Raw genomic sequence first — 61886 nt, 5'->3', positions numbered from 1 at the left:
ATGGTATGTGAAAGGTGTGCGTCTCAGAACACCACCTCTCAATGAATGCTCATCCAACCAGAACCACCTCGTGTTGAGTCTCGCCAGGTGGTACAACCCAACCCTCACCAGATAGGGTATGATCCTGTCATGTAGAGGCTGTAGCATGTGAGAGAAATAACCAAAACCAAATGAAATTCCATCACTAACAAGTTTAACCCATAGATACTAAACAAGTTTAACCAGAAACAGATACTAAACTTATCATTTTAAATTCAAATTAATAAAGCTTAAATATAAGACTCAAATCTTTAATTTAAAATAAACAAATACTAAACTTATAATTTTAAAATTTAACAATGTAAAATACAACAATTAGGATCATCATTCTACTTAAACATTTTATCCTATCTCTAAATTTTACATCGTAACTTTGAAATCCTAAACTGACCAATCCTAAATTATGTGTTCTAACTACCAAACCCGAATACTACACTTAATGTTATATGAAATAGTGAAATACAATAAATAAAGAAAACAAACTTACCTCTTCGTTGATGCTGTCAATTATGTGCGCAACGCCGTTGAGCCGATAAAGACTGCGTTCGTCCACCATGGTCCTGACCCGAAAAAAGTCAGAATGTCTTCCTCGCCACACTTTCCTCTCCCCCTCTCAGAACGTCTCTTTCTCTCTCTAACAATATCAAAGTGGTTCAAACTGAATAATCCGCGACTCCTCTATCGCATATTTATACTAGAGCATAAACCGCTGGACCCTTGTCGCGATTTATGTACGTTTCCACCTTACACAAAAACTGCGAGACCCCTACCGCAGTTTATATATATTTGCAATCCGTGGGACCCCTCTCGCAGTTTACATAGTTCACTGGAAAAATACATTTTCGTATGCAATTTGCAAAAGTTATATTTCGGTGAATTTGAAGTCCAAATGTTTTATTGTATGTGTATCATTTTTTTTCTCCCACAAATTTATATACTAATTATTCTACAAACATTTTATGATAAATAAAAATTTTTAAGAGTAAAATTATAAAAAAAATAAATTTATTTAAAATAAAATTAAATGTGATTAAGTATAATTTATTTAGATGTAATTAAAAAATAATTGAATAACCATGTACCGTAAAAAATTGATATTATTGAAAGATAAAATTAAAATTTATTTCTATATATTGTTTTTGTTCCCACCGTGTTCGTCCTATTTAAGTCTCTAACTATTTAAACCCCTAACGTTTCAAAATCATCTCAATTTATCCCACCATCAATTCCGTTAACAAATTGTTGATGGCACAATTCCTGACGGCAGGACAATATTGAGTCAATTTTGAAACGTTAGAAACTTAAATAAAACGATTCAAATCTTAATGACAACTTTGAAACTTACCTCGAACGTTTGGAGATAAAAACGATCCTCTACTCAATATAAATTTAAATTATTCTTGGCAGTAGAATTATCAAAAAAGGTCATTGATAATCCGTCAATTTAGTTTGAATTCTATAATTACTATGACCAAATTAAATAGAGCTTTGGTCAAAGAATAATGTGTAAGATAGAACTATTCAAGAGTTAAAAGAGACGTATCTCAACATTAACAAATTCTTGATGAAGTTTATATACTATTGCTATCATCCATTTTCTCATACAATTTGTAAAGCTTATACCGGAGAATTTCAACTTTACGATTTCTAATCTTCAGCAAGTGATTTAACGAAGAACATTGGAGTATGTGAGACATTAGGTTTAACCTACATATATTAACAAAATTTGATAACATATAACTATGAAATTAAACTAGGCAAATTTCATGAAACAATCTAACAGTGTACATGCCAAGCTTCTCGAATTCCATGCTGCTAGAAAAGGATCAAAACTGTAACAAGATCTAGCATGAATTATCAGTATACAGAGCTTTGCCATTTCTGTCACTCCATCATATTCTTGGTGCTGTATTAAGAATCATAGTTCAGTTCGTTTAGTACCAAATATGAAAATAAAAAATAAAAATAAAGGGTTAGATTCGTTTCTATTTTATTTCCGATGTAGTACATTTTATTTTCAAAATTTTATGAGGGAAAAGGCAAAAACAAAAATGAAAACAGAAAATAAATTATATTGTGTTGTATATATATTATATAATAGTGTTTACCTCCACCCATAGTTGCTTCAGGTAAGCGCTCAATCGAGTACTGGCGTTTCGTGATGTACATTATTGGCACACCAGGAATCTGCAATAGACAAACCAACTTCATGAATCACACAATTGCATTCAGAAGCAACGCAAGCAAAGCAAAAAAGAGACTAATGACTTTACCTTTCGGATCCTCCTCTTCAAGTCCCGATCACAAGTTGCAACAATGTAGCACTTATTCTGCTTACAAGAAAATGGTTTGTGTAAATAAATTGGGATGAAAAGAAATTAACAGTTGTCTGCGAAACATTTTTAACAGATACTTGAAAACAAACAAAAGTATCACACATAATTAAAATAGAACCACACCCGAGTAACTCTATCAACAATACAGTCATCAGCATAGGTCCCTTTATGAGTACAGAGTATTCTCTCAAATCGTGGATCCTTTGCAATCCTGTCATGTACAAAAATAAAAACTTGTATATAAGAAGCTGAATATAGTAATAATTTATCAACAAAAAGGAAAGAAAAAAAAAAAAACAGCTACACTCTAGCCCTTGTAAGATTTGTATCCAAACACGTTATACCTTAAAATATACTAAGAAGCTGAAACTATTATAATCATTTATCATAAAAAGGAAATGAGAAGAAAAGTAAAACTACACCTTGGACCTAGTAAGATCTGTATTCAAACAAGTTATACCTTAAATTATAGTCTTTTGAGGACTCATTAAGGTGTCAAAATGTACATCTTCCGGGTACGTTTACTTTAAAAAAAATGTTGTTTCTCTTTCATCTAAATCAAAGAAATGGCCTATCAAAGAAATATGACCAATAGTAGCATAAGCAAGCAAGCTAGAGGCTGAGAACTACAATGTTTCAAAGGGGGAAAAAATCACCGAGTCCCATGATTTCTTCAACCTAAACCTGTGTCGTTTTAAGAGATGTTTCAAGCAATGTGATTTAATCTATTTGAATTAGAGCTTCAATATGTCTCTTTCAATTTCAAACAAAACTGATAAATGAGTAAAATTTCAAGTGGTATATCTACTTTTCTTTTGAAAAGTTAGGTATTTCAGAGGAGCAATGGTCTGTTTCTTTGTCAACCAAAGTTTTAATAAAGGACATGGTGATGATGAAGGTTTGCAAAAACAGAGACTATATATATATGCATCACAAGCATATGAAGATATAGCCACATAATCAACTATATAAGGCACAACACAAAACATCTACCTTAGAGCTACACGATATTTCTGCCCTAACTTCTCAAGCTCTGCCATCACACAATCCGTGATACAAGGAGTGCCTGAGAATCCAAAACACCAATAGACCAAGGGTAAGAAGATAACGTGGGATTGGAATTAATGTGTTCACTGCCCAATAGGGGAAAAGAATCTTATAATCTTGGCAAAGCTATGATGGCATGAACTTAGGTAAGTAACCATTGCTTCTAACTCACATTTTGCATATAAACACTTCAGCATTTCCTTCTCCAGCTCCAACTGCATAAACAAGGCCAAAGATTTGTGAGTGACCAACTAGGAAACTTAACACGAAAATTATACATTTGATAGTAATTGATTTTAATTCCCTCACATGTTAACAAGGTTACATGTTAGAATGACGACAGAATCATGACTATCATCATCAACACATGGTCACAAACATTATTAGCTACATATCACACAAATACGAACAAAGTAGTCCATGACAAGAAATGCCACCAAGTTATAAGGTTACACAAATTTGGAAAAAGAGACAAGAAAGATGTCTTTCCTGAGAAATATGACAGTAGGTATATATATATACATATTTTTAATTTTTATTATGTTCTACCCACATTGAACTTCATTCAAATAAAAAATAAAAAATTAAAAGTTAAGCACACTCACTTTATTTTGGATGGAGAAATTGATGAAGTTGGTATCGATTAGAACACGATAAGGGGATCCCAATGCAGTATTGTATTCAAAGAAAAGTGCTGAAGAATAGCGAGGCCTAAATGAAGCAAATTCGGACCATGGGTTATTGAAAACAGTAGTCAAAATAGATAAAAAAAACATTAAAAAGAAAGAGATAACTGATAGTCCTCATGAAGCCTTACACGTTTCTGGGTAGCTTTTCCTTGTCATGATCCTTCTTTCTTGGGTCCAAAACCTCCTGCTTGTAGCTGAATTCCAATATTCCAATATATGAATTAAAACAAAGGACTTGAAATTGAGCTAAACCAAACAAAATAGGAAATTTAGAAAACGAAAATAGAAAAACTCACCTTTTGATAGCTTTGGTGGTAATAACCTTCTTCCTCACAGCAAATTTAGGTCCTTTTTTAGCTTTACCCATTTTGTATCTATAAGGATTACGCAAAAACCTAGCACAGCATAAAAAACCTTGTTGCTTTAAGTATATGGCAGTATATATTCACTGAGGTAAAATATTACAATAATATACATCAAGCAAAACATCAAACACATGGTGTGCAGCTTTTATACCACTTCATATGAAAAAACAAAATCACAATAACGGCAAAAGAGGACACAGAGAAGATATTAAAGATCAAGAGAAATCATGGCCGTACCGGAAATTCGCAGCTTGGAGGGTGAAGAGAGCGTGCCGCCACTACGAGTGTCTTCTTCTCTTTTTCTCTTTTCTGTTCTGTTTTTGAGTGACGAATATGGAAGCTGAAAATAATGGCAAATTGGCAATAGTAGTGCCGAAAAGAAATACTTAACCTAGATAAAAGAATTTAACTTTTTTTTTTAATATCTTAAATTTAATATTATTTATAAAGAATATTTATCATTTTGATTAATTTCATATTATTATCAGTATTAACTAAATTTAGCAAATAAAAGAATAAGTTAGTATACTCTAATGCATTTAATAACTTTTTAATTTTTAAGTCAAAAGAAACACTTCATGTTAATTTATATAAAAGAATTATTATGATTAATTAATTGAGAGTAAACATAAAATATTTGATTTGATGCAATTTCAATACTTTAATACTTTTTAAATACTCAAAAAAAATTCCATCTAAATAAATTTGTTAAAAGAGCAATACAAAAAAAAAAAAAAAAACAATACTCTTAAAGTCTCAATAATTTTATTATTCTATTACTTTTCAATTTTTGATAATGTAATTTTAAACAATAAAAAGGTATATTATTCCCAAATATATATATATATATATATATATATATATACTTAAATATAAATTAGGGCAAAAAACCCTAATAAGCCAAGTGAAGAATCCTGTAACGTAAATACGCCAAAACGAAAATCGTTTCAGCAATAAGTCAGACCGTATTTTTATATAATTCGAACCAGGGTGGTTCGAACTCTATTTGTTAATAATTCGAACCACTGCAGTTCGAACTACAAAGAGAGAAGAAGCTTGAAGTAAATCGAACCAGGCTGGTTCGATTTACAGAGAGAGAAGCTGTATCATATAATTCGAACCAGGCTGGTTCGAATTATAGGTAAATATGCTGCATTAAGTAATTCGAACCACGCTGGTTCGAATTACACAACTTCTAATTCGAACCACCTTGGTTCGATTTAGTGGTATACAGAGCAGTATATATAGGGTTGTAAACGTGAGTTACTCTCATTAGAGGGTGTAAGATGGCTAGTGAGGAGAGTTTTGGTGTTTTGGTTCACCACAGAGGATCCATTAAGAGGAAAACTCGTTCCGGTGTGAAGTTCACAGATAAGGATCCCCTCTGTATTGTCGTCAGTCCTACGACGAGCTATGATGACCTTGTTAGATCTGTGCTGATGAAACTCGGTGTGGAAGGTGCGAAGCGGGTTAAGAAGTTTTTCTATCGCATTCCAGTCACGGTCCTGCAGGATACTGTGAAGTATGATTGTTTCACGATTGGTAGTGATGAGGACTTGCAAGTTTTGTTTCTTTGTCGGAGGCAGTTCCCAGAGGTGAGGACACCAGAATTGTTGGCAAAGCTGGTTGATGTGGTATCCAGCTCAGGGGGTTCGAACCGGAATACTACGACTGTAGCCACGGCAGCCGGTTCCAGTTCCAGGCCTGCCGTTGCTTCTTCGTCCGTCCCTGTGTACGAGACAGCGGTCCAACCGGTCGCCTCCCCGTCTTTTGCTGTTGATCTCAATGACGGAGTAGGCGACGTGGTAGGATCATTTGATGTTCCGCCGAACGGTTTACAGGGCGTTCCACCAGTGGGCGTCGGAGACGGATTGTTGGATGATGCAGAGGCGGACGACGTCGAGCCGGATATGATTGAGGATGACAGCGGCGACGATGTCGGACCGAGTGAGCCTGCATTGGCGGTCGGTGGTTCTAGTTCTGGCACACAGCAGTATCCACCATATTTTTCCTCTTTGGACCTGGACGCCATGAGGCAGGAGGGTGTTTCAGGGCATTCCGTTGGATTCGGAGCTAGAGATGCGGAAGGGACAGCTGGTCTGACAGAGTTCCAGGTTGGTCAGCAATTTCAAGATAAAGATGAGGCCCTGTTAAGTGTGACGACCTACAGCATCCGGCGAGGGGTACAGTACAAGGTAGTGGAGTCTGATCATCGCCGTTATGTGGGCAAGTGTTCTGAGTTTGGGAATGGGTGCACCTGGTTGATTCGACTGAGCCTCAGGCAGCGCAAGGGCATTTGGGAGGTTAAACGGTACAATGGACCTCACACTTGTCTTGCGACCTCCATCTCGAGTGACCACAGGAGCTTGGATTATCATGTGATTTCGGCGTTCATTATGCCAATGGTCAGGGCCGATGCATCCGTCAGCATAAAGGTGCTCCTAAATGCCACAGCAGCACACTTTGGGTTTATGCCGACTTACAGGAGGGTCTGGATGGCGAAGCAGAAGGCTATTTCCCTCATCTACGGTGACTGGGATGAGTCATACAACGAGCTCCCTAGGTGGGTGTTGGGAGTCCAGTTAACGATGCCGAGTACTGTTGCAGTCCTACGCACGAGCCCCGTTCGAGTTGGTGGACAAGTTGACGAGTCTCAAGCCTATTTTCACATACTTTTCTGGACGTTTCCACCGTGCATCGAGGCATTCCGTCATTGCAAGCCGCTAGTTAGCATCGACGGCACACATCTGTATGGCAAGTACGTCTCCGGACGCCATCGCTCGACAAACGCACTGACAAGGGCCTCGTCCAACCGGAACCATCTATCGTTCAGCCTTGCAAGATGGTAAAGACCTGCCATCTGCAGGTACGGAACGTATCTGTCATCGAGGACCATGCCCTGCTGCCGCCGCATGCTCCTGATGCATCGCTGAGGCTGCGGAAGAAATGAACTGCATTAGTGGGACCAACTTAATTACCAATGACAAAGATAATCAACACGATAATTGATAAACCTAAAAATCGTACTAAATATAAGCGCTTAAAAATCCATGAACGAGAACCACTTGCATAAACAACTAACATAAGAAACCAGCATAAACCACTGACATGAAAGATCTAACATTAAACAACCACAACTAAACCGCTAACATAAACCACTAACATAAACCACTTACACAAACCACTAACATAAACCGTTAACAACTAACATAAACCACTAACAACTAAACCGCTAACATAAACCACTAACATAAACCGTTAACGTAAACCACTTACATAAACCACTTACACAAACCACTAAGATAAACCACCAACATAAACCACTAACATAAACCACTAACATAAACCACTAACAGAAACCACTAACATAAACCACCAACTAAACCACCATCTAACCCGCATGCAAAACCACTAATATAAACTACTAACATAAACCACTAACAGAAACCATTAACAGAAACCACTAACATAAACCAATAACATAAACCACCATCTAACCTGCATGCAAAACCACTAACTCACATGTACCGGTAGAACAAAGTTATATCCGTACTAACATCCTCGTTGATGACCCCAGCTATATGGGCGACTCCATCCAAGCGATATAACCGTGCCGGATCGTCCCCCATCAGCAGAGTATTCCGTTCAGGTCTTTGTCGGAGAGAATCTGGGTCCTTTTCTATGAGATTTGGTGGGGTAGGGGAAGGTGAGAATGGTTCGAATGAGGCTGATTCGAACTCCTTATATAGCACAATCACTAGTAATTCGAACCAGGGTGTTTTGAATTACTTAGAACGCAGCTTAAGTGTAATTCGAACCAGGGTGGTTTGAATTACTTGAAGACCCTAAATTACCTATAATTCGAACTGGGGTGGTTCGAATTACATGCAATGCTAGTTCGAACCAGCCTGGTTCGATTTACTATCAACTCTTTCTTCCTAATTCGAACTGGCCTGGTTCGATTTATTCCTAAATGCAGTTCGAACTAGCCTGTTCGAATTACATTAAAATACGATTTGGCTTATTGCTGAATCGATTTTCCTTTTGGCTCATTTACGTAAATTTGAAGTGATGTTGGCTTATTGTAGTGTTTTGCCCTATAAATTATGTATTTGTTTGGGTGTTATTATTTTAAAAAAATTATCTTTTTTTTATTTTTTAGTATATTTAACAAATTTGTAATAGTAAAAATAAAAATATTAAAAAAATAAAAAATATTTTTTTGAAAAATTATAATTTATATTTTTTATTAAAAAAATAATTTTTATATAATAAATTAATAAAAAATATTTTTATATTATTATACTTAAATATAATTAATAAATAAAAATATTTTAAAATAAAATATTTAAATATAAAAATATTTTTATTTTTTTATTTAAAAAAAATAATTAAAAAAATCTTTTTCTTAGAAGCTCCAAACAATCCCTATGAATAGAAGAAGATCTATGAGCTATGAGCTGTGCCATTCTCGCGGATCAAATCACAAAATCGAAGAGAAAGACAAAGATCACACAGCTTGATCACTTGGTTTCTTGTGAAATGAAATGTTCGTTTTCTCAGTGAAACCTGTCTTCAGCATTCTCGTCGCCACGCTCTCACTCCTCATTCTTTTCGCACTTCTATCCCCTCCTTCTTCTTCCCCTTTCTCCCAAATTCCTCTTTCTGGGAAACCACCACTACTGTAAGTTCATTGATCTCCAATCCCTTCGATTTTTTCATTTATTTTTGCCTAATCAACTATAAAGTTTTGGACTTAGCAACTGGGTATAATCAATTTGGAATATGGCATTTTTTTTATTTTGGCCACGGCTTCCACACTTCCCATTTTGTTTATTTAGTTGTTTATGTTAGGTCTGCCATAAAGTTTTGAACTTGCCAAATGGGTATTTTTCAATTTTGGGCAGTGTTCATTATCTAAAGGGATTTAAGTATAAATAGACTAAATATAGATATGATCTATATAGTTGATTCCACCTTGTGGCATAAGGTTTTGTTGTTATTGTTGTCTAATTTCTGGTTAGTGGTTACTGATCTGAGAATTGGTGTTTCTGTGTGTATATATGTGTGACTGCAGAGGGGAGGTGGATATATGGAGTGTTCGGAGATTAGTAGAGTGGAGACCTTGCAATTGGTGGCTACAAGGGCATCAAACAGGTACTTAATGTTTATAATCAAATGATATTTGTTTGCATGAGGTTTCTGCTTGGAGGTTAAAAGTTTGTTATTTCCATTAATCTGTTGGATTAAAAAAACTAGATTCATTCAGTGAAATGAGTTTTAGTTTGATTTCGCATTCATAATATAGTGTTAGTCCCATAGCTTGAAATTGTTTGGACTTTGGAATGAGGGTACTTGTATAGGAGGAGTTCATTAAATTAAATAATATGAATTTAGGGCTTTGTTTTGGAATTTTAATGTTGTAGAAATGTTGTGGTGGAAAAGTCAAGAATTATGATTTTTGATAGTAGAGTTACAAAGGACAGGGATAGGGTCAAGTTGGGTCGGGTTGCGGATTGGCTTTTTATTTTTCTGAATCAACCTTAATTGGCTTTCATTGCAGACAACTGCTTTCGTTTTTTGTTTATTCTTGAAATGGTGCAGCTCTACCATTAGAAACCAATGGATATATCAGAGTGGATTGCTATGGGGGCCTCAATCAGATGCGAAGAGATGTGAGTGCTTGAAGATACTCTTGAACTTCAACTTCAGATCTTTAGAAACTGTTTGAAACAATTTTGCTTCTTTCTTAAAATTGAGATAAAATTTGCAACGGTTGCAGTTCTGTGATGGTGTGGGCATTGCTCGTCTTTTAAATGCAACCCTTGTCCTGCCAAAGTTTGAAGTGGCTTCATATTGGAATGAATCAAGGTAACCTTCAATTTATGTGAGGTTGTTTTAATTCCCCAATTTTTTATTTAGAAATGATATGTTGGCCGGTAAATTGCTATCATTTAATCGATGGTATTTGAAGTTACGACATACCATGTGTCTTAGTCATGCTGAATTGACTTACTTGATTCAATAACAGTGGCTTTGCAGATGTGTATGATGTAGACTACTTCATTGAACAAATGAATGGCTTTGTCAAAGTTGTCAAACAGTTACCACCGGAGATTGCTTCAAAAGAACCTGTTCACGTGGATTGTAGCAAACGGAAAGGCCAATTTGATTATATTGAAAGTGTTCTTCCATCCCTACTAGAACATAAATACATTTCAATCACACCAGCGGCGTCTCAAAGAAGGGACAGGTATGACCATGCTTTTAAAATAATAAAAAAATTAACTGCTTTTAAAATAAAAGACACTTGGGATATTTGCTGACTCAGAATTTCAGTGTGACTTGGGTTAGGTTTTGCTTCCATGTATTCTTATTTGTCTTCAATTTTTTAGAGGGATATTTCACTTTGTTATGGCAATACTAATAATGAGAAAATTCTTATCATTAACTTTAGTGTGAGATTAATTCCTGAACACCTCATCATTGTCCATGATCAAAATCATCGACTATGTTCTATGGGCAAGAATAATTCAATCAGTGTGTAATATTTTCCAATTTCATTCACTTTTGTAAATTTGGTAGCACTTTGATATTCTCATAACTTTGCAGATACCCTTTGTATGCAAAAGCTGCTCTGTGTCAAGCTTGTTACAAGGCACTGCGTCTCACCAGATCCTTGGAAACGAAAGCCTCTCAGCTTCTGGATGCGATACCTAAACCCTTTATGTCCCTTCATCTTCGATTTGAGCCTGACATGGTTGCATACAGCCAGTGCCAGTATCCAGGGCTTTCACCTACCTCCATGAAAGCCATAGAAGCAGCTCAAATAGACCGAAAACCATGGACTGGAGAATTAGCCCGGATATGGCGGTTACGTGGGAAATGTCCTCTTACACCTAATGAGACAGCTTTAATACTTAAATCACTTTCTATCTCACCAACCACAAATATATACCTTGCAGCCGGAGATGGGTTGATGGAAATCGAAGGCTTAACAGACGTCTACACCAATATATTTACCAAGTCTAGCCTTCTTAGTGGTGAAGACTTCATGAACATGCATGGCAATACAAAAGCTGCTTTGGATTATTATGTTTCCATCAATAGTGATTCTTATGTAGCTACATATTTTGGGAACATGGATAAGATGGTTTCGGCGATGAGAGCTTTCAAAGGATTGTACAAGACCCTATTCTTGAGCCGAAAAGGCTTTGCGGAGCTCACGTCGAAGGGTCTGGAGGGAAAGGAGTTGATGCAAGAACTATGGAAGCTTCACAGAGATGATTTTGTCAATGGAAGAGGCTCTGCTCTACCTGAATGTTTCTGTGAATTTAAGTTGTGACTTTGAGCCTTTAATTCATTACTTTCCTTTTCTGGCATATTAATTTAATTTTGATGCATATGCAATTGCTTTTGCCTAGCTTTCCACAAAGGCATACCATAGTTTCTGTAAACTAATTCATTCCTGTGTACTTGTTATTTTTTCATTTGAGCAAAAAATCATATCACTAAATGTTATTTTGCTCAAGCTTTGTTTAACCAAACTAATCAAATTGTGTTTTTTGGATAGATAGATATCAAGAATCCATCTATACAGTTTGAATAATTTTAACAAACTACCCTTTAGGCTTTGTTCTCTTTATTATGATAGACATCTTTCCCTCTAATCCCTAATTTGGTGTGAATAGATACATCCCTATCTTGTATTCTACTAGGATAAAATTTTTCTAAAATGAGAAAACCGATAAAGAAAAAGTAATTTTATATTATATTACTAGTCCCCTTGCTTTAAATATTTTTTCACTCATATTAGGATACAAAATTAAAAAGAGAAATTAATTAAAAATAAACAATAAACCAACCCAAAATTTTTAGGCCCTCAATTTGAGGTTTACAAGTCTCTGCATTTTTGGCCTCCATGGCTGCAGCCTGCATGGCATATTTAATTACAGTAAAAATTTATATGTAATTGTTTTTGTATAAAGTTAATAATTAATAATGATTAAATGATAATTTAGTTAAATTTATTAAATTATCGAATAATTTTTTATTATAAATTTTACACGAAGACAAATTATACATAAAAAAATTTAATTATGTCTTATTTTTTAAATGATAAAAAGAATTTACTAATATTTTAAAAACATTTTATGATTAAAAAATAATTTATTCAAATACATTAAAAAGAATGCATCACTTTTATTCCCAATACAAGTTGATCTAAAGTTACCACTTGATCGCAAAAGAAACGAAGAAAGAATTAAAGAATGCTGGAGCCTAAAAGGAGTGTGGAGCATCACAGGGTCATTTTCGTAATAACGGTGGTTGCTGGGTGCTATATCTTCTCCGTTCCTTTCCTTCTTTTTCTTCTCTCCTCTCTCTGTTGCTTCTCTCTAAAACCCAGATCTAGGGTTTTGTTTCACTTCAATTCGCTTCAAACTTTAAATTCCCAAATCTACGCAATAGCTCAAAGGTAACATACGTATACTGCTTGCTCCCTGCTCTCAAATCTTCATCCTCTTCCTTCTCCTATCGTTTCCTACTAATTTACTCTCATATGAACTATAGTAACTGAAAACCCTAACCCTAAATCGGATTTGGAATAATAGGATGGGCGAATTGAAGGATACCGAGGCTTACGAGGAAGAGCTCATCGACTACGAAGAAGAAGATGAAAAAGCCCCCGATTCTGCAAAACCTGCTGCTGAATCCGGCAAGAAGTTAGTTCCTTTCCTTATTTCCCCTCTTTTCATCGAAATCTGCAGTTTTTTTAATTGAAATTTTATCCGTGATTGTCTAAATTTTTGGTTTTTTCTTAATCCTTTTATTACGTCACTGAAGTAAGTACAAAAACAAAAAAAAGTTAAGGGTGATTAGGGTGATGAGTGGAATTCATAAATTACGGTTTCTTCGTTAATTGAGTGTATTTCGATTGAGATATTTTTGCTTCAAAACAGTATAATTTAAGGGTTAAGAGCACTTGTTAAAACTATTGTTCACGGAAAATTTAAGAACTTTTCACAATTTCTCTTCATCATTAATCTTTTATTCTAAAATTAATTTATCCCGAAGCATATAATGATTTAAAGTCTTTTTAAGTTCTCTATCCAGTCGTTGAGGAACTATCATCCTAATTTGCTGTACCTTTTATACATGACGCAGGGGATATGTTGGCATCCATAGCTCAGGATTCCGAGACTTCCTGTTGAAACCTGAGCTTCTTCGAGCTATTGTCGATTCAGGATTCGAGCATCCATCCGAAGGCAAGTTTTAGTAGTTTGATGTTTTCTTGGGATAATTATAAGTTCATAACTGGTTCCCCTTGCTGTTGCTCTTGATGTTTTGTAATTTCAACTTACTTTAGTTAGATGACCTAATTTCTCATTTGATTCTTAATTATATCTATTTGTTTGGGATGACTAGTAGGTCATTGCCTGATTTAGTCCCATCACTTTCTACTAATAGATAGTTGATCAAGTACATGCTTTCTTCTTCTTTTTCTTCCATTTATGTCAGTTTCTGTTTCATTGGTATGAGTCTAATATATTGTTTTCTTTCTTGGATATGTCAGGTAATCACTACTACCATGTTATGAATAGGTCACGAAAATTGGTTGGTAAACCTTTCCATTAAAAGGATCTGGCAGATCATATATACTTACTGAGGATTCGTCCACTACAATTTTCTTTGCTTCTTCATTAGTGCAACACGAGTGCATCCCTCAAGCAATTTTAGGAATGGATGTCATTTGTCAAGCAAAATCTGGGATGGGAAAAACTGCAGTTTTTGTTCTTTCAACACTTCAGCAAATCGATCCTCTTCCTGGTCAAGTTGCAGCTCTTGTTCTTTGCCATACGAGAGAGCTAGCTTATCAGGTCTGTTTGCCTTAATATGTTGAAGAATCACTTCTATTTCCACCAATACCCAATAACATGTGGGAAAAAAAATGAATGTATACTTAAGAAAATCCTCATTTGTTTCCTGACTTGTACAGATTTGCCATGAATTTGAAAGGTTCAGCACATATCTTCCTGATATCAAAGTTGCTGTTTTCTATGGGGGTGTCAATATTAAGGTTCACAAAGAATTGCTTAAGAATGAATGTCCTCATATTGTGGTTGGAACACCTGGGAGGATTCTTGCCCTGACTAGAGATAAGGACCTTGGCTTAAAGAATGTGAGGCATTTTATTCTTGATGAGTGTGACAAGATGCTTGAATCACTTGGTATCTCTCTTCCAGTTCTATTTTTGTGCAATTTTAGCTTTTTAGCTATATGAGAGCTATTTGATAGCTTATTCTACTTTTCATGCTTATTAGCATGTTTACTGTTTGACCATTGCAGACATGAGGAGAGATGTGCAAGAGATTTTCAAATTGACTCCCCATGAAAAGCAAGTCATGATGTTTTCTGCTACACTCAGCAAAGAGATCCGACCTGTTTGCAAGAAATTTATGCAAGATGTAATATTCTATTTATGTGGTTATTATTGGACTGAATCTAGAATCAAGATGCTATATGATTTTTCCTTTTCCTTGAAATACTTTGAAGTTATTGTGTCAATTTTGTTCTTTGCTATGGGTGGTTATGTGTGTTAAAAGCTTTGAATCTTGGTCATTGTTATTATTGCAAATATTCTGCTTTGTAGTTTCAAATAACTGAATTATGTTTCTTAAATGAGATTTGGCTTAGCCATCTTATTGATGACTCTCTTCTTTCAGCCAATGGAAATTTATGTGGATGATGAGGCCAAGTTAACACTTCATGGTCTTGTTCAGGTGTGTTTCATAGGACTTTCTTAATCCTCCTTTTGAGGTCAAGTAATTTTGTTTTATATTTTTTATGTTTTAATTCATATTGTCCACAATCCCATTTCTAGTTATTTTTCTCCTATAGCACTATATCAAATTGCAAGAATCGGAGAAGAATCGTAAGTTGAATGATCTTCTTGATGCTCTGGACTTCAACCAAGTTGTTATTTTTGTAAAAAGTGTTAGCAGAGCTGCAGAGTTGAACAAGTTGCTTGTGGAGTGCAACTTCCCTTCAATATGTATACATTCTGGAATGTCACAGGAAGAAAGGTGCTTACATGTTCTTTTTTATATAACATACCCCGACCTGTCTATCTTCGGTTTCAAGCTTTCTATGATATGTCTGTATGCATGACATTCAATGAAATCATATTCCCACTCTTGAGCATTTATCTAATATTTTGAATTTTGTAATGACACTGTTGAGTTCCCCCAATAGCTAGCCTTTTTTTGTTTACTTATTTTCTCTTTGCTGGATCTTTCTCTAATCAAGGGGATTAGCAGTTTGCTTACTGGATTATTTATCTATTTGATATATTTGCGTGTTTTTTTATTTTTACCTATCAAGTGAATTGTATCTTTTTGACAACATGCAATTTGTATTTCAGGTTGAAACGATACAAAGGCTTCAAAGAAGGGAGGCAAAGGATTCTTGTTGCAACAGACTTAGTAGGAAGGGGTATCGACATAGAACGGGTTAACATAGTTATCAACTATGACATGCCTGATTCTGCTGACACTTACCTGCACAGGGTAATTGCTTGCATATCATTACGACTTTTTTTTTCGAAAAATGATATGAATTAAATTACCTCATTATGTACTGCTAATTTAACCATTATGCAATCCATATTTACATGGTTGTATTTTTGTTTTAAACTGATAGGTAGGAAGAGCTGGTAGATTTGGCACCAAGGGGCTTGCAATTACTTTTGTCTCTTCAACAGCTGACTCTGAAGTTCTTAATCAGGTTAGGACCATTTTCCAGAATTTTCTTGCGTAATTCCATCCAGAAAGGGTAAAAGGAAAATTTTGATCCTTCCTTTAATCAATTGCTAAACAAATTTGTAATATTATTCCAGGTGCAATCAAGGTTTGAAGTTGATATAAAGGAGCTTCCAGAACAAATTGACACCTCCACATATAGTAAGATCATCCTCCCCTTTGTGTATCACGTTGACTTATAAGTATGATGTTTGCATAAGAGATTCTTTATAAACACCTTTTGTGACAAAATTAATGCAGAAAGGTTGGGTTAATTAATACACCTCAAATGTGAAGCTTATAGAGATGTGCTGTAACATTTTTTTTTTAAAATTTTTTTGCAGTGCCAAACTGATCGATTTTGTGGCGTGTTTGAAAGGATCTATTTGAGCGACAGGAGATGGAGTAGTTAGCATCTCTGTCTTTTGAGTATTTAGACAAAGAATATTTGACAGACATTATTCTTTGAATCCTTTTTTTGTTGTCTCTGTATTCCTATTTAAGATATAGAAAATACCCAGGTAGTCAGCATAGCTTATAAAGGTACTGCTAATCAGTAATTTATTGAACACTTAAATGCATGCTTTATAATTCAGTCAGTTATTAAGAAAAAGTAGAGTTAACTGGATTTAGGTTATCTTGGTATTATTGATACATGTTTATTTTGTTTATCATGTGTTTTGGAGAATATTACATCATAGAAGTTAGGATTTAACGTTTAAAGTTAAAATTGCATCTTGTGAGTAAAATGAATATTTGTTGAGGTTGGAATCAAATGTTTAGTTTTTAATTGCCTCTAATTTAGGAAATCATATTGATTTTCCGCAATGATTTTTGGTACACCAACATTGGTCTTGAAGCATATGTGCTCATTTCTCAAACTAAAATAAGACGGGTGTAATTGTGATTATAAACATAATTTATTATGTATTATATTATGTGAACCAAGATGATGAATTTTTTTTATCGGTTGAGAAACGCTTCTAAAAGCCAAGGAAGAGAGGAGGAAAATTACACAAATATCCTAATGGGAACCAAGATGAGGATGATTGATAGGATACCCAAGAGATTGGTATGCAACCATTTTTGTTTCCCAAAATGCCCGTGAATATAATTTTTACAATTTTTTATTTGGAGTATAATTTTTATAATTTGAACCCAAGGTCAAAATCTTTTTTATTATAGGGTAAGATGTTTACTATTTTAACTAATTACAAATTTATTTATTACAATTTATACTTAATAAATAAAAAGATGTTTAAATAATCACGTTAGTGTTTAACTGTTTATTAATATACTAACAATATTAATTAAATACTCTGACGTTGTTGGTCCATGGATAAAATATTTTATTTAAATTAATTAAACATTTTCTTTTTTAAGTCCATTGATAAAGTACAACGATCGTAGAAAAGAAAGAACTGGCAAAATTCAAAAAGGGCATTTATTTATTTATTCATATATCTTATAATTGCATTGTGTCTACAAAAAAAATCTTATAATTACATTTTGAATAATACCTTAAAAAATAGTAGAAATGTGTATCATACCAAAAGTGGACTACAATCTGGATAAATTTTACTTTGATCAGTTTGATGTCAAAGGCGGGTTGATATGCCAATGAGTTATAGCTCAAATAGCATAGTCTCCTCATACTCAATTAAGAAGTTGCGGGTTCGAGTCTCCTATCTTTGATTTAAAAAAAAGGCGGGTTGACATGGTTAGTGGTTGGTTTACATCCTGCTAATTGCTATAAACATGTTCTTAGTGGTTTTAGGTGTAATATATTATCTCTTTCAGGGAAAAAAAAATCTGCTGGGACATTGGTGCTTGTCCCAAGCTAAACTTCTGAAAAGCCTAATATTCTTTTTCACCAGCATAACCACCGCATGAGAATTTTTTTTTATATTAAATTATTAGGGATGAATTTCTAAAAAATAATCTAAACTGTGTTATATATTATTATAAATTTTTATAAAATGTCACTCATGTTTTGTAATATTTATCAATGATGTATACTATTATCATAATAGTATAAAATAATAAAATAATTAAATATTCTCGTATTTTATACTAAAACAATTTATGTATATAAAAAAAATAGCCACCGCATGATTCAATTTTTTCCCTTTTTAAAAAGAAATTGAAGAATTTTATTTCATTGGTCTACTTCATTACTCTCTAGTAATACATTTATAGTAATTGATAATTGGGGTTTGACTTGCTATAATACTTTTTGAATCCACAATTATCAGTATTTTCATATTTTAAAAACCAAACTTGTGTGTGTAAGATTTTTCAATCCTTTTATAAGTTTCTCATTTTAAAAAAAAATAATAATGAATTTAATTCATTATAAAGACAAACTTTTTAATACTGTTATTTAATCACAATTATGTTATATAGATATGCAAAATTAACCATTAATCAATTACCATATAATACACATTTAGTATTTAATATTTTGTTATTTTATAACAAATTTAATTATTTTATTAAAAAATTAAATGAAACAACATATATAATTATAAATAAAAAAATAATAAGATGATAATGTCACTCTTATTTTAATAATGTCACTTTTTTTTTTACAAATTCATATAAAATACAATACAAAAAATTTATGTGAGGAAAAATAAAAGTGACATTATCATTTTTCAAAAGATATGGTCATCGTTTTTTATAGAATTTTTTTTGTCTAATTATTATATACTTCTATATTAATTATTACGCAAATTATTTTTGATATTGGAGTGAAGATAATGTTTTTTAAGATTATGAATGATAAATGTGTTATTCTTAAATGTGAAACTTTTTTATTTAAAATATAGAAATCTGACTTTTTGATTTTTTTGAAAATAAAAATCGAACCATGCAATTTATTAAGAACAAAAATCAAACCCTCCGATTTGATATTAAAAAAATTTTGAAAATCTAACTTACAAAGTAATCAGACCTGTGATTACTTATTCTCGTATTAAAATAAAATCACATGTACCACTAACAGAATTGAATTGCATACATTTATCTTCCGTAATAAAAATGTTTAGCCTAATTATTACGTATTATTCAATAATGATTCTCATGAGCGAGTACCAATTAAATTAAAATAAAATAAATAAAACATAAAAAATAAATAAATAAAAGAGAGTTCTTTGCAATATGGGAACGACCCAGATTGCGAAATATATATTTGAAGGCGGGTTTTGGCCTTTGGAGAAGAAGAAGAAGAAGAAAGAAAGAAAAGAGGGTTGACACACTCAGACACACCCCCATTTTGCTGAATCAAACACACACCCCCACTTTCATTGCACAGTCTCGTGTGTGTGTCTGAGTCAGAAGAACAAGGAAGAATCGAAAGAAACAATGGGTTGGATCGGTGAGACTATGGATTCCATCAAATCCATTCAGATCCGTCAGCTCCTCACTCAAGCTGTTAGCCTTGGTTTGTTCTTGTCTCACTCTCTTTTCTCTGTCTGACCCATAATTCTTTTGCTCGAAAAAATCTGGACTTTGAATTATTGAAGCACTTTTTGGGAGTTATAATCATGTGGGTCAGTTCCAAAGTTTCAGAAAATTGGGTTTTGGGGATAAAAGTCTTATCTTTTAGCTGTTTGGATGGATAATTTTTCCTCTAGCAATTGACTGTTCCAATAAGAACAAATGCATTTCTGGATGAGGGTTTTAGCTGAGTCTTTTGTGGATTCGGGATTTTTGTTATTCATTGATTTTTTAGTGTAGAACTGGAAGAGGGGTTGTGGATAATTGTGTGTTCCTTAATTCTTTTGTAAAGGAGACAAACAGAGATGATTTTAACTAATAGCTTACTGCAAATAATTTGTTCTGAAATAATAGCTTACTCCATTGAAGTTTTTATTCGTATGGTTTCCTCTGAGATTATTGTGAGTTGTAATGGTTATGATTGTCACCTTTGGTTAGTCAATACATTATTCAGAAAATCGGTTGGTTGTATATAGGGATATTCTGTTGTTGTGAAATGTTAGTTTAGGTGTAAAGCTGAGACCATGATCATTGTTCTATTTCTTAATCCGAGTAACTTCTGTTTACTGATGCGCCTTTTCTGCCTCAGGTATGATTGTTACATCTGCACTGATAATATGGAAGGCATTGATGTGCATAACTGGAAGCGAATCTCCTGTTGTTGTTGTTCTTTCTGGAAGCATGGAACCAGGATTTAAGCGGGTGAGTCAGTTAATATATTGTATGGAAGTAGGGTTACATAAGCAATTCTGTTTCAAAGTTCAAACATATGCAATGAGCAATGTTCCACCTTTTTCTGAATTCGATTTCCGCACTGTTTAGTTATAAATTTACTTTTCTATTTGCTAAAAATATATGCACATCAAATATACTTTTCTTTGTTCAGTTAACATATTTGTCTTACATCTGACATGCAGGGTGACATATTATTTTTGCACATGAGTAAAGATCCAATTCGTGCAGGGGAGATTGTTGTGTTTAATGTGGATGTAAGTTCTTCCTCAGTTTTTTCTTTATATATTGTTTGCAATATCAGTAACATTTATATGTGTGATTGTATGTGACTTCTCTGTTCTTCCTCAGTTAGACGGCTTTGTTCATTGCTGAGCTTCTTAGTTTATGTTGTTCTTAATTTCTCCAACTCAGCAATGTCTTGTTTTCCCAAATCTTATTTTATAGCTACAATCTTCAATAAGATAGATCCCTGTTGGTGGCAGGCAGGTAGCATGCTCTTTTCAAATGGAGTTTATCATATTGGAGAACTTAGGGAATCTGATATTTAGTTAAGATTGGTACATTTGTAAAATTTTGAGGTGAATAATTCGTGAATTGGGTTTATTACTAAAAGTACATGGAAAATTAATGGAAATGTTCCTTATCCATGCTCATGTTATGTTATTTGCTGAGAATGTTCAATAGATTCTCCTATTTAGCAAAGTTGCGGTAAGTGTTGTAGACTTCATTGAAAATTTATTTTAGTGTTTAGCTATTACCTTTATCTCACACGTTTATGTAACTTTATGCCTGGCTTAGTGAAAATTTTAATTATTTACTTACATGAACATTCAGTTGATTACTAGAATCTTTTTGTTCTTGCAATTACTATATTTATGCCCTGCTGCTTAATATTTTGCTCAATACCTTTTGACTTACATACTTTACTTGGTTTTACCTTGTTTTAGGGCCGTGAGATCCCTATTGTTCACCGTGTAATTAAGGTATGGAGTTATCTTTTGCAGTTGGTACATGCATATCAACTTGGATGTGTTGAATGTGACTCTTAGATCAAATGGTTTGGATATTCTGTTGGTAGGGTCTCATCTTGTTTTTTGAGGAGATAGATAATCACAAAAAAAATAGTGTTCGGAACCACAATATCTGCTTACTGCTTAGGTCTCCAAATTTTTTACACGTGGTTGTGTACTTTTATCAGTCTCCCTTTATGTGACAAGTCATATACCGACCTCAAATGAGAGGATCCAAATCTGCTTTGACAAATTTTGGTAAAATAATGATAATTCAAGTTTTCAAATTGTTGAAATCAAAATCAAGTTAGTCATAGGGGCACAAATTGAAATTCAACATGTTTTTTTTTTTCATGTGGGGGCTTAGTTTCTGCAATGTTATTGCCCCTAAAGATGTCTGTCACACTCTGATTTTGCTTTCAAAGAATTATAATTTGATTAAATCAATCTTCTCTTTCCTGATCAATGGTCATTGAAGAAGTTATTTAGTCAACATTTGAAAAGTTGCCAAGATTCTGAGGATAATTCTTCGTCTTAAAAGATAAACGGCTTGGTTCTGTTATCATGTAGTGTGATGGTTAAAATCTTCCTATTTAAGAGTGTCTATTATTTTGTAGGTTCATGAAAGGCAAGATGGCGAGGTTGATATTCTCACAAAAGGTAGAAACCTTTACATGAGTAGATGATTTTTATAGAGTACCATCTATAGTTCCATTTTTCTAATTTCACTCTTTCTCCAATATTTAATATCACATATTGTTGTTTAATTATCTGTGCAATTTACACTAATCTGTTACTCTAATGTCGCGTATTCTGCTGCTGATTACAGGTGACAACAATTATGGCGATGACAGGCTACTCTATGCCCAAGGTCAGCTTTGGCTGCAAAGACACCACATTATGGGTAGAGCCGTCGGGTATGACATTTAATTTAGCTACACTTGTTCTCGATTTGAAACACTTTTCATCCTCCGGCATCATGTATGAAGAAGCACAATGCTAATGGTTAACCCTAGCTTACCCGTGTGACGGTTTTCTAATATTATGAAAAAGCATGCTTGATTGACAGATAGTATGAAACTAAGATATTTATGCTTATTTCATCTAATGGCTGTAACAATGCTTATTTTCTTATATATGTCAATGGCAGGTTCTTACCTTATGTCGGTTGGGTAACGATTATTATGACCGAGAAACCTATCATCAAGGTTCGTTTCTCGTGTACCATTCTTCTGTTATATATCACTTCAAACTATTCTAACCTTCTACAAAAATAAGCATAGCATATTATTTGGTAACTAGCATTTTCCAATATACTTGATTTCATTTAAAATCTACATGAGAACATAGATAGTAATGGATAAGTGTTGGCAATTAAACTGCATTTTTTTTTCATAGTATTTTATGAGTTATGAGAAGCTGTTTTTCCTTTCTTGCAGTATATTCTGATTGGTGCATTGGGTTTGCTGGTGATAACTTCAAAAGATTAACATGAATGAATCCAAATCCAAGTCAATGGTCTAAACCTCCAAGAATACTGTCTCAGAAGATGCCATCCCTTTTCATTAGTATGGTGGATAAAATTAATGTTAAGAACTAAATCAGATTAGTGACTTTTTCTTTTTATAAACCACTTTATAGGCCTTGATGGGTTGGCAATGTTACATTGAAGCATGATTTTATACTGTACTCTGGTGGTTTTTGCCTTTGATATAATCAAGTATCTTAAGTTTAAAGAAATTCACCTTTTAAATCCATGGATTTTACAAGTAGTCCCAAGTCCCAACCATTAAATTAAGCTTTACACATTTCATTTTAGGGAGGGTAAAGTTGGGTGAAGAGGAAAGATTGTTGTTGAATTTTTAGAGAAGTGTGTATTATATATTATTTCTTTAATTTTTTTTATTTTTTTCTTATTATAAAAAACATGATTTTCACTCTTCATTCAACATCACTTTTCACCATAACATTATCCTTCATTTCATACTATACAAGGCACATCATCTGAAGATCCACACAAAGGGAAGTGGTAATGAAAGCAATTATGATATCATGTTACTTTTTGTTCCCATCTTCTTTGGACCAAAGTTTGGAGAGATATGTTGTAATCCAACCAAAATGTTGTAAACTATAAAAAATTGCAATTGAAAAATTCATACCATGATAAAAGTAATTATAAAACGATAAAAATATTTTTAAAAGATAGTATTAGTTTGATAGAAACAATCAAATATGAAAAAATATATATTCTTAAATTAAGATATTTTAAAGATTGGATTTTGATGCATTTTTTATAGTTATATTTAAAAAAAAAAGATATTTTTATTTTAAAATTTAGTGATTTTATGTTAAATGATTTTTTTTTTTGTAGGAGGGGGGATTTATTTCAAGGAAAATGAATGAAATTTTTTAAAAAAAATCAGAAAATATATCTAGAGATTGAATTTTATATTGGTTTCATAAAAAGTTATCTAAATATTTTTATAAAATATTGGATTGAATACATAAATTGATAAATTGATCATTATTTATGAAAAAAAAAATATTTTTTGCTATTTTTTTGTTAAACTAATACACTATCTTTTGAAAGTTTTTTTTTTGTTGTTTTTTTTTTATATAATTTACCGGACTAAAGCCAAAAAGAACATGTTATTTTCTTTTAAGATTTACAAGATTATACGTTGCACCACCAAGTCAACATGACTAAAACGCACGTTCTTGTGGAAAAAGAACCAAACTTTCTAAGTTACTTGCAAATTAAAATAGTCTTATAAATAAGAAATGATATTTGCACCACCTTATTGTATATCTTCTTTTTTGTATATAAAAATCAATATTTTATTTTCTCTCATTTATTGTCAATTATTTTTAATACTAATAATAATAGAATACATACAAAAGAGATGTGAGAACATGATAACTTAGGTTAGTTTGTGAGTGAACTTGTTTCACTATGAATTGAAAAATGCTCGAGTATTAGAATGAAATATTTTAATAAGAGGCGAACAATGTAACCATTCTAAGTTTCTAACTAGCCCCTCAAATGAGAGTAGCTCTTTATGCCACATTTTTCTAATGTGAGAACTCATGTTAGAGTGCCAAAGTCACATCCTATCATCACCTCATTGACATTACAAGCTAAGTAAATAAAGAAGCAATTATGGGTCACAACATTTCTACAACAACAATCCTTTATTTTGGTTCCTCACTTTGTTTTCTTTTATAAAATTGACATCAAGGGTTAAAGTAGTTGCAATTTACAACCACATTACAAAGTGGATTCGTTTGTACTCCTAATACTAGGAAGTTTGTTGTCAAAAGTTGTTTTTATGATGAACTTTCTCCTTTTGTATTGCTTTCTTTTGGTCAAGAAGAGATGATATTTTCAATGTCTTAGTTAGAAATACCCTACTAATTCAGTTAAGTGGATTGTACAACTTCATTTATTTAGGAGTGAATACCAATTCGAACCTTGACAATTGACAATTATCTCGAAAAAATTACGAGGCCCTTAGTAAAAAAAATATTTAACTCGGCTCATAAATTTTATTTTTAGAGGATTGATTAGTCTGTATGAAAAAAAAATATTAACACAGGAACTAATCAATCCCATAAAAATAAAACTCAGGAATTGGATTGGGTATTTTTTCTTTTGTTAAGAACCTCGTTATCATTCGAGATAATTGTCAGGGCTGTTTAGAGTTTTTTCTCTTTATTTAGTTATTACATGAGTGTGTTAATTATCCAATGATATCCTATGTTCCTATCACTTCATATAATTCAAATTATTCAACATGCTAGATGATTAAAAATATAGTAAAAATTCATGTGCAGAATAGATAGTTGAGAATTATTATATGATAATTTAGTTAAACACGTCAAATTATCTAACTATTTTTAATTATTAATTTTATATAAAAATAACTATACACGAGACTTTACTTAAAAAAACACTTTTATAATAATGCCATTTAATATTTATAAAGAAATTGATTATTTTAATAACGGATTATTTTTAGTCCATATCATAATGCAAACAAAATCCACCTGAAGAAAGAAGAGGAACAAGTCAAGGACATGATTCTCCTTGGCAATCCTACCAAGAGATTAGATACGTTTTTGTAAAAATAATAATAAATAAACACAATATCAATATTAAATATTAAATATTTTTATTTTTATTTAATAATTTTGCATGCCATTGTTTTGATTCTCTTCTTTGCCTTTCGTTTAAAGCTGAGACTCTTACACACCAAAAACTCTCTCTCTCTCTCTCTTCACACACACTCTCTCCATTACCATAGTTCCTTGCTCCTTTCTCGGATCTCTCACACACCCTTTTATCCTTTTCTTCTTCTCTTTTGCATTCTCCGTTCAAGTTCTTATCTTTTCTCTGTTTTCAAAAGCTGTTTGTCGATTCCTTTTATTCTCCATTATTGTGACGTTGATTCAATTTTGAACCTTTTAATTCCATCTACACTCTTTGTTACCTCAAAGTTTGTATCTTTTCGTGTTGAACACTCGAATCCCGCGTGATTTATTGGTACATTTGAAGTGTTTTTTCAGATGGTTTTTTGTGGTTGGTTTAAAATGGAAATGGTGTGATTTTGTTTTTTTGTTTTTGTTTTTTTAACTTTTCGTAGGTAAAAGATGGCAATGATTATGCTTCATGGGACTCTCCATGCTACAATTTACGAAGTCGATACGATCAGTGGTGCCTCGGGTGGAAATCTTTTTACCATGGTATTTTTCTTTATTTTAAAAATGTTGTTTTATTTTCATTCTTTTATTTTTTATTTTTTGGATCCATGTTGAATCAGATGATCCTATTTTGGGCTCTTAGTTGCTGTAGTTTATGATTTGAAAATGTTTTGTTTTGTTTCTATTTTTGTTGTTGATTTGAGAATTCTTGAATTTGAAAAAATCCATGGATGGTGGTTGTGTTCTAGTGAATCTTAGCTCAAAATTTTTTATTATATATAAAAATATAAATAAAATAAGATGATGATGATTCTATGATTCATTATGCTGTTCTAGTAGAACCAGTTGTTCAATATCCTTTTGTTTAAATTTTAACTGGAATGAACTTTGGCAGTTATGCAAGTCCTTTTTTTTTTAACAATAAACCAGAACAATGTTGATTTATAGTAAGATCATAGGACGTGTTTGGTTTATAGTTTTCAAATTATGGTTGGTCCATGATGAAAAGTAACATGGTTTTTATTTTTCATTTTTTCTTTCTTTTTTTATCCTCCACAAAATCAAGGTTTGAGATTATAAATCATGTGATTGATTCATGGATTTGTGAGGCTTGTTGAAATTAAACATTTAGCATAATTGTAATTGTATCCAAGGATTATGAACCAGATCTTAGTTAAAGAAAAAATCCTAGTTCATTGATGAAATAGCCTTGTATTCATTCAACTAAATCTATTTCTTAGAACTTGAGTCTTTCTATTTTTGAGTTTACTTTAGTGTGTATATATATGCATAAGAGTGAAAAGAGAATACTTAATTGCTTTAGTTTTGTTCCTTTTTTGGTTTTCCTCATTCATTATTGTTGATTCATTTAGTGATTAATTTTGTGTATGTTGTTGTACTATAGATCAGGCAAAATATTGAGGAGACTGTTGGTATTGGAAAGGGAGCTCCAAAAATCTATGCAACTGTTGATTTAGAGAAAGCAAGAGTGGGAAGGACTAGGAAAATACTGAATGATCATAATCCAAAATGGAATGAGTCTTTTCACATTTACTGTGCCCATACAGCTTCAAATATCATATTCACTGTGAAAGATGATAATCCTATTGGGGCGACATTGATTGGAAGAGCATATGTGCCTGTGGAGGAGGTCTTGCAGGGTGAGGAGATTGATAAATGGGTTGAAATCTTGGATGTGAACAAAAAACCAGTACAAGGTGATTCAAAGATCCATGTGAGGCTGCAATATTTTGATATCAGGAAAGATCGATGCTGGGGTCGAGGCATTAGGAGTCCTAAGTTTCCTGGAGTTCCCTATACCTTCTTTGCACAAAGACAAGGATGCAGGGTATCTCTGTATCAAGATGCTCATGTGCCTGAAAACTTTATCCCTAAGATTCCACTTGCTGGAGGGAAGACTTATGAGCCTCACAGGTGCTGGGAGGATATTTTTGATGCAATCACAAATGCAAAACACTTGATATACATTACTGGTTGGTCTGTTTATACCGAGATTTCCTTGGTAAGGGATTCTAGGAGGCCAAAGGCCGGTGGAGATTCAACACTCGGCGAGCTTCTTAAGAAGAAGGCAAGTGAAGGTGTTAAGGTGTTGATGCTTGTTTGGGACGATAGAACATCGGTTGGTTTGTTGAAAAAAGATGGATTGATGGCTACTCATGATGAAGAAACAGCACAGTTCTTCTCTAACACTCAAGTAAACTGTTGTTTATGCCCCCGAAATCCTGATGATGGAGGTAGCATTGTTCAGAGTTTCCAAATTTCTACCATGTTTACTCATCACCAGAAGATTGTTGTTGTGGACAGTGAGATGCCGGGTAAAGGATCACATATGCGAAGGCTTGTGAGTTTTGTTGGGGGTATTGATCTTTGTGATGGAAGATATGATACAGCATTCCACTCACTCTTCAGAACCTTAGACACAGCACACCATGATGATTTTCATCAACCTAACTTTCCTGGTGCTGATATCTCAAAAGGCGGTCCTAGGGAGCCTTGGCATGATATCCACTGCCGGCTCGAAGGGCCGGTAGCTTGGGATGTTCTGTTTAACTTTGAGCAGAGATGGAGGAGGCAAGGTGGAAAGGATGTACTTCTCCATATGAGAGAGCTCGAAAATTCCATTGTTCCCCCTTCCCCTGTGATGTTTCCTGAAGATCATGAGACATGGAATGTTCAGTTATTCAGATCAATTGATGGTGGTGCTGCTTTCGGTTTCCCTGATAGTCCTGAAGAGGCTGCCAAAGTAGGCCTTGTTAGTGGCAAGGATAACATCATAGACCGTAGTATTCAAGATGCTTATATCCATGCCATTCGCCGTGCCAAGAACTTCATCTATATCGAAAATCAGTACTTCCTTGGAAGCTCTTATAACTGGAAGCCTGAGGATATTAAGCCTGAAGATATTGGTGCTTTGCATCTAATTCCAAGGGAGCTTTCCCTTAAGATTGTTAGTAAGATTGAAGCCGGGGAACGATTTGCTGTGTATGTTGTGGTCCCAATGTGGCCGGAAGGTGTGCCGGAGAGTTCATCAGTTCAGGCTATATTGGACTGGCAAAGAAGGACAATGGAGATGATGTACAAGGACATTACTGAGGCTCTCCAAGCCAAGGGTATTGAGGACGATCCTCGGAACTATTTGACATTCTTCTGCCTTGGTAATCGCGAGGTGAAGAAGGATGGAGAGTATCAGCCTTCTCAAAAACCAGAGCCTGGTTCGGATTATGAGAACGCCCAAAAGGCGCGCCGCTTCATGATTTATGTTCATACCAAGATGATGATTGGTAAGTGGTGAAAACTTAGGTGCAGTTAAGTTCATGAGCACTTGATAGCTGAGAGTCGTTAAATGATTTGACAGATTTGACTAAATTGTCATGTAACAGCTCTCAGCTAACAACTTCGCATGAAGTTAACTGCACCTGAGTTTGAAGTCTAAATTAAAATACCTGCATAGCTCATAACAGCAAACATCATTGGATTTCTTTTATATCGATTCAATCACTAGATAGTTTGATCTATTTGACTAAACTGTTTATTCCAACATATCCTTGTGAGTCAAATTAAGAGTCCTATCTTTTCTTTTACCATTATCATCATAATTTCTTACTTGTTTTGGCCTTATTGTCTATAGTTGATGATGAATACATCATTATCGGATCAGCCAACATCAACCAAAGATCAATGGACGGCGCGAGGGACTCCGAAATTGCCATGGGAGGTTACCAGCCTTACCACTTGGCAACCAGGCAGCCGGCGCGTGGCCAGATCCATGGTTTCCGAATGGCATTGTGGTATGAACACCTTGGTATGCTTCATGACTCATTCCTGAGGCCAGAAAGCAAAGAATGTATCAGCAGGGTGAACAAAGTTGCTGATCAGTATTGGGATCTCTTCTCTAAGGAGTCACTTGAGCATGACCTTCCTGGCCACCTGCTCCGGTACCCGATCAGCGTTGCCAGTGAGGGACACATCACAACTCTTCCGGGATTCGAATGCTTCCCAGACACGAAAGCGCGAATTCTTGGCGCCAAAGCAGATTACCTTCCCCCTATCCTTACTACTTAGTTTCCTTTTGTTACCATGTTCAAAACAAGTTTATTGCTTGCATTCTAATCTTCTTATGTTAGAGTAATAACCTTAATGTAGCATTTGATGTCTTGCCTTGTTAGAACTTTAATCTGACTGTTATGAGATTTAATTGCATAATCAAATATAGTTGCTATCTTATTCTAATAAATGTAAAATGTTTCTTTCTTTCTACAACAATGTTATTGTTGTTTCTTGGCAAATTTTAGAGATAGTTCTGTCATGGATAGAATATACTACTTAAAGTTACTATTTATATCTTATTTTTTTCTTAATAATAGAAGCTTTTTTATATAGATATGGAATATTTATAGCTCTCTTGTTTTAAGCTTTGGTTTTGATTATAATCAAAATATGCAAATCAATTTTCTAAAGGGAATAAATCTTTTAGTGTGACTTTTTTAATGTCTTTAAATGTGCAGAATATAAATTTATTGTAAGAGAACTTTTACTAAATTTATTAACAAATAAGAAATATAGTACTTTATATCTAATATATGTAAAGACTTGAATTAGTCAAATATGTTGGGCTATCTTAATAAAAACATGAAGAAGTTTTGTGCCTTTAAATTTAGCATGCTCAGAATAGTAATTGAATGAGTTTCTCTTTGCTCAAGATTCAAGCTCTGACAAATCAATTCATCCAAATTAGTTTTGTGGTCCATGTTTTATTTGCATTGCATGCTGCTCTTTCTTCACCACATTAACATGTGAATTCAGGTACCATGTTAATATGCTTGGTAGTGTTAATGAAATTGAAAGGAATGGTATGTTGTTTAAGTATTTAGGGAATGTTCCTTTCTTGATATTGATTTTTGTGCAATTTGTTGTTCCTCCAATGTGAGTGACAACTAAAAATATATTCCTATATTTGATTCAATTACAATTTTTCCTAGAGGCAATAAAATTTTACATTTGAAATCTCACAAGTTTTTGAGAAAAAACAATTATATTGTATTCATTTTGTTCAATTATGGAGTAATGGTTTCAAGAGCAGATAAGAAACAATTCTCTTGGGTTTTAGATATTTTGGGGATCTTTTATGTTTTAATGTCTAAATATTATATTATTATATCAATGTAATTGATATTTAATTATTTAGTTTGATTTTTTATATGTTTTACTGTGATGTAAAGTATTAATATTTTGGTTTGGTTTCATATAAATTAAGTCCAACTTGTTTATGCATATGATGTGATTATAAAAATGAGTATCTCTTTCATGGTGCCATTAATAGAAAAATCTTAAAGGAAATTTCATTATAGACATCTTTTTATGAGGTCAAAATTTTCTTTTGATAATTAATCATTTCTATTTAGTCATAAATGTTATTAATAATTTTCTCATGGAAGAAATAAAAATAGTAATTCATATATTTTTTTAATCTATCGTAATAATCAAATATATTTACAAAAATATAATAAAATAATTTTTAAAATATAAAATACATATTTTTATATATATACTCGAATCCACAACTTTTTAGATGAGTACGAAAAGACTATGTCATTTGAGTTATAATTCATTAGTGCATAATAGATTAAGTTTACAAGTTTACATACATTGATTTGTAATATATTACTTTATTTAAATCAAATGAACAACCTTCTTACGAGAAAATATGTTCCATTTTTCAAATTATAAAGAAAACAGAGCCAATTTCACTAATTTATAACAAAATATCATTAACACAGTTGATAAAAATTCAACATTGAATTTACAAAGACTTTTGATTTTCTGCTATTGATGTGAGAAACTATTTTAGTGAATTTGAGAAGATTTACATACACTTATTTTTTTGTAAAGTTGATAATCAAAAATAGTTAAATAATACTAAATTATTATCTAATGTCTAATGATACTCAAGAGATAACTGCATGCAAGGTTCTACCTTCTACAACTATATCTTTGATCTAACCAACTAAACCTTTTAACATTAAAATATCATCAAACAACGAAAATCTAAAGGAAAATTGTATAAGAATCAGTGACAACGAGCAATTCTATTGCCTCGATCTCTCATAATCCCGTTATACAGAGCGATTCTGTTCGCTGGCATCTCCTTTGTTTCGTTTATGCAATTTCTTATTCTGCTGTTTTGCTTCTTCTTTTGTTCTTCTTCTTTATTTTCTTCACTTATTTCTTTCACCATCACATTCTCTGCAAATTTCACCCTCTTCTTCTTATTCTTTTTTTTCTCCCCTAAAAATCATAAAATAAATTAAAATTCAGGTCAAAGCACACAAAATTCAAATCTTGGACATTTACTCAAGCGAAAAAATAAGTTGTTCACTAGACTATTATAAAATTGGTTCAAAATTTAGATTAAAACTCAAATACACACGAAGTTAATACTCAAAAATTGTTAGATAACAATTTAATTAAATATCTCAAATTATCTGATTGTTTTCGGGTATTAATTTCACGAAAATTATACTTAAATTTTTACCCAAAATTTAATATATCTAATCACAATTACATTCAATAATATACAAATTTTATAAAGTAACAAATAATCATGGGTGACGAATAATGGAGTAAATATAAAAAATTAAAAAATACAAGAGAAAGAGCAATGATGTAAGTGAGTTTTTAGTTACCTGAGTATAAGCAAGAGCGTAGAAATTGTTTGGTGGGGTTATTTGAACTATGATCACGTGGAATTTGGAACGATGATGGAGAACATTTATTATTGTAACTATAAGCAAAATAAAGAACTGTGCTTGAAACAAGTATGACTGCTGTGACTATAATACCCTGTGAAATCGAAGCCATAACTACTGTTCTTATTTTGTTAGGAATAGAGAAGAAAAGAACATAAAAGAAGAAAAGAGAAGATAGAATAGGAGGTGATGAATAACAGAAAGTACACTAATAAAGAGAGTACACTAAATACTCTTGTCATTTGTGTGTATGCGTATAGGCGGTATAGCTTAGGCGGTACAGCTTAATTACTCTCGTTGTTCTAGAAGTATAATGTGGTCATGGGATATTTGGAATTTAGATTTTTATGATGGACCTCCCAACATTGTGAACTCATATAAACACAGATACAAATTAATCAAAGGTGTTATATATATATAAAATTTTGATGAAGTGTCGATATAATATATGAATTTAATATTTGATTTTTTTTTTCTTGCAAACTTTTCATCAAATGTCATTACATTACCATTCTTGAGAAAATTCATGGAATGGGTTTAATGTGTGGCTTAATAGTTAATACATTAATTTTATAGATTATTATCTCTACTATAGATATATTGGCATCCTTGACGAGCAATGCATGTAAGCCTCACAGGGTTTCCATGGTACCATATTAAATAAGCATTTAAAAACATAATTAAATATGCAATGAATTTACCAAGTTTATGGTGAGATTAAATGGACTATTTCCTAGCCCCTCTCCCCTTATTTTTTGACAAGGTATAATTAGGATGTTATTGAATATTAAGCCTCAAATATGAGATATTGTACTCAACATATGCAGAAAAGTATGATTCATATCTTCTCATATTTAAAGTTTAAACAATGAAGGGAAAAGGACAATAATGTTTATATATCTTGACTTTGTAGTTTTCATACATAATTTTTTTTTATTCTTATAAAATTGGACCACTTTAAAAAAATATATAATGTTAACTTTTGAAAACATTTTAAAAGAAATATAAAAGAAAGACTATATAAAAAATTGATAATAATTTTTTTGAAAAAAAAATGACAAAGTTAAAAGACAAAAGAGAATATATAACCTCTTACATTAAATAAAAAAAATCAAAACATATCCTATAAAAAATGTTAATATTTTTTTAAAGCACATTTTATAAATGAATACAACAATAATCGTTTACGTGTAGATTTCGTTTGACAATCTCAATGATGATCTTTTTAGGTATTCTTTTATATTTCACTTCATCTTTCATCTCATCTACCATCTTCACTGGATGTTCTATTGGTCTTCTTCTCATATGTCCAAACCACCCGAATTTTCCTGTGCTCAAGATTCAAGCTCTGACAAATCAATTCATCCAAACTAGTTTTATGGTCCATGTTTTATTTGCATTGCATGCTGCTCATTCTTCACCACATTAACATGTGAATTCAGGTATCATGTTAATATGCTTGGTAGTGTTAATGAATGCAATGGAATGGTATATTGTTTAAGTATTTAGGATGCAAGTGTTACTTTTTTTAATATTGATTTTGGTGCAATTTGTTGTTCGTCCAATGTGAGTGACAACTAAAATTATCTCCCTATATTTGATTCAATTACAATTTTTTGTATAGAGGCAATAAAATTTTACATTTGAAATCTCACAAAATTTTTAGAAAAACAGTTATATTGTATTCATTTTGTTCAATTATGGAGTAATGGTTTCAAGAGTAAATAAGAAACAATTCTCTTGGGAATATTGTATGTTTTAATGTGTAAATATTATATTAGTATATCAATCTAATTGATATTTAGTCAATGAGTAATAGCTCAAATGGCATGATCTCCCTATACTCAATTAAGAGGTTACGGGTTCGAGTCTCATATCTTTGGTAAAAAAAATCTAATTAATAGCTTGTTTTTTTATATGTTTTACTATGATGTAAAGTATTAATATTTTGGTTTGGTTTCATATAAATTAAGTCCAACTTGTTTATGCATATTATGTGATTATAAAAATGAGTATCTCTTTCATTATGGTGCCATGAATAGAAAAAATCTTAAAGGAAATTTCATTATAGACATTTTTTATGAGGTCAAACTTCTCTTTTGATAATTAATCATTTATATTTAATCACAAATGTTATTAATAATTTTCTCATGGAAGAAATAAAGATAATACACTAAAAAAATTGTAATTGACACTATATATTTGAATACATTAAATGCTCAGTATATCACTAATAAGAATGCAGTGTATAAGATTTTTCACATTTATGATACATTAAAATTTAATAATATTTTTTTAATAAAGAATACACAATCTTAAAAACTCATGAAGAAACCATTAATTGAACGGGTAAATCATGTATCTACAACCACAACCACGCCCTAAATATTTTCTATTTTTCTTCTTCCTAAAAGATCTTAAAAAATAAATATATTTAGAGTTTTAGGCATAAATTAAGTTTAAGTACATTATAAAATCAATTGTTAAATTAATTATTATATATTTATACACATTAATTCATATATTTTTTTAATTCTACCATAATGAATAAATAATCAAATATATTTACAATAATATAATAAAATAATTTTTAAAATATAAAATACATATTTTTATACATATAATATCTCTAATAATTAAATTTTAATATTGATGTAGTGCATGATAAATTAAGATTACAACTTTACATACATTGATTTTTAATATATTACTTTATTTAAATGAGCAACGTTCTTATAAAAAAATACGTTCCATTTTTTAAATTATATATATATAAAAAAAAACAGAGCCAATCTCACTGATTTACAGCACAATATCATTAACACAGTTGATCAAAATTCAACACTGAATTTACAAAGACCTTTAATTTTCTGCTATTGATGTAAAAAACTATTTTGGTGTTTGCAAAGACTCGCATGCAGTTATTTTTTTATAAAATTGATAATAAAGAACAGTATGCAAGTTTCCACCTTCTACAACTACATCTTTGATCTAACCCCCTAAACTTTTCAATATTAAGGTATGATCAAACAAGAAAATCTAAAGGAAAATTGTATAAGAATCATTAACAACAAGTCAACAAGCAATTCTGTTGCCTCGATCTCTCATAATCCCGTTATACAGAGCGATTCTGTTTGCTGGCATTTTCTTTGTTTGGTTCATGCAATTTTTGCTTCTTTCTCTGTTTTGCTTTTTCCTTTGTTCTTCTTCTTTCTTTTCTTCTCTTATTTCCTTCACCATCACATTCTCTGCAAACTTTACCCTCTTCTTCTTATTCCTTTTTTTCTCCCCTAAAAATCATGAAATAAATTAAAATTCAGGTAAGCAGATAAAATTTAAAATTTTCACATTTTTTTAAGCGAAAAAAATAAGTTGATTACTCGACTATTATAAATTGGTTTAAAATTTAGGTTGAAACTCAAATGTATATTAAGTTAATAATAAAAAATTATTAGATGCAGTTTAATTAAAAATGTCAAATTATCTAATTATTTTCAATTATTAATTTTACGAGGACTATATTTAAATTTTTATCTAAAATTTAATATATCTAATAACAATTACATTCAATAATATACAATTTTTATAAAGTATTAAATAGTCATGAGTGACGAATAACAGAGTAAATATAAAAAATTAAAAAACACAAGAGAGCTGAAAGATGTAAGTGGGTTTTTAGTTACCTGAATACAAGCAAGAGCGTGAAAACTGTTTAGTGGGACTGTTATTTGAATTGTGATCATGTGGAACTCGGAAGGATGATGGAGAACACTTATTATTATAACTATAAGCAAGATAAAGAACTGTGCCTGAAACAAGTATGACGGTTGTGAGTACAATACCCTGTAAAATCGAAGCCATAACTGTTATTCTTTTTTTTGTTAGAAATAGAAAAGAGAAAAGAAGAGAAGACAGAATAGGAGGTGACGAATAATAAAACAGAAATGTTGACCATTAAATATGAAGAGCTCTATTTATTCTTATTTATTAGATATAGATATTAGTGAATGGGAAGAGTTGCGAAGCTTCGCATGTAAGTAGGAAGTAGGAAGATTTATTTGGATAATATGTATATTTATATAAATAAAAATTCAGATTTTTTTAATAATAAAATAAAAAAAATTCATATTTCTCCAAACATTATTTTTTGACTTTAATGACTCTGACGAATTCTATAAATTTTATAAATTCCACTCTTAAAGTTTTTTTGAAAACGTACTTTTAATCCATATTATTGTCTAAAAAATAATATATAGATCTACAAATAATATATAAGAATACACAAAAATACACTATACAACAAGCATGACTTCTTCAAGAATTTTTTTAATTATAAATAAAAAAATAAGCCATATTTAACAATGACAACTATTGTTATCGTCTCTAAAAATACATAGGTACACCGTACACCAAAATAAGTCATATTTAACCAAAAAAATTAATTATAAATTAAAAAAATAATTATTTTCCAAAAATAATTCACTTCAAATATATCAGATTAGAAAGTTAACAATGATAACCATTATCATCATTTCCAGAATACATAAGAGTACACAAAAATACCCAGGATAACAATTCTTATTATTTTTGGGAAATAATTATTTTTTAATTTATAATTAAAAAATCCTTGTTAAATATGGCTTATCCAGTGTACCTATGTATTTTTAAAGACGATAACAATGGTCCATTGTTAAATATGACTTTTTTTTTTTTTTTTATTTATAATTAAAAAAATTCTTTCATGCTTGTTGTCCGTGTATTTTTGTGTATTCCTATGTACTATTTGTAGATCTATATACTATTTTCTAGATAATGATATGAATTAAAAGTGCGTTTTTTCAGAAAATTTGAGCGGCAGAATTCGCCGGAATTAGGCCAACTTGCCAATTTTTATAGAGTTTCCTGGGTTCCGGCGAACTTGCTTAAATGTAAAAAAAATCGTATTTTAAGAATTAAAGTTCAAAAATCATGTTTGTGAAAATATGGATTTTTTTATTTTATTATTAAAAAAATCCCATAAAAATTCATATGTAGTTTTTATGTGTAGTTAATATTTATTGTTAGATTAGATGATTTAATAAATTTGATTAAATTATTATTTAATAATTTTTAATTATTAATTTCAAAAAAAAATTATTGTACATGAATTTTTACCTTTTTTTTTGTGACTGCCGTTTATATACACATATGTCGTCCTTGATTAAAGGAAACAAAAAAAATTTATTGAAAATTTAGTTTTTTTGGTAAATATTTTCAATATGCTTTTAAAATATTAAATGCATAAAAGACAAAAATGAGTAAAAAATTAGTATTTTTAGTGTTAAGTGTATATTATCAAATTTCATAAATAAAAAATGAATTTTGTATGTATAAAAACAAAAAATATTAAAAATTTATCTGAATTTATTATTTTTTATCATCAATTAATTATTAATATTTAAAAGTATAGAATAAAATATATTATTAAATTATTAAGTTAAAAAAATTAAAATAAAAAAGTTAAGTTAATAACTAAATAATAATCAAAACAATAAATTTGAATGACCTAGTATTTCTCTATAACAACAAATATGGTTTTAAAAAGTTAAAAACATTAATAAAGATAGTACACTATTTAATAGTTTTGTCATTTGTGTGTATGCATATAGCTTAATTACCCTGGTTGTTCTAGAAGTGTAACCTTGTTCTAGAAGTGTAACGTGGTCATGGAATGGGACATTGGAATTTAGATTTTTATGATGGATCTCACAACATTGTGAGCTCATATAAACACTGATATAAATTAATTAAAAGTGTTATATATATATATATATATATATATATATATATATATATATATATATATATATATATATATATAATTTTGATGAAGTGATGATATAAATTTTTGTATGTATTTATTTAATTGTGTATTATAATATATTAAAAATAATAACATTTTTAAAATGATTGTCTTTAAAGAAATAAATATAATTAAATGAATGTATAAAATAATTTATATAATTAATGTATTAAAATTAAATTCATATATTTAATTTTATTTTTCTTGCAAACCTTTCATCAAATTTAATTGCATTACCATTCTTGAGAAAATTCATTGAATGAGTTTAATGTGTAGCTTAATACATTAATTTTATAGATTATTATCTCTGCAATGGATATCGGCAAAGTTAAACTCTAAAATGGTCTCTAAGATTGGCTTGGTGCACTAAAATGTTTTTGAGATTCTAATTGCACCACTTACGTTTCTGAAATTGACAAAAGTGCACTATGTTAGTCTTGACCCATTTTTTATTAACGACATGATGACATGACTTGATGATGACGTGGGCGGTTGGTTAGTGACACATGTCATTCCATGGTTTAGCCACGTGTAATGATATGATGATGTGTTGACTGATGACATGTGGCATGCTGATATCGATGGTTGTGTCACGTGTCACAATGCTATTTGGCCACGTGTCGCAACATTATTCGTCCACGTGTCATCCATTATGTCATCATTGTAGATGCACCAAATTAGTCTCTCATTTTATATTAAACGACTCATTCTAGTCCCTGAAATCGAACGTCGTGTACCAAACTAGTTCCTTCACTATTTTTTTTATTTTTTAAAAATTTTAAAATTTGTAATATTTTAGATGCGCTAATTTCAATTCTATTTTTTCATATATCGTTTAAATACAAGTGCTTTTATAAAAAAAATTTATGATTTTAGTTTTAATTATATAATTTTTTTTATAATAATTTAACATTGGTAAATTTTGTAATACATAAGTATGTTATTATAAAAAAAGAATTATATGATTGATTAGACACATTTTTTAATAAAAAAACATGTGTTTTTTAACAAAAAATCAAGAATTAAAACACATTTTTTCGGTTCTTATGAAATATATGGACTAGATTGAAGACACTTCAAGCACCCTTACTACCATTTTTGACCTCTTCAGTCTAGACGAAAGAGGTCGGAGATGGTAGTGCAAACTGCAGATACTTAAAATGTCTTCATGTCAACTCCAAAACTACGGTTAGAAGTACCCGCAAGAGAAAAATATTTTATAAAAGCACTTGTATTTAAATAACATGTGGAAAAATAAAATTGAAATTAATGCATTCAAAGATATTGAGAATTTTAAATTTTTTTAAAGAAAATGAAAAAGAACTAGTGAATGGAGTAGTTTAGTGCACGACATTCAACTTCATGAACTAAAATGAGTCACTTAATGTAAAATGAGGGACTAATGTGATGCATCTACAATGATGACATAACGGATGACACGTGAACGAATACTGTTGCGACACGTGGTACAACAGTCCACATCAACATGCCACGTGTCATCGGTCAACACATCATCATACCATTACACGTAGCCAAATTATGGAATGACACATGTCACTAACATTCTACATCATTAAGCCATGTCATCACTTCTTTAATAAAAAATAAGTCAAAAACTAATATGATGTATTTTTATCAATTTCAGAGACGTAATTTATACCATTAGAATATAAGAACGAATTCAGTACACGATTTAATTCTATATTGGCTTCCTTGGCCAGCCTGCAATGCATGCGAGCCTCACAGTATTTGCATGATACCATATTAAATAAGTATTTAAAAACATAATTAAATATGCAATGAATTTATTCTGCCAAGTTTATGGTGAGATTAAATGGACTATTCCCTAATCCCTCCCTCCCCCTATTTTTTGAGAAGGTATAATTAGGATATGTTATTGAATATTAAGCCTAAAATATGGGATATTGTACTCAACATATGTAGAAAAGTATGATTCATGTCTTCTTATCTTTGAAGCTTAAACAATAAAGAGAAAAGGATAATAGTGTTATGTTTATATATCTTCACTTTGTAGTTTCCATACATAATTTTTTTTATTCTTATAAAATGGGATCACTTTAAAAAAATATAATGTTAATTTTTGAAAAAAATAATTTAAAAGAAATATGAAAAAAAGACTATAAAAAAAAGGATAACGATGTTTTTGAAAAAAAAATGACAAAAAAAATAAAGACAAGATAGAATATATAACTTCTTACATTAAATAAAAAAATTAAAATATGTCCTATAAAAAATATTAATATTTTTAAAACACATTTTGATAGATGAATATGCACCTTTTTTTTTCGCTTATCAATATAGTAGTTGTTGATTTTTTTTTTTTTTTTTTTGCAAATTTATTGATTTAAAAGAATATATATGTGTGTGTCGCATGTGTTCTCTCTTTTACGTTGGTACTTTTATTAATTAACACTTTTATTTACACAAGAGATGATAAATATTTTTTATTTTTTAATAAGAATTTTAACGTTTAAATCTTATAAATAGATAGATATTTTTTATGCATACTATAAATAAAAATTGTGCCGTAAATTCTTCCAATTTTTTATTGGTGAAAACTCAGGTATAGTCGACTTTACGTGAAATTGATACCTGAGAGCCGTTAGATGATTTGACTGATTTGACTAAATTTTTATCTAACGACTCTCAGATATTAACTTCACGTGAAGTCGACTTCACCTGAGTTTTCACCTTTTTTATTATATATATTCAATATAGATTAGACAAAAACACTACCCTAAATATGTTTTCTTCAACTTTTTTTGTGGTTTAATAAAACGCACATAAGCGACGAGACGTGTAATAATTAGCAAGTTAAAAAATCATGTGAAGAATGAACCTTATTACTAAATTTAGTTCTCACAAGTGGATGGCTATCTAGGACTACCTTTTTGTGTTACACTATCAAAAATGTTTCAATGTGTGAAAATTTTCTCTTATTGCATTGTTTCTTTTCACACATGTAATGTGATCATGGACACGTGTACGCTCTAGCGTACGTACACGACACGTAAATTTCTATGTTCTTAGAACAAACTTGGCATTAGGTGAATGTTTGAAACTCCAACTAGTAATACGAGAAAAAAAAAATAGACTAAAAATAATTGTATATGAAATTTTATTTTCATGGAATCTCAACTTTTAAACTAAATTAAAAAACAATGATTAAGGATTAGAATAATTCTTCACATACAAGTATTTTTTTATACAAATTTTTACAAATTATTTATGTTAACACGCTTTGAATCGTGTGTATTTCTGTAATCCTTTGGGTGAATTTTCAGGTAACCGTTTGGGTGTATTTCTATAATTTTTTGGTGTATTTCTGTAATCGTTTGGGTGTATTTCTGAAGTTCTATTATCTTCAAATTTGGCAAGAAACTCGTTTTCATGGAGGAAGAAGAAGATGAGTCGTTCATAATGCATGGTGAGTAGCACGCTTTGGAAACAAAAAGTGATTGAATAACGTGCGTTTATTTACTCTTAAATGTGGGAGTGTAATGCGTGTTTTTTGTTGAATTTGTGCCAATTTATAAGACTTATAAACCAAAAAGACTTGTATGTGTAACATGCCTCTAAGAATTATATGAAATGTTTCAGCATTTTTATTAAACAATACTATAATCAAATCTATTCAAGTATATAATATTCGTATGAAATAACAGGATGGGTCAATCAAACATAAGTTGGCATATGTTAGAGCTTCTTGGTAAAGTACATAATGTCTTGAGAATTTGATGTTTTTTATCTACCGATAAGTTTCTGAAGCCATGGAAGATTTTCATTTTCTTCAAAACAAGTCCTCTCTCAAGAAAATAAGCCAGAAATGTACGTTCTTCCTCAAAATCACAATATCCTCTAAATTCAAGGGTTTTCAAGTGTGATTCAACACAAGAAGGAGCAACAGTTGGCTGTGTCCAGCAAGTACGTTTTCTTTTCTGCCAACAATAATAAAACAAATTAAATTAACAAATAGTTACTCACATGAATACTATTTTTATAAGATAAAAGTTAAGATGTAGTTAATACAATAATATATGTTATGTTAAGCAATTGAAAGTTTAGAGAGCTAACACTAATTCAGCTAAGAAATTTGAATATCAGCTCACAATAATTAAACACTAAAAAAATATTTAAAATTAAAAACAACAATAATATTTAAAATTTAAATAAAAAATATTTAAAAATAAAATAAAATAGAGTTGTTTTTTAAAATTTAGAAATTGAATTTAGGGTTTAAAATTTGATGTGATTAAAGGAGATTGTGATGGATGAAATTGTGACGTTGAAAGAAAAGAAAAAATAAAACGAAAAAAGATATTAAAAAAAAAAATTTAAAAATTGTGAAAGATTAAATTTATTTGTTTATTGATTGAAGTTAACTAATATTTGTTTGTTCTCTAGTTAAATGATAAACATTTTAATCAAACATATCAAATTATTTGAAGTTTTCAACCGTCTCAAATAAATATATTTACATAAAAAAAAAGATAACACGTATGATATATTGAAGATGAAACGTGTTGAGAGAACAGAGAAGTAGTTATATCGTACCCTGCGATGTTCCAAACAATGAATTTGGAAAGATTCTAGTACACAACAATGTTGAAGTACGTTCATTACGAAGCTCGAATCTAAATAATTTACGATCAATTCTAGACGAACCAAACGATGAAATTCTGGAAATTCCATGCCCCGACCCTCGTGAAAGTTCTGCATACACGAAAAGTAACAAAAATTAATGGTTATGTTAAGTATACGTTAAAATCAGCTACCAAAGTTAATTGTTAGCATAAAATATTTATTAAAATATAAATACATATTAAAAATAAATTAAATCACATATATTTATATATAAATATATTAGTGACTCATTTTAATGACTAATTTAATATACGAATAACATTTTTGAAATACTAATTACATATAACAACCATGTTATTATGTATATCAAAAAATATGAATTTTAAATAATAAGCATAAATTAATTATTTTTATTTGTACAATAAAATTAACACTAATCAAATATAAAAATATACCCATTAAATTTTTTAAAATTTTAGATAATGAATATTAAAATTAATTATTAATAAATTAAATTCTTTCACATGAAAATAATAACTAAAAACTAAAAAATTTATTATTTAATTTTTTGTCGACAGAAACCTAATAATTTTTTTATCCAACAACAATTTTTGTCCTCCATCCTACGATTTTTTTGTAAAAATAGTTTAATTCTATAAATTTTTTGTACTATAATTTATAATGTAATGTCAAGATAAATTCAATATAACTTTAAAAGATTTATATTCTTGTAATGTAGTATTAATTATATATATCATATACAATCATATTGTATATATCGAAAATCAATTACCAAATCAGCTTAAAATACACATTAAAAATATATTAAAGAATAGATGTAATACTTGGTAGTTGATTTGATGGCTAATTGTTTCGTTATACATAAATATTGTCATTTTAATTTCTAAACAAACATATTTATTATAAAAAATTACCGTGATTGTTGCTACATTCAAACTTAGGCTTTGTGCCATGTAGAGTTTGTTGAGAAGCTTGACAACATCTCCAACAGGATGAACAATGTTAAGATGCACATGGACCAAGCTGTGCAAATTGCTTGTTACTGATAAGGTGCCGCACTTGGTTGATTTTAGGTTGATGTTAAGGTGCTCAAGAAGTGGGGTGTTTATAGTGATGCTACCAACTTCTTTGCCAAGACCTAAAAGGGTTAAACTCTTCAATGAAGAGAGCATACCAATGTGCAGTAGAGGTGTATGACCTTTATAGAAATCGAGCTTAAGAGTTTCAAGATTTGGACAGCACAACAAAAGTGAAATTAAGCAGCTTGCTGAGCAGACTTTTAATTCTAATTTCTTCAGTGATGGCAACTGGTAGGCATTGGCAATCATCTCAACATGCATATGACGACATTCCAAGCGGAGTGACACCAGCGACTTACATCTATAAATGATTAAATGTTTAATATAAAGCACAAACAAAAATAGTAACAATAATAAGAAGAAGAATTAGATGCTAATTATAAGTAAATTTAATTTAAGGTGAAAAGAACTGTTAGGCTAAAATTTAGTCTAATTTTTTAAATTATTTAATCATTTTTAGTTATTAACTTCACATGAAAATTTTTTTGATATGAAAGCAAAATGAGTGATATATTTTAACATGGTAATTTTTAATATTTTTTAAAATTGTGGGAGTACACAAATCAGATCTGCCTATTTGTGTTTAAAAAATTGAAAAAAATTTAGAGAACACAAATCAGAGGATCCGGTCCGACTTGTGGTTGGGCAAATATAAATTTCGGAAACTAAAAAACGGACCCTCGAATTGTTTGTTGTTGTCAATTTTTTTATGAAATGAAATATCAAACGCAATTCGGACCGTCCGTTTAGAACTCGCATGGTCCGAGTTCTGTTGCACTGACACCACATGGGTGTGAAGTACCTATATTTCCCGTAGTCCAACACCACCACTTTTACTTCCATATTCAAATTAAAAAGTGGAAGTTAACTACATCTAAATTTTCACCTTAATTTAAAACGAATACACATTTAGTTTTTTAATATTTTACAAATTAAAACAACATACACATCTGTTAAACCCTAGATCCTAAAATCCAAATCTCTAAAATCTTTATTCTCTAATTTGATGGTTCACACACATTTTCGGCATGCATCTCTCTAGAAACTGCATCTCGTTGAAGACACGAAAACATTGAATAAGAATGAAAGAATAATACCTGAAAATGCAGCGAGGGAAGAAACATGGAGATGAGAGAGTGATGGAGATTTCTTGCAAGTGGGGCCCAAGAGCAGCAGAAATCCACGTGGCAAGTGGGCTCTGAATGTCAACAGTGGAAGACGTAGACAAGAGGTGAAACTTGCAGATGTTGTTGGGTTCCTTGCGGCGGGTTATAATAACCCCGGCGTTCACGAATTCCACGAAATCAATCTGGCGGTCGCCGTCGTCAAAGTCAAAGTCTGAGACGAAGAGACGATCCCAGAGGTTTCGCCAGCGGCGAGAGAGAAAGCAGGTGGCGACGGAGTCGGTGATGGGGAGAAAGGAGAGGATGTGGAGGAGCAACTCATCCGATAAGGCGCTGATCTTGTCGTCCCCATTTTTCGTTTTCATCTTCATGCCAAAAAAACAGAAACCTTTATTTCAGTCACTCAATGCACTTTATATAGCGTGTGTATAGCCTGTGTTGGAGCCTATTAAATCCATAAAAAAAAAAATTTAAGAAAATCTTTTTTTTTATTTTTTTAAGTTCGGTTGGTAAATTTTTAATAATAAAAATAAAGTATTAGAAAAATAAAAAATATCTTTTAAGAAATTATAATTTGTATATTTTTTTTAAATATTTAAAAAAATGTTTTTTACTTAATAAATTAATAACAAAATATTTTTATTTTATTTTATTCAAATATAATTGATAAATAAAAAGATATTTTTATATGAGATATCCAAATATAAATTACTTTTATTTTTATAAAAAAATCTTTTTAAAAAATATAATTTAAAAAAAAAATTTTGAGAATAATATCTAAATAAGTCCATAATAAAAATCTATTATATATTATTAAAACCAATTTTTTTAATCAACAGATTAGCTGACATAAGTATGATTTTGAAAGTATTTTTTAATCTATTTTACTTAATTATATTAACTATAGCTAATCAATTATATTAATTATTTAATTTAATTAAAATGAATAAATTAATTTTTTTAGTTTGTATTTTTTATTTTATGTATTTTGATTAATAATTTTTTAAAATATTATCATAAATTATTTATTTTATTTGATCATATTATTATAAAAGATTATATAATTAAAACTAAACATTTAAAGATATTTTATAAAAATATTTGTATTTAAATAACATGTGAAAAAATAAAACTAAAATTAGTGTATTTAAAGATATTGAAAATTTTAAATTTATATAAAAAAAATTTAAAAAATGGATGAAGAGATTAGTTTAGTGCATAACATTCAATTTCAGAGATAAAAATGAGTCAAAAGAAAAATTAAGGACCGATTTAGTATATCTACAATGATAATATAACAAACGATATGTGAATGAATAATATTGTAACACGTAGTGCAAGCTGATATGTAGTCAATGTTTGGTTTGGTAAAGCTTTTACTTTTACTTATGAAAGCTTTTAAAAGACAACTTTTTAAAGCGGCCGCACTTGCGTTTAGTAAAATTACGTTAAAAATAGCTTTTAATAAGCACAAGCACTACAATTGTGTTTGGTAAAACAGCTTTTAAAAATTAAAAAAATTATAATAAACATATTTATAACGAAGAATAATTTTTTTTTCAAATTTTAGAGACCAATAATTTAAATATTTATTTGATTTACTCTCTATATTAATATAAATAGAGTTATCATTAGTCAATAATAAAATTTGTATGTAATCCAATGTTAGTACTGATACGTCCATTACCATCTATATATATTGACTCACTTTTACAAATAACAGAAAATATGACACATATCTCAAGTAAAATTATATACCTATATTTACATATGTATATATATGTTGTTATTATAATTTTGACTAATGTTCATGAAGTTGGTGTACGAAAATTTTATGATTGGTTTTCATAAATCAGGTCTCCTTCTTCACGTTTTAAAGAATAGAGAAAAATAAACATCTACTAAAAAATACAAAAATAACGCACAAAAAATAATATAAATAGATAGAAGTTCATACCTAATATGTGATAGAGATGTATTTGTGTTGAAAAATAAAAAATATATGAAAATTATGAATTTGTGAAGGTTAGGTTGAGAAATTATAAATATATGAGTATTTCAATAGTAATATACTGGCGAAAAATATGTGTGGGAAAATAAATGAAATCTGGTGTTAATAATTAATAATGGTAATTTTGAATATTTATTATATTAATTTTTTTTTTAATTTTGATAAGCACAAGTCAACTTTAAAAAGCTCCCTCTCAGGTGCTTTCAAAAGCATCCCTAACTTTTTTAAAAGTCGCAAACACAAACACTTAGGGTGTGTTTGGCAAACACGTTGGGGAGGAGAGAAGCCCGTTTGAGCTTCTTGAAAGTTTCACTTTGATGTTTGGCAAATTTTATCTTTGTGAACGCAGAACTGATTCTGCCTCTGAACCTACGTTTAGGAGAAGCTCAAATTTGTAGCTTCTGCGTTTCACGTTTTACGTTTCACGTTTAGGAGAAGCTCAAATATTTCTTTTTTACCAACCATACCCTTCATTTTCTTCTATAAGAATGATACTAGTAACTATTATCTTCACAGTCATTCTTTATAGTTCTTCCTACTTCTTCATAATTTTTTAGTTCCATTTTTTTTCATCAAAGTTCAGATTTATTTCAATCACTAACAAATTGAAATTTTTTTATTTTTATTTGATTTTATTCATATGAATTTTATTTACGTTTTATGATATTTTTTTTGTTCATATGACATATGTTGTTGGTTTTATGAAATTTTTATTATTTCTTATCTGTATAATTTTTTTTCTATTCTTTGATGTACTCTATTTTTGTTTTGTATTAATTTTTTTTATTTTTTATTCTGAATTTATAAAATTTGTAATTGTAATTATTATATACTACGTTTATTATCAAAATTTTGAATAATATAAATTATGATCCTATAAAAAATGACAAAATAAATAAAAAATTAATTATAAGTAACAATAAAGTCATAAATAATAAAAATTTATAGTCTAAAATAATACTAAATTAAAGAGTACTGACGATACTAAAAAAAATTATAGAATATTTTCTTTTTGTGTGACATTATAAAATTTATAGTACTCTCTTTTATATTTTTATTTTTTATAGTATTCTGATTTTGCAGGTATATAAAATTGATGTCTATTTTAGTAATTTTTCATCTAAAAGTGATTTTGAGTAGTATAATCCAAACAACATTTATTTTACTATAATCAATTTTAATACAAAGATTACCAAACATAAATCACGTTAACCCAAACTAACTTATCATCAAAATCAATTTTACAAAATCAATTTTATGTAAACTCTGGTTTGCAAACTGTAATCCAAACACACACTTAGACTTTTTAATTTACCAAAGGCAAAATGAGGTACTTATACTTTTAAAAAGCACAAACACCTCTTCAAAAAGTTTTACCAAACTCAGCCCAAATAGTATTATAATACATGGTACAACCGTTCATCATATCATATGTCATTGTTTGAGTTATTATTGTAATATTACAAGTAGTTAAACTATAGAATGACACGTGTCATTAACAATCTACATCATTAAGTTATATTAGCATATCATTAACGGAAAAATGATCAAAAACTAATGTAGTACATTTTGTTAATTTTAAAAATATAATTAATAAATTAAAATTTTAATAATAATTTTAGTGCACAACGCAAATCTCATTATTATTATTCTAAGACTTAACTCGGTTTGTGGGACCGTCGGGTGATTGATACCCTTTTTCTGGGCTGATATGTTAATTCGGGAGTAGATACTCTCAAATGGAAAAAAAACTGGATGATATTCAATATTCAATCTAACCATTCATTGTTTTTTCTCTTTTATTTATTTTTGGTTTTACTCAAATCAAAGATAATAAATTATATTGTATTTTATCAATTGTTAAAAAACTAGGGAGGATCCTTTTCCTGTTAATTCTTTGTTTTTTGGGTCCTCTATGTAGTTTGTATGTGTTCTAGGGGCTATTTTTAAGAAAATTGAAAGAAGCAGGGGCCAAGGTGTGAATGGCACAAGTTATGGATTTAAAATTTTTAATTTAGATGGAAATTATGTATACATAGCAGTTAATAAGATCAGATTTAGCCAATACGAATACTAAGTTTATATGTTAATAGACAGCAATTTTGTCTAATAAAATAAAAAAATTCGATAAATAATAAAATAAACTCAGTCAAACACAATTTTTTTTTGTTACCATCTAATTCGTTTCTCTTATACTGAATATTCAATAGTATAATTTACAAGTTAATTCGAATTTATTATATTTATGGTCAAAATTTAAACAAAAATATTTTTTTTTAAATTAATAATTAAAAATTATTAAATAATATTATAATTAAATTTATTAAATTATCTAACTATTTTTAAATATCAAGTTTATTGTAAAGATCCTAATAAGATTGTTTGAATTTACTGTCTTAATAGGAATAGCAACAAACAAAGCAGTTGAATCAAATCAAATCTAATTCTAAACAACAATTTCTTATTGCAACTCAATGCAAAAACCACAAAGCAAATGAAATCTTAATTCAAAATAGACACCCAAAAAAAAAAAAATCTTGATTCAAAATCTCATACCTTCTTCACCTTCATCATCCAATTCATTATTACAGTTTAACAACAAATAATTAACACATTGCTACATAATTTATTCCAATACTCTTTGCATTACGTTACTCTCTCTCTCTCTCTCTCTCTCTCTCTGAGGAGAAGGGGAAAAGGACGAAGAAAAAAAAAGGAGGAGAAGCATCCAAAAAAGCCATCCCTATTTTGTGTTTGCACATCAGAAGGAAAAGGCCAAAATAAAATAAAATTAAAATAAAAAGGTTTTTTTTTTCCCCCTATTTTTTTGTGCATTTGTCTTATTATATAATCACTCCTTTTTTTCTCTCTTATTTGAAAGTTCTGAAATTTTTTCCTTCCAGAATTGTTAGGATTGCTGTGGATTCTTTTATCTCTGCAAATTCATTGTGTTAGATCTGATTCTAAAGTTTCCTTTTTGGGGTGTTTCAGATACTGCATGCATATACTATGGGGTATGTTTTTTTTCTTTTTCTCAATCCAACCATAGTATCTGAAGAAAGTTGATTTCGTTCCCCTTCAGTTAGATTTATGCTAAATGCCTAAATGGGTATCTCTACTTTTCATTATATTGATTGATAATCATGTGGATTTATGATAATTTTTCCTTTTTGTGAATTTGATTCATGCATTGTATAGAAATTTGATGAATTGGAATCAAGGAGGATTATTGTCTCCAATGCCAGCATTTCTGTTTTGGAAATAGGGTAACTCAGATTAGTTATATGATGAAACCATTGTTAATAAGTGGAACTTTCATTTTCTTTCCTCATAAAATCTGAGACCAACCACAGAAACAATATCAAGTAGTTGAAAATGGGAAACTTTTTATGTTTGTTCTTGTGCTTTTCTGTATATATAGAAAAGTCGGCTCAATATAGTTGATTACAGTTTGACCTATGCAAATTGAAAGGCTGCTTTCAGAATTTGAACCTATGAATTTGATGTTCAAGTCACAAGACAGCAATCTTATTGCTATGCCGAGACTAGTCGTCCTGTGTTGTGTGTATTTATATGTTTTAGTATAAATTTGTTGATTGGTTATATGGATCTAAAAGTTTATAACTTAGAATGACTAGATTGCATTGTGTGCTAATCGATTTTCAGTTTTCGATTTACGATGGCTGCTTCGAGACAATGTTATGAGTATAATTATATGGTGCATAACTGAAATTAATTGAAACAGTGCAGTGCTTGTGTGGGATGCTATAGAAAGCCTGTAGTAGTTACTACAACGGATTTACCATCAAATGAATTGCAAAATCAAGGTACCGCAGAGTCGGTAAAGAGACCTACCTCTTCAGAGGATTTCTGGACCACCAGCACACATGACATAGACAATAGTATTGGTCAGTCGCAACGAAGCATGTCCTCGATTGGTACGACAAACCTACCTGTGGCTCTGCCTAGTGCTTCCAAGACCAGTAACCCCGAAGAATTTGTAAATCATGGTATTTCTTCAAAGCTTTTATTGTTCAAAACCAAAGACATTGTTTTCCAACAATGCTAAAGCTAACACATAATGAGTCTGTTAATGGATAGTAAATGACACAAAATATAAGATATTGTTTAGGAAATGTAGACTATGTTGCTATTTTGGCTAAATTGAATTATTCAAGAATCTTATTTGAAGTTTGAACAGTAATGCAGTATCCTTATTTGCAAAATACTCCAAATTTTGGTTATCATTATCTGTTTTACTCCATAGTGCATTAAAATACTTCTGGTTGCAGGTCTTATTCTCTGGAATCAGACTCGGCAACGTTGGGTAGGAGATAAAAGACCTGAGAACCGATCACAACAATCGCGCGAACCTAAATTGAGGTAAATTACCTTGTTGGGTCCATAGTCCATTTGCTTGTTTCTATAATTTCCTCTTAGGATCAATGTAATTCTACTCTTGGTATGTTATATTCCTTCCTCTGTCCTGATTTTTGTACCATATTGTCAATCTTATTGCACATTGAGGTTATATTATATCCATATTGTTATACATCTTTGTGTGATAATATTGGAATGAGTTTACTTTTCTACCTTTCTTCGACCCGTAGAGAAGAAAGAAAATCAATCTATTCTATGTTGAAACTCCTATGGCACACAGCAACACACCATGCTGGCGTTGCGTATTGCAGAAGTTATTCAAATTGGTCTAATATGATGCCCATAAGTGACCAATGATGAACTTTATCTTCTGTCAATAATTGTGATTTCCTTCTTTGTTTCTTGATCTTATCAGAACTCATTGTCTGTGCCTTGCCAACATTTTTTGGCTTTGCAGTTGGAATGCCACATATGAGAGTTTATTAGGAACCAGCAAGCCGTTCCGGCAGCCCGTCTCTCTTGCGGTAAGCCCAAACTTCTAAACCATCAGGATCTTTCAAGTGAAAATTTGATTAGCTGATAACAATTTGTTACATTGGTTACACCAATTTTGACAGGAAATGGTAGATTTTCTTGTGGAGGTCTGGGAACAGGAAGGCCTATACGACTGACCGGTCGAAGATTGAGGTTGCGCCGCCTATTTGGTTAAGTCCCTGAAATAATGAGTTATATGCTTCAGTTGGAAGAGGAAGATTGGCAGTAAATGCAGTTTGTATATCAAAATTTTCAACATGCCAATTTGGAGGGAATTTTTCTCTATCAAATCCCTTAGAAAGTCGTATTATACTTTTTACTCTTGTTTAGTTGAATGATTCTGGCAGTGTCTTTGGTATCTAGAGGCAAGTTTTGAAAAAAAAATCAACCCTTTGTTGATGATAGCATGCAAACATTTGCTCCATCTTTTGTTAAAGGGAGCCGCTTCGACATCTTTAAATAAAGATGTTTTTTAATAATTAAAATTTAACATATATAATCGATTAAATCATGTTATTTTTGTCAAAATTAGGCCAGACAAATTAATTTGACCGAAAAATGGTGAATCCAATTTTGAATCGGTCGAAATTAATATTATTTTTTTTATAAAAAATGACTACAATACCCTTATTATAAAAAATGACTAAAATATTCTTATTATATATATTAATTTTGAGAATTCTAAATTCTAGCTCTTTTTTTCTCTGTTGTCGTAGAGTTAGGATTTAGAGTTTTCAAAATTTATATATATAATAAGAGTATTTTAGTCATGTTCTATAATAAGGATATTGTAGTAATTTTTTATAAAAAATAATATTAATTTAGACCGAATCAAAATTTGATTCACTATTTTTTGGTTAAATTAATTTATCTGACCTAATTTTGGCAAAAATAACACGATTTAATCGATTATATGTGTTAAATTTTAATTATTAAAAAACATCTTTAAAAAAATTATTTTTGACGTCTTTATTGGAGTGGCTCCTCTGTTAAATTAGATCTTAATCATCATGCAAGACAATGGGAATTGGTTCAATTTTTTTTTGGTGTAGAAAATGTGTCTATTTGGGCCTGGCCCAAAGATTTTTTTATTTTAATAAAGGGAAGGTAATCCTTGACCAAAATAAAAAAAGGGAAGGTAATTTGTCTTACCAAAAACAAGTGGAGGTAACTGATGTTTCTGGAAAATCCAATAAATAGATTTTAGTGAAAAAAAAAAGCGTCTAGTTCTTTCTCTGCATATCACGAAAGACATGGAATCTGGTGCATTTTCCATCTCGAACACTCTACTCTACTTGAATAGAAAATATAGTATTTCTAATAAATAAATTAGTCACATTAATAAATTATTTTTTAATGTTAAACTATTAATATAAAAATAAATAAATAATACATAAAAAACTAATATTAACATGAGTATAATAAACATATTATTTATTACTATTTACTAATAAATTTTTTTTCTGACAAACTATTACTAATAATTACTTAGATAAGACTAGTGTGAAAATTCTTCGAGACGGTTCTATATTGCTATTGTGTGGTAGAATCTCTTAGAGAGTTCTATAAGCATCCAAAGCCAACTATTTAAGTTCCTCAATATAACAACATAACACAAGAGAAGTTAGAGCAAAACAAAAACCATTTCTATTGAAGAATAGATAGTTAGCAAAGATGGCTTTGGCACGTTTGGCTATGAAGAAGGTTGAAGAAAGGGTGGCTAATTGTTCATCATCACGGAGGTTTGGGAATGAGTTATTAAGAAGGTTTGCAAGTTCATCAGCAAGTGAGAAATCTGAAGGGAGTGAGATAGCTGTGTCATCATCTGGTGGGAGAAGGTCCAGGCTGTTCCCTAGGAGGAGGAGCAGGAGATCATGGCCTTGGAGAAGGAATGAAACTAATGATTTAACTGATTTCACCACCCCTCAACTTTATGGTAATTCTCAACCACCCCTCTCTCTGCCTAACATTCAAATTTATTAGTTTTTGTTTTAATTCATTTTAATATATCTAACAAAATTCTACAAATTTTAGTATGTGTATGTTGAATGAAATAATTGAGAATAATGTATACTGCTTTTTTTTTTTAAATTTAGTTGTGCAATATTATGCATAACGCTCTTCTATTGGTAAGTAAAACAATCATAATTCTCTGTTTTTGTAAAATGGTTTACACATAACACACATTATTAAGAGATATTGATATCATAGTGAATATTGCCTTATATCAATAGTGATCAGATAGATTTATTCTCAGAAAAGGAGTTTAATTAATTTTAAAGTCAACTTTTTCTTTTAAAAAATAGTACTTTGACAGCAGACTCTATGTTTGTTTGGGTAGATTGGGCAAAAGATATGAAAATTCAAATGCTGAAAATTAACATGAAGTTAATAGTTAGAAGTTGTTAATAAATGTGTTTTAAATTTTTAGTTCTGTTTTAAATTTTTAAAACAAAAAAATGTGTAGATGACTTGAAACACAAGTAAACATAAATATATGGGTAGTATATTTTTTTTGTTCTTAAAGTTTGGCAAAAATTTTAAAAATATTCTTAAGTTTAATTTTGTTTTAATTTTATCACAAAAACTTTCGATTTGCATCAAATATATTTTCGACGGCTAAATTTTCAAAAAATTTAAGACTAATCTAACAATAATACATGAAAATTACGTTTGATTTGCTTGTGTTGAAGGTTGTTCTTATGAAATTGTTATTGAATTGATCTTAAATTTTTTGAAAAATTAGTTGTTAGGAGTATATTTGATGCAAATTAAAAATTTTTGGGACAAAATTAAAACAAAATAAAATTTTGGATATTTTTAAAATTTTTGTCAAATTTCAGGGATAAAAAGTATACTTTATGGATAAAAAATATACTTTACCCGTAAATACATACATACATGACTTATTATTGCTTGTTGGTTGCTAGAATTCTTCCCTTCAGGGCTTGGAAATGCATTGATGCAAGCAAGTGAGAACATCAACAGGCTATTTGACAACATGAACTTGACACCATGGTCCTTGACCGGCCGGGTTAAGGAGCGCGACGACCACTACAAGCTGCGATACGACATGCCCGGAGTTGTGAAGGAGGATGTGAAAATCACTATTGATGATGGTGTGCTAAAGATAAAGGGTGAACACAAGGAGGAAAAAGAAGAGGAGGATGATGATGAGTATTGGTCTTCAAGTAGCTATGGCTACTATGATACCAATTTGGTTTTGCCTGATGATGCTAAAGCTGATGAGATTAAGGCCGAGTTGAAGGATGGTGTCTTAACTATTACCATTCCTAGGACTCAGCAGCAAAAAAAGGATGTTAAGCAAATTAGTGTCCATTGAAGGAGACATGTTTTGTGTTGATATACTCTGATTTGTTGGTTGGAGTATGTTAACATGATGTTAGACAAATATTATAAATAAATGTCCTTTTTCTTTGTAATTTGATCATGGATTTGTGAAGGTGTGAGGTTTATAGCACTAATAACGTGTAGGATGTGGTTTTGGACTTTAAAGAGAACAAAGAAATAAAATTTATGACTTCGTTTTGTGAACATGATATGTATAGATTGAAATAGTTTTACAGTATGTGAAACTTGAATGTCTATGATAAAATGTATTGTTGCTAATTGTTTGCACCCACTCCTTAAATAGTAAAGGAAACATTTCAAGTAAAATTTGTTGGAATAAATTAATTTCAATAATTCAGATCATCCATATTGAATCACCAAAAAATATATCTATCATAATGTGGAAGTGTACCTGAATTCATAAACATGAATCATACGATTGGAAGAGTTTGGATATTGTGGTTCTTTCGATCTTCTTCAAGTGAGCATGTAATCCTTTGTTCTCTTCAGATAATGCATTACACGTTTAACAGTTATCCAATGATCCATGTCTGGATTGCTCAAGTATCTATCTAACACTCCCACTATAAATGATATATCAGGACGTGTGCAGACTTGAGCATACATTAAACTCCCTAGTTCTGGGAGTATTGATGTACTAGTTGTTTTAATTGTTGATTTTAATTAATATATATTATATATATTTTTTATAAGTTAGATTAACGGTTAAAACAACTGGTGCATTAGTATTTTTGGTGTACTTAAAATATTTTCAATAGTTTATTCATCATCAAGATGTTAGTGTGACATCATCTCTTTTTTTAATTCAATTTGTCTCTTGTTGTGAAATAAAGATATATATAATAGAGATGTATAAATAGAAGACTCTAGTATTAAAATAATTAGCCTAATAATAATTTATATATATATATAATAATATTATATGTTGTAATGTGTATATATATACAAAGATAAGAAAAAGTATTAAAAATAAAGAGAGAGAGATTTGCATTTGATACTATCTCAATATAATAAAGATGGTTAATATTGCTATTAATATTATATGTAAAGAGTAATAGAAAATAGAATTTAAAATACTTATAAAATAAAAGAAGAGAAAGAATTGTAATAGTAATATAAGGAGAAGGGTATTTGATTGCATAAAAGAGGATTGATTTATTTGTATGAAAAGGAAGGAAGAATAATATTTTTGTTCTGTTGTTATTGTTGTTTATTCCTTTTGCCCGTACATCCTTTTATAGGCATACAAAACTAGCTTTTTCAAACCTCATTAAATCCATTCTCTCTTGAGAATGATTCCTTCAATATTGAGAAGGTGAGTCTACGTGGTCATCCATATCACAACACTCCCCCTTGGATGACCATTCAGGATTATTGCCTCGTTAAAATCTTACTAAAGAAAAATCCAGTGGGGAAAAAAAACTTTAGTGAAGGAAAAAGAGTACAATATCCTTTAGTGATGGGGACTGCCTCATTAAAAATCTTGTCAAGAAAAACCCAATGGGAAAAAACCTGACCAAGGGAAAAAGAGTACAGTCTCCCCTCTTGTCGACATCATTTAATATCTCGAAATCGACGCATCCCAATCTCATGTACCAATCTTTCAAAGGAGGATTTTGGGAGTGACTTTGTAAATAAATCTGCCAGATTGTCACTTGAACGGATCTGTTGGACATCAATTGTCCCTTGATTTTGAAGGTCATGAGTGAAGAAGAATTTGGGAGAAATATGCTTTGTTCTATCTCCTTTGATGTATCCACCCTTAAGTTGAGCAATGCATGCTGCATTATCTTCAAACAGGACAGTTGGAGCTATCTTATGATCAATCAGTCCACATGATGATAGAATATATTGAATCAGACTCCTCAGCCAAAAACACTCGCGACTAGCTTCATGAATCGCCAGTATTTCAGCATGATTAGAGGATGTTGCAGCAATCGTCTGTTTCGTGGACCTCCAAGATATAGCTGTACCACCATATGTGAACAGATATCCTGTTTGAGATCTCCCTTTATGTGGATCAGACAAGTATCCGGCATCTGCATAGCCAACTAGTAGTGACTTGGATCCATAGGGATAAAACAATCCCATATCAACCGTTCCATGAAGATATCGAAAAATTTGTTTGATTCCACTCCAATGTCTTCTGGTTGGAGAGGAACTATACCTTGCTAGTAAATTCACCGCGAATGATATGTCAGGTCGCGTATTATTAGCAAGATACATTAGCGCTCCAATGGCACTAAGATATGGTACTTCATGACCAAGGATATCTTCATTTTCTTCTTTAGGACGAAATTGATCCTTTTTCATATCCAAGGATCTTACGATCATTGGTGTACTTAATGGATGTGACTTATCCATATAAAATCTTTTCAAGATCTTTTCTGTGTATGTTGTTTGATGAATAAAGATCCCACTTTTTATATGCTCGATCTGCAGGCCGAGACAAAATTTAGTTCTTCCAAGATCTTTCATCTCAAACTCTTCCTTTAGAATTTTTATAATTGTTGGAATCTCTTCAGGAGTCCCAATGATATTTAAATCATCAACGTACACAGCAATTATAATGAATCCAGAAGCAGTTTTCTTTATGAAAACACACGGGCATATATCATCATTCTTGAAACCGTTTTTGGCCAGATACTCAGTAAGACGATTATACCACATTCGTCCAGATTGCTTTAGACCATATAAAGATCTTTGCAATTTGACTGAGTATAACCCTTGCGAATATTCATTGGATGGTTTAGATATCTTTAGTCCTTCGGGGACTTTCATATAGATATCCCGATCTAATGAGCCGTATAAATAGGCTGTTACCACATCCATTAAATGCATATGCAGTTTATGATATGCAGATAAACTGACCAAATAACGCAATGTTATCGCATCCACTACTGGGGAATACGTTTCTTCATAATCTATACCGGGCCTTTGTGAAAAACATTGTGCCACAAGTCGGGCTTTATAGCGCACAACTTCATTTTTCTCATTTCGTTTTCTCACAAATACCCATTTGTATCCAACAGGTTTTACATCTGCAGGTGTACGGACTACAGGTCCAAAGACTTCACGTTTTGCAAGTGAGTCTAATTCAGCCTTCATGGCTGCTTCCCATTTTGGCCAATCACTTCTTTGTCGACATTCTTCGACTGATCTTGGCTCAAGATCCTTACTTTCATGCATGATATCTAATGCCACATTATATGCAAATATTTCATTGACAATTGTCTTATTTCGGTCCCATTTCTCTCCTGTAAAGACATAATTTATCGAGATCTCGTCATTTTCACAATTTTCAGGTACCTGAACGTCTTCTGGCGTTATATCAGAATTTTGGACAACTGCGGGTGTCTCTACTATGTCTTTTTCAACAGGAATAGTATTTACCTCTTTTCTCTTTCGAGGATTTCTATCTTTAGAACCGACAGGCCTGCCACGCTTCTGGCGTGTATTTGCTTCAGTGGCTATTTTTCCTACTGGGACATCAATTCGAATTGGGACATTTTTCGCCCTGCCACGCTTCTGGCGTGAATTCGCTTCAGTAGCTACTTGTCCTACTGGGACATCAATTCGAATTGGGGCATTTTCCGCTGGTATATAAGATTTGGTTATCCTCTTTGTATCGGAAAATGCATCAGGCAATTCATTTGCTATTCTTTGCAAATGTATAATCTTTTGAACTTCTAGTTCACATTGCGCTGATCGAGGATCTAAATGCATCAACGATGATGCATTCCAATTAAGTTCCTTTTCAGGAAACTTATTCTCTCCCCCTAATGTTAGAAATTTTGATTCATCAAAATGACAATCTGCAAATTGGGCTTTAAACACATCACCAGTTTGTATCTCAAGATACCTCACTATAGAGGGAGAATCATATCCAACATATATCCCCAATTCTCTTTGGGGTCCCATTTTGGTGCGATTAGGTGGCGCAATGGGAACATATATCGCACACCCAAATATTCTTAAATGGGAAACATTTGGCTGCTGGCCAAAAGCTAATTGCATAGGAGAGAACTGATGGTAACTCGTTGGCCTCAAACGAATAAGTGCTGCAGCATGTAAAACTGCATGCCCCCAAACCGAGGTTGGGAGATTTGTTCTCATAAGCAAGGGTCTAGCAATTAATTGGAGGCGCTTAATAAGTGATTCTGCTAACCCATTTTGTGTGTGAACATAAGCTACTGGATGTTCAACACTTATTCCATTAGCCATACAATAAGCATCAAAAGCTTGGGAAGTAAATTCACCAGCATTATCAAGACGAATTGCTTTGATTGGATTTTCTGGAAATTGTGCTTTTAATCGAATAATTTGAGCCAGTAATCTCGCAAACGCCAGGTTGCGAGAAGATAATAAGCACACATGTGACCATCTCGAAGATGCGTCTATTAGGACCATAAAATATCTAAAAGATCCACATGGTGGATGAATAGGCCCACATATATCACCTTGAATCCTTTCTAGGAATTCAGGGGACTCAAATCCAATCTTTACTGGTGATGGCCTTAAAATTAACTTCCCTTGAGAACATGCAGCACAACAAAATTCACTAGATTTAAGAATCTTCTGGTTTTTTAGTGAATGTCCATGAGAGTTTTCAATAATTCTCCTCATCATGGTTGTTCCCGGATGACCCAATCGGTCGTGCCAAGTTATGAACTCATTTGAGCTAGTAAACTTCTGGTTTACAGTGGCATGTGATTCAATTGCACTAATCTTGGTATAATACAACCCAGATGAAAGTGAGGGTAATTTTTCTAATATAACTTTCTTATTTGAATCATGAGTTGTGATACATAAATACTCATGATTTCCCTCATTCATCGTCTCAACATGATATCCATTTCGGCGAATATCTTTGAAACTCAACAAGTTTCTCAGAGACTTGGTAGATAATAGTGCATTATTTATTATAAATTTTGTTCCTCCAGGAAACAAAATTATAGCTCTTCCGGAGCCTTCTATCACATTGCCTGAGCCAATAATAGTGTTAACATATTCCTCTTTTGGCACAAGATGGGTAAAATATATATCACTTTTGAGAATAGTGTGTGAACTTGCACTATCCGCAAGGCATACATCTTCATTACATATCCTTGCCATTCTTCAAAAACAAATAATAATAAAATGAGTAGTATGTATAGTTAAATTGAATACTTGATCAGAATTATTTTTCTAAGAAACACTGTACATAAAATAATGTCATATACTGAAATTTTATTTTAAAATTTGACACAATTAATAATTTCAAAATTTATAAATATTAATATTTCATTATTTATGTACATCACATTTGAAACTTAAATACATAGAAAATAAAACTTAACAATAAGTTCTTTACATTATTTATTTACATATATACTTCACAATCCCACAGATTAAACTATTCCATCATTGATCAAATGACCAATATTTCCTTCAGGATCCTCAAAGAAATCAGATACATCATAATGAGTGGTGGAGTTCTCAGCATCATTTGAAACAAAATTTGTTTCCTTTCCTTTGTCGTTCTTTTTCAAAGATGCCTGGTAAAGATCGACTAGGTGCCTTGAGGTACGACAGGTACGTGACCAATGGCCCTTTCCACCACAACGGAAACACTTCTCCTCGGTTGATTTATTCTGCCCGATATTCCTTTCTTTGTCCCACTTCTGGTGAGATCCTCTCTTTTGAACATAATTCTTTTTCCTTCCATAATTTTTCTTATTGTTAAAACCTTGCCATTTACCTCTTCTGGGGTAATTTGCCACATTTACTTCAGGAAATGGGGCAGCGCCAGCTGGGCGCGCTTCATGATTTTTCAATAACAACTCATTGTTGCGTTCAGCAACAAGAAGGCAAGAAATTAACTCAGAATATTTTTTAAATCCTTTCTCTCGATACTGCTGCTGCAGGAGCACATTCGAGGCATGGAAGGTTGAGAAAGTTTTCTCCAACATATCATGATCAGTTATTTTTTCCCCACACAATTTCATTCGTGAGGTGATCCGAAACATTGCAGAATTATATTCATTTATAGATTTAAAATCTTGTAAACGCAAATGTGTCCATTCATATCGGGCCTGAGGAAGTATCACCGTTTTCTGATGATTGTACCTTTCTTCAAGGTCTTTCCAAAGATCTGCAGGATCTTTTAATGTAAGATATTCATTTTTCAATCCTTCGTCAAGATGACGACGGAGAAAAATCATGGCTTTAGCTTTATCCTTCTGGGATGCATTATTTTCAGCCTTAATGGTATCTCCAAGATCCATTGAATCAAGATGGATTTCAGCATCTAATATCCATGATAAATAATTGTTTCCAGATATATCAAGAACATTGAATTCAAGATGAGAGAGCTTCGACATAATGAAAATTTGTTACCTGAGTCTTCCTAAAAATTTGATCAGAGTCTCGTGCTGATAACGTGTTGTGAA

The 61886-nt window shown here is 31.0% G+C and overlaps 10 protein-coding genes across 12 annotated transcripts; 6 read left to right on the top strand and 4 right to left on the bottom strand.

Annotated features, from left to right (window-relative positions):
• Positions 1–1549: 1549 nt before the first annotated feature.
• On the bottom strand, positions 1550–4847 carry LOC107617715 (uncharacterized). Its single transcript, XM_016319557.3, has 10 exons — positions 4714–4847; positions 4408–4506; positions 4240–4305; positions 4028–4133; positions 3595–3637; positions 3369–3441; positions 2499–2586; positions 2313–2369; positions 2148–2226; positions 1550–1945 (listed from the first exon to the last, which is right to left on the bottom strand). The coding sequence occupies exons 2-10, from the start codon at positions 4476–4478 to the stop codon at positions 1932–1934; spliced, it is 597 nt and encodes a 198-aa protein (XP_016175043.1). The 5' UTR covers positions 4479–4506; positions 4714–4847; the 3' UTR covers positions 1550–1931.
• A 4065-nt stretch (positions 4848–8912) lies between these two features.
• LOC107619142 (O-fucosyltransferase family protein) lies at positions 8913–12007 on the top strand. 2 transcript variants are annotated; one of them, XM_016321367.3, is made up of 6 exons: positions 8913–9160; positions 9554–9633; positions 10081–10151; positions 10259–10347; positions 10508–10729; positions 11089–12007. In XM_016321367.3, the coding sequence occupies exons 1-6, from the start codon at positions 9024–9026 to the stop codon at positions 11819–11821; spliced, it is 1332 nt and encodes a 443-aa protein (XP_016176853.1). In that variant the 5' UTR covers positions 8913–9023; the 3' UTR covers positions 11822–12007. The 2 variants fall into 2 exon arrangements, with proteins under 2 accessions (XP_016176853.1, XP_016176854.1); XM_016321368.3 differs by lacking the exon at positions 8913–9160 and having other exon boundaries at positions 10040–10151.
• Positions 12008–12689: 682 nt separating this feature from the next.
• On the top strand, positions 12690–16911 carry LOC107618047 (DEAD-box ATP-dependent RNA helicase 15). The gene is made up of 12 exons (XM_016319972.3): positions 12690–12952; positions 13089–13199; positions 13642–13742; positions 14182–14354; positions 14474–14705; positions 14824–14942; positions 15201–15257; positions 15376–15560; positions 15899–16043; positions 16177–16260; positions 16373–16436; positions 16619–16911. The coding sequence occupies exons 1-12, from the start codon at positions 12747–12749 to the stop codon at positions 16627–16629; spliced, it is 1488 nt and encodes a 495-aa protein (XP_016175458.1). The 5' UTR covers positions 12690–12746; the 3' UTR covers positions 16630–16911.
• Positions 16912–19431: 2520 nt separating this feature from the next.
• Positions 19432–23260, top strand: LOC107618310 (uncharacterized). Its single transcript, XM_016320339.3, has 8 exons — positions 19432–19719; positions 20365–20477; positions 20693–20764; positions 21458–21493; positions 22138–22180; positions 22350–22437; positions 22671–22728; positions 22960–23260. Exons 1-8 carry the CDS (start codon positions 19641–19643, stop codon positions 23008–23010), a joined length of 540 nt encoding a protein of 179 aa, XP_016175825.1. The 5' UTR covers positions 19432–19640; the 3' UTR covers positions 23011–23260.
• A 2521-nt stretch (positions 23261–25781) lies between these two features.
• Positions 25782–29854, top strand: LOC107618309 (phospholipase D alpha 1). The gene is made up of 4 exons (XM_016320338.3): positions 25782–26063; positions 26164–26263; positions 27126–29022; positions 29370–29854. Exons 2-4 carry the CDS (start codon positions 26171–26173, stop codon positions 29801–29803), a joined length of 2424 nt encoding a protein of 807 aa, XP_016175824.1. The 5' UTR covers positions 25782–26063; positions 26164–26170; the 3' UTR covers positions 29804–29854.
• Positions 29855–31808: 1954 nt separating this feature from the next.
• On the bottom strand, positions 31809–32599 carry LOC110266651 (uncharacterized). The gene is made up of 2 exons (XM_021111545.2): positions 32425–32599; positions 31809–32026 (listed from the first exon to the last, which is right to left on the bottom strand). Exons 1-2 carry the CDS (start codon positions 32597–32599, stop codon positions 31809–31811), a joined length of 393 nt encoding a protein of 130 aa, XP_020967204.1.
• A 2769-nt stretch (positions 32600–35368) lies between these two features.
• LOC107614670 (uncharacterized) lies at positions 35369–36392 on the bottom strand. The gene is made up of 2 exons (XM_016316813.3): positions 36171–36392; positions 35369–35777 (listed from the first exon to the last, which is right to left on the bottom strand). Exons 1-2 carry the CDS (start codon positions 36346–36348, stop codon positions 35563–35565), a joined length of 393 nt encoding a protein of 130 aa, XP_016172299.1. The 5' UTR covers positions 36349–36392; the 3' UTR covers positions 35369–35562.
• Positions 36393–42021: 5629 nt separating this feature from the next.
• On the bottom strand, positions 42022–45529 carry LOC107618617 (F-box/FBD/LRR-repeat protein At4g26340-like). The gene is made up of 4 exons (XM_016320726.3): positions 45132–45529; positions 43870–44335; positions 42905–43063; positions 42022–42288 (listed from the first exon to the last, which is right to left on the bottom strand). The coding sequence occupies exons 1-4, from the start codon at positions 45527–45529 to the stop codon at positions 42022–42024; spliced, it is 1290 nt and encodes a 429-aa protein (XP_016176212.1).
• A 4276-nt stretch (positions 45530–49805) lies between these two features.
• LOC107618619 (uncharacterized) lies at positions 49806–52482 on the top strand. 2 transcript variants are annotated; one of them, XM_088497865.1, is made up of 6 exons: positions 49806–49973; positions 50161–50183; positions 50920–51179; positions 51462–51552; positions 52007–52073; positions 52167–52482. In XM_088497865.1, the coding sequence occupies exons 2-6, from the start codon at positions 50179–50181 to the stop codon at positions 52218–52220; spliced, it is 477 nt and encodes a 158-aa protein (XP_088353991.1). In that variant the 5' UTR covers positions 49806–49973; positions 50161–50178; the 3' UTR covers positions 52221–52482. The 2 variants fall into 2 exon arrangements, with proteins under 2 accessions (XP_088353991.1, XP_016176214.1); XM_016320728.3 differs by having other exon boundaries at positions 49808–49973; positions 50073–50183.
• A 1120-nt stretch (positions 52483–53602) lies between these two features.
• On the top strand, positions 53603–55638 carry LOC107618618 (HSP20-like chaperones superfamily protein). The gene is made up of 2 exons (XM_016320727.3): positions 53603–54019; positions 55014–55638. Exons 1-2 carry the CDS (start codon positions 53758–53760, stop codon positions 55424–55426), a joined length of 675 nt encoding a protein of 224 aa, XP_016176213.1. The 5' UTR covers positions 53603–53757; the 3' UTR covers positions 55427–55638.
• Positions 55639–61886: the final 6248 nt, after the last annotated feature.

This window comes from Arachis ipaensis, chromosome B9 (assembly GCF_059453495.1).
Source record: "Arachis ipaensis isolate K30076 ecotype BB chromosome B9, ASM5945349v1, whole genome shotgun sequence".
Lineage (NCBI taxonomy): Eukaryota > Viridiplantae > Streptophyta > Magnoliopsida > Fabales > Fabaceae > Arachis > Arachis ipaensis.
This window is presented reverse-complemented; position numbering and strand designations above follow the sequence as displayed.

What these genes read in the sequence shown, in the direction of transcription:
- LOC107617715 (XM_016319557.3), bottom strand. Translation starts at nt 4,478, where the DNA reads ATGGGTAAAGCTAAAAAAGGACCTAAATTTGCTGTGAGGAAGAAGGTT. An exon ending in AAATATCGTGTAGCTCTAAG is followed by an intron (nt 2,587 to 3,368) that starts GTAGATGTTTTG and finishes TGTACATGACAG; the next exon opens with GATTGCAAAGGATCCACGAT. An exon ending in TTGTTGATAGAGTTACTCGG is followed by an intron (nt 2,370 to 2,498) that starts GTGTGGTTCTAT and finishes TCTTGTAAGCAG; the next exon opens with AATAAGTGCTACATTGTTGC.
- LOC107619142 (XM_016321367.3), top strand. Translation starts at nt 9,024, where the DNA reads ATGTTCGTTTTCTCAGTGAAACCTGTCTTCAGCATTCTCGTCGCCACG. An exon ending in TCATATTGGAATGAATCAAG is followed by an intron (nt 10,348 to 10,507) that starts GTAACCTTCAAT and finishes ATTCAATAACAG; the next exon opens with TGGCTTTGCAGATGTGTATG. An exon ending in GCGTCTCAAAGAAGGGACAG is followed by an intron (nt 10,730 to 11,088) that starts GTATGACCATGC and finishes ATAACTTTGCAG; the next exon opens with ATACCCTTTGTATGCAAAAG.
- LOC107618047 (XM_016319972.3), top strand. Translation starts at nt 12,747, where the DNA reads ATGCTGGAGCCTAAAAGGAGTGTGGAGCATCACAGGGTCATTTTCGTA. An exon ending in CAAGATGCTTGAATCACTTG is followed by an intron (nt 14,706 to 14,823) that starts GTATCTCTCTTC and finishes TGACCATTGCAG; the next exon opens with ACATGAGGAGAGATGTGCAA. An exon ending in GCAAGAAATTTATGCAAGAT is followed by an intron (nt 14,943 to 15,200) that starts GTAATATTCTAT and finishes CTCTTCTTTCAG; the next exon opens with CCAATGGAAATTTATGTGGA.
- LOC107618310 (XM_016320339.3), top strand. Translation starts at nt 19,641, where the DNA reads ATGGGTTGGATCGGTGAGACTATGGATTCCATCAAATCCATTCAGATC. An exon ending in ATTATGGGTAGAGCCGTCGG is followed by an intron (nt 22,438 to 22,670) that starts GTATGACATTTA and finishes TGTCAATGGCAG; the next exon opens with GTTCTTACCTTATGTCGGTT. An exon ending in CCGAGAAACCTATCATCAAG is followed by an intron (nt 22,729 to 22,959) that starts GTTCGTTTCTCG and finishes CCTTTCTTGCAG; the next exon opens with TATATTCTGATTGGTGCATT.
- LOC107618309 (XM_016320338.3), top strand. Translation starts at nt 26,171, where the DNA reads ATGGCAATGATTATGCTTCATGGGACTCTCCATGCTACAATTTACGAA. An exon ending in GTGGAAATCTTTTTACCATG is followed by an intron (nt 26,264 to 27,125) that starts GTATTTTTCTTT and finishes GTTGTACTATAG; the next exon opens with ATCAGGCAAAATATTGAGGA. An exon ending in TCATACCAAGATGATGATTG is followed by an intron (nt 29,023 to 29,369) that starts GTAAGTGGTGAA and finishes TATTGTCTATAG; the next exon opens with TTGATGATGAATACATCATT.
- LOC110266651 (XM_021111545.2), bottom strand. Translation starts at nt 32,599, where the DNA reads ATGGCTTCGATTTCACAGGGTATTATAGTCACAGCAGTCATACTTGTT. An exon ending in ACGCTCTTGCTTATACTCAG is followed by an intron (nt 32,027 to 32,424) that starts GTAACTAAAAAC and finishes TATGATTTTTAG; the next exon opens with GGGAGAAAAAAAAGAATAAG.
- LOC107614670 (XM_016316813.3), bottom strand. Translation starts at nt 36,348, where the DNA reads ATGGCTTCGATTTTACAGGGTATTGTACTCACAACCGTCATACTTGTT. An exon ending in ACGCTCTTGCTTGTATTCAG is followed by an intron (nt 35,778 to 36,170) that starts GTAACTAAAAAC and finishes CATGATTTTTAG; the next exon opens with GGGAGAAAAAAAGGAATAAG.
- LOC107618617 (XM_016320726.3), bottom strand. Translation starts at nt 45,529, where the DNA reads ATGAAGATGAAAACGAAAAATGGGGACGACAAGATCAGCGCCTTATCG. An exon ending in TTCCCTCGCTGCATTTTCAG is followed by an intron (nt 44,336 to 45,131) that starts GTATTATTCTTT and finishes AATCATTTATAG; the next exon opens with ATGTAAGTCGCTGGTGTCAC. An exon ending in TGAATGTAGCAACAATCACG is followed by an intron (nt 43,064 to 43,869) that starts GTAATTTTTTAT and finishes TCGTGTATGCAG; the next exon opens with AACTTTCACGAGGGTCGGGG.
- LOC107618619 (XM_088497865.1), top strand. An exon ending in CGAAGAATTTGTAAATCATG is followed by an intron (nt 51,180 to 51,461) that starts GTATTTCTTCAA and finishes TTCTGGTTGCAG; the next exon opens with GTCTTATTCTCTGGAATCAG. An exon ending in TCGCGCGAACCTAAATTGAG is followed by an intron (nt 51,553 to 52,006) that starts GTAAATTACCTT and finishes TTGGCTTTGCAG; the next exon opens with TTGGAATGCCACATATGAGA.
- LOC107618618 (XM_016320727.3), top strand. Translation starts at nt 53,758, where the DNA reads ATGGCTTTGGCACGTTTGGCTATGAAGAAGGTTGAAGAAAGGGTGGCT. An exon ending in CACCACCCCTCAACTTTATG is followed by an intron (nt 54,020 to 55,013) that starts GTAATTCTCAAC and finishes GTTGGTTGCTAG; the next exon opens with AATTCTTCCCTTCAGGGCTT.